The sequence below is a fragment of the Patagioenas fasciata genome, unplaced genomic scaffold, assembly GCF_037038585.1.
Source record: "Patagioenas fasciata isolate bPatFas1 unplaced genomic scaffold, bPatFas1.hap1 Unplaced_1, whole genome shotgun sequence".
In the NCBI taxonomy this organism is placed as follows: Eukaryota; Metazoa; Chordata; class Aves; order Columbiformes; family Columbidae; genus Patagioenas; species Patagioenas fasciata.
In genome coordinates, this window is record NW_027288510.1 from 4,467,620 (window position 1) to 4,534,781 (window position 67,162).

Below are 67,162 nucleotides of genomic sequence, written 5' to 3' on the forward strand. Positions count from 1 at the left end.
GGGGCTCCTGCGATGTCACAATGGGCCCTGGGGACAAAGGGAGGCCCCAGGATGTCACAATGGACCCTGGGGACAAAAGGGGTCCCCGGGATGTCACAATGGGCCCAGGGGACAACGAAGCATCCTGGGACGCCACAATGGGCCCGGGGAAAAAGGGGGGTCCCCAGGTTGTTCACAATGGGCCCTGGGGACAATGGGTGTCCTGGGATGTCACAATGAACCCTAGGGACAAAGGGGGTCCCCAGGATGTCACAATGGGCCCTGGGGATAAAGGGGATTCCCCAGGATGTCACAATAGGCCCTGGGGACAAAGGGGGTCCCCAGGATGTCACAACGGGCCCTGGGTACAAGGGGGGTCCCACCCTGTCACAATGAGCACTGGGGACAAAGGGGGTCCCCAGGATGTCACAATGGGCACTGGAGACAAAGGGGGGGTCTCCACGGCGCCACAATGGGCCCTGGGGACAAGAGGGTCCCCACGGTTTCACAATGGGCCCTGGGGACAAGGGGGATCCCCGCCCTGTCACAATGGGCCCTGGGGCCAAAGGGATCCCCAGGATGTCACAATGGGCCCTGGGGACTGCGGGGGGTACTAGGATGTCACAATGGGTCTTGGGGACAAAGGGGGTACCCAGGATGTCACAATGGGCCCTGGGGACAATGGGGGGTCCCTTGAAGGTCACAGTGGGCCCATGGGACAAAGAGGGTGCCCACGGTGTCACAGTGGGCCCTGGCGACAAAGGGGGATCCCCAGGATGTCACAATGGGCCCTGGGGACAAGGGGGGGTTCCCATGGAGTCACAATGGGTCCTGGGGACAACGAGGCGTCCTGGGACGTCACAATGGGACTTGGGGACAAAGGGGGTCTTCCACAGTGTCACAATGGGCCCTAGAGACAAGGGGAGATCACCAGGATGACACAATAGGCCCTGGGGACAAAGAGGAGTCCCCCTGAATGTCACAATGGGCCCTGGGGACAAGGGGGGTCCCCATGGTATCACAATAAGCCCTGGGGACAAAGTGGGGTCCTGGGATGTCACAACTGGCCCCAGTGACAAAGGGTGTCCCCATGGTGCCACAATGGGCCCTGGGGACAAAGAGGGTCCCCAGGATGTCACAATGGGCTTTGGGGACAAGGCGGGGTCCCCAGGATGTCACAATGGGGTCTTGGGACAAAGGGGGTCCCCAGGATGTCACAATGGTCCCTGGGGACAATGGGGGGTCCTGGGACATCACAATGGGCCCTGGGGACAAAGGCGGTCCCAGGGTGTCACAATAAGCCATGGGGACAAGGGGGGTCCCCAGGATGTCACAATGGGCACTGGGGACAAAGGGGGGTCCCCACGGTGCCATGATGGGCCCTGGCGACAAGGGGGTCCCCAGGATGTCACAATGGGCCCATGGGACAAAGGGGGTACCCATGGTGTCACAATGGGCCCTGGGGACAACTTGGGGTCCTGGGATGTCACAATGGGCCCCGGTGACAAAGGGGGTCCCCGTGGTGCCACAATGTGCCCCTGGGACAAAGGGGGTCCCCAGAATGTCATAATGGGCACTGGGGACAAGGGGGGTCCCCAGGATGTCACAAGTGGCCCTGGGGATAAAGGGGGTCCCCATGGTGCCACAATGTGCCCCTGGGACAAAGGGGTCCCCAGGATGTCACAATAAGCCCTGGGGACAAGGGGGGTCCCCAGGATGTCAGAATGGGCCCTGGGGACAACGCGGGGTCCTGGGATGTCACAATGGGCCACGGGGACAAAGGCGATCCCCATGGTGTCACAATGGGCCCTGGGGACAAGGGGGTCCCCAGGATGTCACAATGGGCTCATGGGATAAAGGGGGTACCCACGGTGTCACTATAGGCCCTGGGGACAACGGGGGGTCCCCACGGTGCCACGATGGGCCCTGGGGACAAGGGGGTCCCCAGGATGTCACAATGGGCCCTGAGGACAAATTGGGATTCTGGGATGTCACAATGGGCCCTGGGGACAAAGGGGGTCCCCATGGTGCCACAATGGGCCCTGGGGACAAAGAGGGGTCCCCAGAATGTCACAATGGGCCCTGGGGACATTTGGGGTCCCCAGAATGTCACAATGGGCCCTGGGAACAACAGGGGGTCCTGGGACGTCACAATGGGCCCTGGAGTAAAGGGGGGTCCCCACGGTTTCACAATGGGCCCTGGGGACAAGGGGGATCCCCGCCCTGTCACAATGGGCCCTGGGGCCAAAGGGATCCCCAGGATGTCACAATGGGCCCTGGGGACTGCGGGGGGTACTAGGATGTCACAATGGGTCTTGGGGACAAAGGGGGTACCCAGGATGTCACAATGGGCCCTGGGGACAATGGGGGGTCCCTTGAAGGTCACAATGGGCCCATGGGACAAAGAGGGTGCCCACGGTGTCACAGTGGGCCCTGGCGACAAAGGGGGATCCCCAGGATGTCACAATGGGCCCTGGGGACAAGGGGGGGTTCCCATGGAGTCACAATGGGTCCTGGGGACAACGAGGCGTCCTGGGACGTCACAATGGGACTTGGGGACAAAGGGGGTCTTCCACAGTCTCACAATGGGCCCTAGAGACAAGGGGAGATCACCAGGATGACACAATAGGCCCTGGGGACAAAGAGGAGTCCCCCTGAATGTCACAATGGGCCCTGGGGACAAGGGGGGTCCCCATGGTATCACAATAAGCCCTGGGGACAAAGTGGGGTCCTGGGATGTCACAACTGGCCCCAGTGACAAAGGGTGTCCCCATGGTGCCACAATGGGCCCTGGGGACAAAGAGGGTCCCCAGGATGTCACAATGGGCTTTGGGGACAAGGCGGGGTCCCCAGGATGTCACAATGGGGTCTTGGGACAAAGGGGGTCCCCAGGATGTCACAATGGTCCCTGGGGACAATGGGGGGTCCTGGGACATCACAATGGGCCCTGGGGACAAAGGCGGTCCCAGGGTGTCACAATAAGCCATGGGGACAAGGGGGGTCCCCAGGATGTCACAATGGGCACTGGGGACAAAGGGGGGTCCCCACGGTGCCATGATGGGCCCTGGCGACAAGGGGGTCCCCAGGATGTCACAATGGGCCCATGGGACAAAGGGGGTACCCATGGTGTCACAATGGGCCCTGGGGACAACTTGGGGTCCTGGGATGTCACAATGGGCCCCGGTGACAAAGGGGGTCCCCGTGGTGCCACAATGTGCCCCTGGGACAAAGGGGGTCCCCAGAATGTCATAATGGGCACTGGGGACAAGGGGGGTCCCCAGGATGTCACAAGTGGCCCTGGGGATAAAGGGGGTCCCCATGGTGCCACAATGTGCCCCTGGGACAAAGGGGTCCCCAGGATGTCACAATAAGCCCTGGGGACAAGGGGGGTCCCCAGGATGTCAGAATGGGCCCTGGGGACAACGCGGGGTCCTGGGATGTCACAATGGGCCACGGGGACAAAGGCGATCCCCATGGTGTCACAATGGGCCCTGGGGACAAGGGGGTCCCCAGGATGTCACAATGGGCTCATGGGATAAAGGGGGTACCCACGGTGTCACTATAGGCCCTGGGGACAACGGGGGGTCCCCACGGTGCCACGATGGGCCCTGGGGACAAGGGGGTCCCCAGGATGTCACAATGGGCCCTGAGGACAAATTGGGATTCTGGGATGTCACAATGGGCCCTGGGGACAAAGGGGGTCCCCATGGTGCCACAATGGGCCCTGGGGACAAAGAGGGGTCCCCAGAATGTCACAATGGGCCCTGGGGACATTTGGGGTCCCCAGAATGTCACAATGGGCCCTGGGAACAATAGGGGGTCCTGGGACGTCACAATGGGCCCTGGAGTAAAGGGGGGTCCCCAGGATGTCACAATAGGCCCTGGGGACAAAGAGGAGTCCCCTGAATGTCATAATGGGCCCTGAGGACAAGGAGGGTCTCCACGGTGTCACAATGGGCCCTGGGGACAATGGGGGGTCCTGGGATGTCACAATAGGCCCTGGGGACAAAGGGGGTCTTCAGGATGTCACAATGGGCCCGGGGGACAAAGGGGGTCCCCAGGATGTCACAATAGGCCCTGGGGAAAAAGAGGGCTCCCCAGGATATCACAATGGGCTCAGGTGACATAGGGGTCCCCAAGATGTCACAATGGGTCCTGGGGACAAGGGGGGTCCCAAGGATGTCACAATGGGCACTGGAGACAAAGGGGGGGTCCCCATGGTGCCACAATGGGCCCTGGGGACAAAGAGGGGTCCCCAGAATGTCACAATGGGCCCTGGGGACATTTGGGGTCCCCAGAATGTCACAATGGGCCCTGGGAACAACAGGGGGTCCTGGGACGTCACAATGGGCCCTGGAGTAAAGGGGGGTCCCCAGGATGTCACAATAGGCCCTGGGGACAAAGAGGAGTCCCCTGAATGTCATAATGGGCCCTGAGGACAAGGAGGGTCTCCACGGTGTCACAATGGGCCCTGGGGACAATGGGGGGTCCTGGGATGTCACAATAGGCCCTGGGGACAAAGGGGGTCTTCAGGATGTCACAATGGGCCCAGGGGACAAAGGGGGTCCCCAGGATGTCACAATAGGCCCTGGGGAAAAAGAGGGCTCCCCAGGATATCACAATGGGCCCTGGGGACAAAGGGGGCTCCCCAGGATATCACAATGGGCTCTGGTGACATAGGGGTCCCCAAGATGTCACAACGGGTCCTGGGGACAAGGGGGGTCCCAAGGATGTCACAATGGGCACTGGAGACAAAGGGGGGGTCCCCACGGTGCCACGATGGGCCCTGGGGACAAGGGGGTCCCCAGGATGTAACAATGTGCCCTTGGGACAATGGGGGCTCCTGCGATGTCACAATGGGCCCTGGGGACAAAGGGAGGCCCCAGGATGTCACAATGGACCCTGGGGACAAAAGGGGTCCCCGGGATGTCACAATGGGCCCAGGGGACAACGAAGCATCCTGGGACGCCACAATGGGCCCGGGGAAAAAGGGGGGTCCCCAGGTTGTTCACAATGGGCCCTGGGGACAATGGGGGTCCTGGGATGTCACAATGAACCCTAGGGACAAAGGGGGTCCCCAGGATGTCACAATGGGCCCTGGGGATAAAGGGGACTCCCCAGGATGTCACAATAGGCCCTGGGGACAAAGGGGGTCCCCAGGATGTCACAACGGGCCCTGGGTACAAAGGGGGTCCCACCCTGTCACAATGAGCACTGGGGACAAAGGGGGTCCCCAGGATGTCACAATGGGCACTGGAGACAAAGGGGGGGTCTCCACGGTGCCACAATGGGCCCTGGGGACAAGAGGGTCCCCACGGTTTCACAATGGGCCCTGGGGACAAGGGGGATCCCCGCCCTGTCACAATGGGCCCTGGGGCCAAAGGGATCCCCAGGATGTCACAATGGGCCCTGGGGACTGCGGGGGGTACTAGGATGTCACAATGGGTCTTGGGGACAAAGGGGGTACCCAGGATGTCACAATGGGCCCTGGGGACAATGGGGGGTCCCTTGAAGGTCACAATGGGCCCATGGGACAAAGAGGGTGCCCACGGTGTCACAGTGGGCCCTGGCGACAAAGGGGGATCCCCAGGATGTCACAATGGGCTCCGGGGACAAAGTAAAATCCTGGAATGTCACAATGGTCCCCAGTGACAAAGGCGCTCCCCATGGTGCCACAATGGGCCCTGGGGACAAAGTGGGTCCCCAGGATTTCACAATGAGCACTGGGGACAAAGGGGGGTCCCAGGATGTCACAATGGGCCCTGGGGACAAGGGGGGGTTCCCATGGAGTCACAATGGGTCCTGGGGACAACGAGGCGTCCTGGGACGTCACAATGGGACTTGGGGACAAAGGGGGTCTTCCACAGTCTCACAATGGGCCCTAGAGACAAGGGGAGATCCCCAGGATGACACAATAGGCCCTGGGGACAAAGAGGAGTCCCCATGAATGTCACAATGGGCCCTGGGGACAAGGGGGGTCCCCATGGTATCACAATAAGCCCTGGGGACAAAGTGGGGTCCTGGGATGTCACAACTGGCCCCAGTGACAAAGGGTGTCCCCATGGTGCCACAATGGGCCCTGGGGACAAAGAGGGTCCCCAGGATGTCACAATGGGCTTTGGGGACAAGGTGGGGTCCCCAGGATGTCACAATGGGGTCTTGGGACAATGGGGGTCCCCAGGATGTCACAATGGTCCCTGGGGACAATGGGGGGTCCTGGGACGTCACAATGGGCCCTGGGGACAAAGGCGGTCCCAGGGTGTCACAATAAGCCATGGGGACAAGGGGGGTCCCCAGGATGTCACAATGGGCACTGGGGACAAAGGGGGGTCCCCACGGTGCCATGATGGGCCCTGGCGACAAGGGGGTCCCCAGGATGTCACAATGGGCCCATGGGACAAAGGGGGTACCCATGGTGTCACAATGGGCCCTGGGGACAACTTGGGGTCCTGGGATGTCACAATGGGCCCCGGTGACAAAGGGGGTCCCCGTGGTGCCACAATGTGCCCCTGGGACAAAGGGGGTCCCCAGAATGTCATAATGGGCACTGGGGACAAGGGGGGTCCCCAGGATGTCACAAGTGGCCCTGGGGATAAAGGGGGTCCCCATGGTGCCACAATGTGCCCCTGGGACAAAGGGGTCCCCAGGATGTCACAATAAGCCCTGGGGACAAGGGGGGTCCCCAGGATGTCAGAATGGGCCCTGGGGACAACGCGGGGTCCTGGGATGTCACAATGGGCCACGGGGACAAAGGCGATCCCCATGGTGTCACAATGGGCCCTGGGGACAAGGGGGTCCCCAGGATGTCACAATGGGCTCATGGGATAAAGGGGGTACCCACGGTGTCACTATAGGCCCTGGGGACAACGGGGGGTCCCCACGGTGCCACGATGGGCCCTGGGGACAAGGGGGTCCCCAGGATGTCACAATGGGCCCTGAGGACAAATTGGGATTCTGGGATGTCACAATGGGCCCTGGGGACAAAGAGGGTCCCCATGGTGCCACAATGGGCCCTGGGGACAAAGAGGGGTCCCCAGAATGTCACAATGGGCCCTGGGGACATTTGGGGTCCCCAGAATGTCACAATGGGCCCTGGGAACAATAGGGGGTCCTGGGACGTCACAATGGGCCCTGGAGTAAAGGGGGGTCCCCAGGATGTCACAATAGGCCCTGGGGACAAAGAGGAGTCCCCTGAATGTCATAATGGGCCCTGAGGACAAGGAGGGTCTCCACGGTGTCACAATGGGCCCTGGGGACAATGGGGGGTCCTGGGATGTCACAATAGGCCCTGGGGACAAAGGGGGTCTTCAGGATGTCACAATGGGCCCGGGGGACAAAGGGGGTCCCCAGGATGTCACAATAGGCCCTGGGGAAAAAGAGGGCTCCCCAGGATATCACAATGGGCTCTGGTGACATAGGGGTCCCCAAGATGTCACAACGGGTCCTGGGGACAAGGGGGGTCCCAAGGATGTCACAATGGGCACTGGAGACAAAGGGGGGGTCCCCACGGTGCCACGATGGGCCCTGGGGACAAGGGGGTCCCCAGGATGTAACAATGTGCCCTTGGGACAATGGGGGCTCCTGCGATGTCACAATGGGCCCTGGGGACAAAGGGAGGCCCCAGGATGTCACAATGGACCCTGGGGACAAAAGGGGTCCCCGGGATGTCACAATGGGCCCAGGGGACAACGAAGCATCCTGGGACGCCACAATGGGCCCGGGGAAAAAGGGGGGTCCCCAGGTTGTTCACAATGGGCCCTGGGGACAATGGGGGTCCTGGGATGTCACAATGAACCCTAGGGACAAAGGGGGTCCCCAGGATGTCACAATGGGCCCTGGGGATAAAGGGGACTCCCCAGGATGTCACAATAGGCCCTGGGGACAAAGGGGGTCCCCAGGATGTCACAACGGGCCCTGGGTACAAAGGGGGTCCCACCCTGTCACAATGAGCACTGGGGACAAAGGGGGTCCCCAGGATGTCACAATGGGCACTGGAGACAAAGGGGGGGTCTCCACGGTGCCACAATGGGCCCTGGGGACAAGAGGGTCCCCACGGTTTCACAATGGGCCCTGGGGACAAGGGGGATCCCCGCCCTGTCACAATGGGCCCTGGGGCCAAAGGGATCCCCAGGATGTCACAATGGGCCCTGGGGACTGCGGGGGGTACTAGGATGTCACAATGGGTCTTGGGGACAAAGGGGGTACCCAGGATGTCACAATGGGCCCTGGGGACAATGGGGGGTCCCTTGAAGGTCACAATGGGCCCATGGGACAAAGAGGGTGCCCACGGTGTCACAGTGGGCCCTGGCGACAAAGGGGGATCCCCAGGATGTCACAATGGGCTCCGGGGACAAAGTAAAATCCTGGAATGTCACAATGGTCCCCAGTGACAAAGGCGCTCCCCATGGTGCCACAATGGGCCCTGGGGACAAAGTGGGTCCCCAGGATTTCACAATGAGCACTGGGGACAAAGGGGGGTCCCAGGATGTCACAATGGGCCCTGGGGACAAGGGGGGGTTCCCATGGAGTCACAATGGGTCCTGGGGACAACGAGGCGTCCTGGGACGTCACAATGGGACTTGGGGACAAAGGGGGTCTTCCACAGTCTCACAATGGGCCCTAGAGACAAGGGGAGATCCCCAGGATGACACAATAGGCCCTGGGGACAAAGAGGAGTCCCCATGAATGTCACAATGGGCCCTGGGGACAAGGGGGGTCCCCATGGTATCACAATAAGCCCTGGGGACAAAGTGGGGTCCTGGGATGTCACAACTGGCCCCAGTGACAAAGGGTGTCCCCATGGTGCCACAATGGGCCCTGGGGACAAAGAGGGTCCCCAGGATGTCACAATGGGCTTTGGGGACAAGGTGGGGTCCCCAGGATGTCACAATGGGGTCTTGGGACAATGGGGGTCCCCAGGATGTCACAATGGTCCCTGGGGACAATGGGGGGTCCTGGGACGTCACAATGGGCCCTGGGGACAAAGGCGGTCCCAGGGTGTCACAATAAGCCATGGGGACAAGGGGGGTCCCCAGGATGTCACAATGGGCACTGGGGACAAAGGGGGGTCCCCACGGTGCCATGATGGGCCCTGGCGACAAGGGGGTCCCCAGGATGTCACAATGGGCCCATGGGACAAAGGGGGTACCCATGGTGTCACAATGGGCCCTGGGGACAACTTGGGGTCCTGGGATGTCACAATGGGCCCCGGTGACAAAGGGGGTCTCCGTGGTGCCACAATGTACCCCTGGGACAAAGGGGGTCCCCAGAATGTCATAATGGGCACTGGGGACAAGGGGGGTCCCCAGGATGTCACAATAGTCCCTGGGGACAAAGAGGAGTCCCCTGAATGTCATAATGGGCCCTGAATACAAGGAGGGTCTCCACGGTGTCACAATGGGCCCTGGGGACAATGGGGTTCCTGGGATGTCACAATAGGCCCTGGGGACAAAGGGGGTCCCCATGATTTCACAATGGGCCCAGGGGACAATGGGGCATCCTGGGACGTCACAATGGGCCCTGGGGACAAAGGGGGTCCCCATGGTGTCACAATGGCCCTGGGGATAAAGGGGGACCCCAGGATGTGTATAATGGGGCCTGGGGGCAATGGGGGGTCCTGGGATGTCACAATGGGCTCTGGGGACAATAGGGGGTCCTGGGACGTCACAATGGGCCCTGGAGAAAAGGGGGGGTCCTGGCATGTCACAATAGGCCCTGGGGACAAAGGGGGTCTTCAGGATGTCACAATGGGCCCGGGGGACAATGGGGGTCCCCAGGATGTCACAATAGGCCCTGGGGAAAAAGAGGGCTCCCCAGGATATCACAATGGGCCCTGGGGACAAAGAGGGGTCCCCAGGATGTCACAATAGGCCCTGGGGACAAAGGGGGCTCCCCAGGATATCACAATGGGCTCTGGTGACATAGGGGTCCCCAAGATGTCACAACGGGTCCTGGGGACAAGGGGGGTCCCAAGGATGTCACAATGGGCACTGGAGACAAAGGGGAGGTCCCCACGGTGCCACGATGGGCCCTGGGGACAAGGGGGTCCCCAGGATGTAACAATGTGCCCTTGGGACAATGGGGGCTCCTGCGATGTCACAATGGGCCCTGGGGACAAAGGGAGGCCCCAGGATGTCACAATGGACCCTGGGGACAAAAGGGGTCCCCGGGATGTCACAATGGGCCCAGGGGACAACGAAGCATCCTGGGACGCCACAATGGGCCCGGGAAAAAAGGGGGGTCCCCAGGTTGTTCACAATGGGCCCTGGGGACAATGGGGGTCCTGGGATGTCACAATGAACCCTAGGGACAAAGGGGGTCCCCAGGATGTCACAATGGGCCCTGGGGATAAAGGGGACTCCCCAGGATGTCACAATAGGCCCTGGGGACAAAGGGGGGGTCTCCACGGTGCCACAATGGGCCCTGGGCACAAGAGGGTCCCCACGGTTTCACAATGGGCCCTGGGGACAAGGGGGATCCCCGCCCTGTCACAATGGGCCCTGGGGCCAAAGGGATCCCCAGGATGTCACAATGGGCACTGGGGACTGCGGGGGGTACTAGGATGTCACAATGGGTCTTGGGGACAAAGGGGGTACCCAGGATGTCACAATGGGCCCTGGGGACAACTTGGGGTCCTGGGATGTCACAATGGGCCCTGGTGACAAAGGGGGTCCCCGTGGTGCCACAATGTGCCCCTGGGACAAAGGGGGTCCCCAGAATGTCATAATGGGCACTGGGGACAAGGGGGGTCCCCAGGATGTCACAAGTGGCCCTGGGGATAAAGGGGGTCCCCATGGTGCCACAATGTGCCCCTGGGACAAAGGGGTCCCCAGGATGTCACAATAAGCCCTGGGGACAAGGGGGGTCCCCAGGATGTCAGAATGGGCCCTGGGGACAACGCGGGGTCCTGAGATGTCACAATGGGCCACGGGGACAAAGGCGATCCCCATGGTGTCACAATGGGCCCTGGGGACAAGGGGGTCCCCAGGATGTCACAATGGGCTCATGCGATAAAGGGGGTACCCACGGTGTCACTATAGGCCCTGCGGACAACGGGGGGTCCCCACGGTGCCACGATGGGTCGTGTGGACAAGGGGGTCCCCAGGATGTTCACAATGAGCCCTGAGGACAAGGGGGGTCCCCAGAATTTCACAATGAGCACTGGGGACAAAGTGGGGTCCTGGGATGTCAAAATGGGCCCTGGGGACAAAGGGGGTCCCTTAATTGTCACAATGGGCCCTGGGGACAAGGGGGGTCCCTTAATTGTCACAATGGGCCCTGGGGACAAAGTGGGGTCCTGGAATGTCACAATGGGCCCAGAGGACAAAGGGGGTCCCCATGGTGCCACAGTGGGCCCTGGGGACAAAGGGGGTCCTGAGACGTCACAATGGGCCCTGGGGAAAAGGCGGGGTCCCCACGGTGTCACAATGGGCCCTGGGGACAATGGGGGGTCCCCAGGATGTCACAATGGGCACTGGGGACAACGAGGGGTCCTGGGACGTCACAATGAGCCCTGGGGAGAAAGGGGGGTCCACACCCTGTCAGAAGGGACCCTGGGGACAAGGTGGGGTCCTGGGATGTCACAATGGGCCCTGGGGACAAAGGGGGTGTCCATGGTGCCACAATGGGCCCTTGGGACTAGGGGGGTGGGGTCCCCTCAGTGCCACGATGGGCCCTGGGGACAAGGGGGTCCCCAGGATGTCACAATGGGCCCTGAGGACAAATTTGGGTTCTGGGATGTCACAATGGGCCCTGGGGACAAAGGGGGTCCCCAGAATGTCACAATGGGCCCTGGGGACATTTGGGGTCCCCAGAATGTCACAATGGGCCCTGGGGACAATGGGGGATCCTGAGACGTCACAATGGGCCCTGGGGACAAAGTGGGTCCCCATGGTGTCACAACACCCTGGGGACAATGCAGGGTCCCCAGGATGTCACAATGGCCCCTGGGGACATTAGGGGTCCCCACAGTTTCACGATCTTAACCCTTGACACCCCCCAACTACTGGGTCCTTAGGGTTACTCCCGGGTCCCTCCTGAACTGAATCCCCGCCCGAACTCCTGGGTCTGATAGAGGGCACGAACATTTTAAGGGTTAACAAAACATAATTGGGTGCCCACTAACGAGCCAACACTTTAGGGCTGAGCCACACGAGCCCTTAGTTCAGAGCTTTAGGTGAACTCATGGTAAGGAAACCAGAACCCAGCAGTGCCAGGATCAGGAGTTTTACGGCACCAGCTGTGAACTCGAGGGGACGAGAGAACCGAGATTTACAGCAAAAAGGGGGCGCCAGGCTGGGTTCAACCGACCTGGAGCTTGGGTCCCAGTCCATTCAACACAAGGAGCCAAACCTGAGGAAGCTGAAGAAGCCTTCATCCAAAGACCCCTCCTCCAGAGCACCAGGTGGCGCCGCGCAGGCGAACAGGGGGCGTCCAGGCGGAGACTACGGCAGTGATGAGCGGGAAATGTTATGGATGTGTGTGGGCGCTCCGGGGTCGTTGGGACACGAGCACCTCGCTGTATTTAAACGCAGCTCCTGCCGCTCGGAGCGGCGCACGAGGGGTGGAACCATCGCTCCCCTTGCGCCCGACGGCGAAACGAACGCAGCTGCTCTGGAGCCCTGCGGGGTGTGAAGGTTCATGGCTCCGGAGGCTGTAAAGTTGTTTTTGCGCCTCCGTTCCCCTCATGCCCCCCCCATTCCCTTCACACCGACCCCCAATCCACCCCCCACCCGACCCCCAGCTCCCCCCAAACCCCGACCCCCAGCTCCCCCCCCCCACCCCGACCCCCAATCCACCCCCCACCCGACCCCCAGCTCCCCCCACCCCGACCCCCCAATGCCCCCCAGTTCCTCCCCAGACTGACCCCCAATGCCCCCTCACACCGACCCCCAAGGCCGCCCCCGCACACCAACCCCCCAATTCCCCCCTCAAACACCGACCCTCAATCCCCCCCGGGACCCTAATTCCCCCTCGCACTGACCCCCAACGCCCCCCACACCAACCCCTAATGCCCCTCACATCGACCCCCAAATCCTCCCCACACTGACCCCTCAAATCCTCCCCAGAACGAGCCCCAACTTCCCCCACACCGACCCCCAATTCCCTCTCACACTGACCCCCAATGTCCCCCCCCCCACACCAGACCCCAATTCCCCCCCACACCGACCCCCAATTCCCCCCACACTGATCCCCAATGCCCCCCCCCCACACCGACCCCCAATTCCTCCCCAGACTGACCCCCAATCCCCCCTCACACCGACCCCCAAGGCCCCCCCTGCACTGACCCCCCCACACCGACCCCCCAATTCCCCCCTCAAACACCGACCCCCAGTGCCCCCCCACTGGACCCTAATTCCCCCTCGCACCGACCCCCAACGCCCCCCACACACCGACCCCCAGTTCCTGCCCCCCACACCAACCCCTAATGCCCCTCACATCGACCCCCAAATCCTCCCCACACTGACCCCTCAAATCCTCCCCACACCAACCCCCAACTTCCCCCCCCACCGACCCCCAATTCCCCCTCACACCGACCCCCCAAGCCCCCCCCACCGATCCCCAATTCCTCCCCACACCGACCCCCAATGTCCCGCTCACACCGACCCCCAGTTCCTCCCCCACACCGCCCCCCAATTCCCCCCTCACACCGACCCCAAATCCCCACCCCCACACTGCCCCCCAAATCCCCCCCTCACACCGACCCCCAATGTCCCCCCCCGGCCCCCCAATGCCCCTCACACCGACCCCAATTCCTCCCCCCACACCGACCCCCAATGCCCCTCCCGCCGACCCCCAGCTCCCCTCACAACCTCCACCAAAACGGCGGCGCCTCCCTCTCCTCCCTCCCACCTTTTCCCGCCAGACACCCCCGGCACGTGACGCCGGCGAGGGGGCGTGGCCGGCGGCGAGGGGGCGTGGCCGCGGCGCCGGCGGGCGGGAAGCGCCGGGGCGGGAAACGCCGGGTTAGGAGATCGCGTCCCCTCGGGTCCCTCGTGTCTCTTCATGTCCCATCGCGTCCCCTCGGGTCCCTCGTGTCCCTTCATGTCCCATCGTGTCCCCTCGTGTCCCCTCATCGTCCCCTCGTGTCCCTCGGGTCCCCTCGTGTCCCCTCATCTCCTCAGCACCCCCGCTGGAGCCCGCCCGTCCCTCCCCTCCAGGAGAGACCCCGGGGCTGGGGCGGATCCGCCATCAATCCCCCCACAGACTTTTTCTCTCTTTCCTCCCCCTTTTCCCTCTTTTCCCTCTTTCCCCCTTTATGCCTCTTCCCCCCTTTTTCCCTTCCCCCCTTTTTCCCTCTTTTCCCTCTTTCCACCGTTTTTTCCTCTTTTCGCTCTTTCCCCCTTTATCCCTGTTTCCCCCCTTTTTCCCCCTTTCCCCCCTTTTTCCCTCTTCCCCCTCTTTTCTCCCTTTTCCCTCTTTCCCCCTTTATCCCTCTTTTCCCTCTTTCCGCCCTTTTCCCTCTTCCCCCCTTTTTCCCTCTTTTCCCTCTTTCCCCTTTATCCCTCTTTGCCCCCTTTTTCCCTCTTTTTCCTCTTCCCCCCCTCTTCCCCCTCTTTTCCCTCTTCCCCCTTTTTCCCTTTTCCCCCCTTTTCCCCCTTTTTCCTCTTTCCCCCCTTTTCTCCCCTTTTCCCTCTTCCCTCTTTTCCCTTCTTTCCCCCCTTTCCCTCTTCCCCCCTCTTTCCATCTTATCCCTCTTTTCCCCCTTTATCCCTGTTTCTTCCCTTTTCCCCCCCTTTCCCTCTTTCCTCGCTTTTTCCCTATTTTTCCCTCTTTCCCCCCTTTTTCCCTCTTTTCCCTCTTTCCTCGCTTTTTCCCCCTTTTTCCCTCTTTCCCCCCTTTTTCCCTCTTTCCCCCCTTTTTCCCTCTTTCCCCCCTTTTTCCCCCTTTTCCCTCTTTCCTTGCTTTTTCCCCCTTTTCCCTCTTTCCCCCTTTTCCCTTTCCCCCCTTTTCCCTCTTCCCCCGTTTCCCTCTCCCGTTTTCCCGTCCCTCCTCCCATTCCCATGCAGCCCAACCCCTTCCCCCCTTTTCCCCAGAGCAGTTTTCATACAGATCCCCCCTTTCCCCCCAGCCCCGAACCCCCGGGGGTTTCTCAGCATCAGCAGCCACTTCACTCCCCCCCAATTTAACTCTTTGTGTCCCTTTTCCAGGCTCTTTGGGAGCCCGGGTGTCCTGGGGCCGCTCTGGTTTTTGCTCCGGGGTGTTTGGAGCCCGGTGACCATGGACCTGTTTCCCTTGGGCGACGAGCTGCGTGGCTTTGCCCAGAGCCCCGGGCTGCTCTGCGGGGAAGCGCTGGACCTGAGCCTGGAGCCCAGTCTGAGCCTGGAGCCCAACCTGAGCCTGGAGCCCAACCTGGAGCCCAACCTGAGCCTGGAGCCCAACCTGAGCCTGGAGCCCAACCTGAGCCTGGAGCCCGACCTGAGCCTGGAGCCCAACCTGAGCCTTGAGCTCAGTATTTACTACTGATCAGTATTTACTAATGATGGTCAGTATTTATTAATGATGATCAGTATTTATTAATGGTGATCAGTAATTATTAATAACGGCTAGTATTTATTAATGACGCTCAGTATTTATTAATGATGGTCAGTATTTATTAATGACGATCAGTATTAGTGGTGATCAGTAATTATTAATAACGGTATTTATTAATGACGATCAGTATTTATTAATGATGGTCAGTATTTATTAGGGACAATCAGCATTTATTAATGATGGTCAGTATTTATTAATGACGATCAGCATTATTAATAAGGATCAATATTTATTAATGGTGATCAGTATTTATTAATAACGACCAGTGTTTATTAGTGATGGTCAGTATTTATTAATGGTGATCAGTATTTATTAATGATGGTCAGTATTTATTAAGGACGATCAGTATTTATTAGTGGTGATCAGTAATTATTAATAACAGTCAGTATTTATTAATGACGATCACTATTTATTAACGATGGTCAGTATTTATTAATGACGATCAGTATTATTAATGATGATCATTATTTATTAATGATGATCAGTATTTATTAATAACAATCAGTATTTATTAGTGACAGTCAGCATTTATTAAGGACAGTCAGTATTTATGAATGGTGGTTAGTATTTATTAAGGACAGTCAGTATTTATTAATGATAGTCAGTATTTATTAAGGACAATCAGTATTTATTAATGATGGTCAGTTTTTATTAATGGTGATCAGTATTTATTAATAAGGATCAGTATTAATGATGATCAGTATTTATTAATGATGGTCAGTATTTATTAATGACAATCGGCATTACTAATAAGGATCAATATTTATTAATGGTGATCATTTATTAATAACGATCAGTATTTATTAGTGATGGTCAGTATTTATTAATGGCGATCAGTATTTATTAATGATGGTCAGTATTTATTAATAGCGATCAGTATTTATTAATGACAATCAGTATTTATTAATGACGGTCAGTATTTATTAATAACGATTGGTATTTATTAATGATGATCAGTATTTATTAATGATGGTCAGTATTTATTAATGATGATCAGCAATATGAATAAGGATCAATATTTATTAATGGTGATCAGCATTTATTAATAATGATCAGTATGTATTAATAACGATCAGTATTAATGATAATCAGTATTTATTAATGATGGTCAGTATTTATTAATGGCGATCAGTATTTATTAATAACGATCAGTATTAATGATGATCAGTATTCATTAATGATGATCAGTATTTATTAATGACAATCAGCATTATTAATAAAGACCAATATTTATTAATGGTGATCAGCATTTATTAATAATGATCAGTATTTATTAATGATGGTCGGTATTTATTAACGGCGATCAGTATTTATTAAGGATGATCAGTATTTACTAATGACGGTCAGTATTTATTAACGGTGACTGGTATTTATCAACAATCGGTATTGATTAACGGTCGCTATCTATTAATGATGAGCATTTATTAACGGCAGAGCAACCCCTGCCCGCCACCGTTGCTTCTCTCGTGCAGGGTGGGAACATCTACCGCCTGCCGACCGCGGCTGGGAGGAAAACGCCTGCGCCGGGCGGTGAGTGAACCCGTGGGAGCTCGAGGGCACATTTGCCTTAAATCCTTGTTATTTAACCCTTTTGGGTTGAAACCTTTGAGACCGAACGCCGATTGATTCCACCGGGCAAGCTCCACCTGCCTGGAGCTTCAGTGCCGACTACGCCATCTGTTCTAAAAGCGCCGCGGCTTTATCATGTTGATTTTTTAACCTATTTATCCTGATTTTTGTCACTTTAGCCACTTGGCGGCTGCTCCGGTTGATGATGGCGGCGTCTCCATGTGCCGGAACCACGGGTGGTCGGTGGACGCCGAGAGGGGGCAGGTAACGGGCACCCGTGGGTGCTGCTCATTGAGCGGGGATCTGAGCGAAGGCGGCGAGGGGGACGGCGGTGCCGTCGAAGCCCTTTGCGGGGGTCGTTACCAAATTGTGTGTAACTGGATGATTTGTGAAAGTCGCTGCCGATTGAGTGGAGACGACGGGGTGAGAAAACGAGAAACAGGGAATCGCTGCGGCGTAAAGATTCGCGTTGCGCGCTCCCGCCCGGTTTGGGTCGTGTTTAGCGTAGCGGGTTTTATTATCCTCGTTATATAACGGAGAAATAATTGGGAAGAGCAGTTTGCAAAGCGCTTTGATATCCTCCAGCGCCACCGACGCTCCCGGTTCCGTTTGTGCTCAGGTGCGCGACGCGGGCGATGCAAACACCGCGAAACCATCGTTGGGATATGGAAACGGCGCCTCCGAACCCCCGACACTGTCCGAAAACCCCCCTCGTGATCCCGGTGTTGGTTCCAGTGACAAGAAACAAGGTGGGTGAGGAGTACTTGGATGGTTGTGCGATGATTCGGCAACCGGCGGCGCCGGAGTCGCTTCCCGGAGCACCCGTGTGTGTGTCCCTGGCTGAACCAAGGGTGCTACGTGCCCCAGAACCCCCCAAATTACACCCAAATAACGCTATGGGGACGCGCTCGGCGGCCGCTACCCCAGGGACGGGCTCTGGGAGGCTCCAGGCTCCCGCTGGGTTATTGATCCGAAATACGGAACCCGGCGATCGCCTCGAGTTGGGTGGAAGGGAGGAAGCATCAGCAGGACCGGAGGGTCCCCAGACCCCTCATTTTGGGGTTCGCCGCTTGCTTTTGAGCCAAAAAAGGAGGAAAAGCAGATAAACGCCCGTGTGATTTTGTGCGTTTTCCACCTTTAACCCTTTTCTCGTTCGATGTTGCCCAGGTCACCGAAAATGCGTCTCCGGATGGGAAGATCTCGCAGCAAAAAGGCGACGGAGGCCGAAACCCCTCGTGATCCCGACACCGGGATTGAAGCGCTTTCGGCCGCCCCGCGGGGTTAATTCGGTGCGATGCGGATGTCCCCACGTAGCGCTTTGGGGGGAACACCCCGCTTTATGGTTGTGGTTTACAGGGGGTTTATCTCAACCCGGGCCGAGCGATCCCGGTGTAAAACCGCCCGGTGAACCCGGTTTGGGTTCGGCGTCCCCTCGCTGGTTTGTGGTGACAAACGCAGAGCTTGTGCTCCCCAAAAACCCCCAAAATGGGTGATTTTGTGGAATATGGGATGGAAACAACCCCCCCAGGGTTTCGCTGTGATATCGGGTGTAAAAACCACCCGAGTGCTGCGATCGACTGCAAAACCCCATTGGGATGATCCATCAGCGACCGATTTCACCAAAACGATGGGAATTGGGACAATTTGTGGTTGTGACGCCGAGGAACGGTCTCGGCACGATGATTTTGATCCTGAGCGTTGCTTTTCCCCTCTATTTCTCAATATCCCGCAGGCAGAATGGACGGCGACTTGGGATTGTGCCTGGTGAAGGACGCCCCCAAAATCAGCGTCCGGCCGTGAGTCCCCAAACCACCAAAAACGGGCGCAAAACGGGTGCGTCGCGCTTTTCCTGCCCCTCGTTTGGCCCGCCAGGACCCATTGACGTCCATTCCGAACGGAACACGAGGCGCTGATGTCACCGGCGGCGCTGATGTCGCGGCGGAACCCCGGCAACGCTTTGTTGTTCCGAGCCCTCGCAGGGCGTCTCTCCCACTCTGCCGCGTCTCGGAGCGAATCCCTGTGGTTTTCGGCCGAACCGCGCGGTTTCGGTGCCGATCGGAGCACGATGATGCCGTGAGCGCTCAGAACGCCCCCGTCCCCCCCGCCGCGCCGCCGCGGTCCCCGTCACCGCCTCCCGTCCCCTCTCCAGGCAGATCAACGTGGGGAGCGGCTTCCAGGCGGAGCTGCCGGCCCTGCGCGACCCAGCGCAGGCGCAGCAGGACGAGGAGCGCGCGGAGCTGGTCTGGAAGCCCTGGGGGGACATGGACACCGACCCGCAGGCGCCCGACCCAGGTATCGCACGCATTGGGTGCCTGGCCCACCCCACCTGGGCCCCGGGGGGGTCGTCGCTGCTCTTGGGGCTCCCAACGCTGCCTTTTGGGTAGAAATAGTGACGTTTTTCCGTGTCTTTCTTGCTCTCCGCTCCACCTGGTTGGCTCGTTTTCCGCTGTCCCGTATCGCGCCTTTTGTCCCCAAAACCCAACATAAACCCAACTTTTCCTTCTCGTATCGTACCCATTGTTGTATCGCACCTTTTCTTGACCAACCCTGACGTTTCCATTGTCCTATCGCATCTTTTCTCAACAAAACCCAACTTTTCCTTGTCCTATCGCATCTTTTCTCAACAAAACCCAACTTTTCCTTGTCTTATCACGTCTTTTCTTGACAGAACCCAACGTTTCTGTTGTCCTATCGCGTCTTTTCTTGACATAAACCCAACTTTTCCTTGTCCTATTGTCTTTTCTTGACATAAACCCAACTTTTCCTTGTCCTATTGGTTCTTATCTTGACCAACTCCAACTCTTCCTTGACCTATCGTGTCTTTTCTTGACAAAAGCCAACTTTTCCTTGTCCTATCGTGTCTTTTCTTGACAAAACCCAACGTTTCCATTGTCCTATCACGTCTTTTCTCAACAAAACCCAACTTTTCCTTGTCCTATTGCACCTTTTCTTGACAAACCCCAACATTTCCTTTATCATATCGCATCTTTTCTTGACCAACTCCAACTTTTCCTTGAATCGTACCCATTGTCGTATCACGCTTTTCCTTGACAAACCCCAGCTTTTCCTTGTTGGATCCCATATTTCCACCCCCAAACCCCAACAGCCCCATGTCACATCCCCCTTTCCCCAAACCCCAACACCCCCATGTCACATCCCCCTTTCCCCAAACCCCAACAGCCCCATGTCACATCCCCCTTTCCCCAAACCCCAACATCCCCATGTCACATCCCCCTTTCCCCCAACACCCCCATGTCACATCCCCCTTTCCCCAAACCCCAACACCCCCATGTCACATCCCCCTTTCCCCCAACACCCCCATGTCACATCCCCCTTTCCCCAAACCCCAACATCCCCACCTCATATCACCCCATTTCCCCCCCGAACCCCAACATCCCCATGTCCCATCACCCCGTTTCCCCCACCCCGTGTCGGTTGCAGTGTTGACCCTGCTGTCCATGGCGAGCTCCAGCACCATCCCTGGGAGCTCCAGCACCATCCCCGGGAGCTCCAGCACCATCCCTGGGAGCTCCAGCGCCATCCCCGGGAGCTCCAGCGCCATCCCCGGGAGCTCCAGCACCATCCCTGGGAGCTCCAGCGCCATCCCCGTGAGCTCCAGCACTATCCCTGTGAGCTCCAGCGCCATCTCTGGAAACTCCAGTGCCATCCCTGGGAGCTCCAGCGCCATCCCCGGGAGCTCCAGTGCCATCCCCAGGAGCTCCAGTGCCATCCCCGGGAGCTCCAGTACCATCCTCAGGAGCTCCAGTGCCGTCCCCGGGAGCTCCAGTGCCATCCTCAGGAGCTCCAGTGCCATCCCCGGGAGCTCCAGTGCCGTCCCCGGGAGCTCCAGTGCCATCCTCGGGAGCTCCAGTGCCATCCCCGGGAGCTCCAGTGTCATCCCCGGGAGCTCCAGTGCCATCCCCAGGAGCTCCAGTGCCATCCCCAGGAGCTCCAGTGCCATCCCCGGGAGCTCCAGTACCATCCTCAGGAGCTCCAGTGCCGTCCCCGGGAGCTCCAGTGCCATCCTCAGGAGCTCCAGTGCCATCCCCGGGAGCTCCAGTGCCATCCTCGGGAGCTCCAGTGCCGTCCCCGGGAGCTCCAGTGTCATTCTCGGGAGCTCCAGTGCCATCCTCGGGAGCTCCAGTGCCGTCCCCGGGAGCTCCAGTGCCATCCTCGGGAGCTCCAGTGCCGTCCCCGGGAGCTCCAGTGCCATCCTCGGGAGCTCCAGTGCCATCCCCGGGAGCTCCAGTGCCATCCTCGGGAGCTCCAGTGCCATCCTCGGGAGCTCCAGTGCCATCCTCGGGAGCTCCAGTGCCGTCCCCGGGAGCTCCAGTGCCATCCTCGGGAGCTCCAGTGCCGTCCCCGGGAGCTCCAGTGCCATCCTCGGGAGCTCCAGTGCCGTCCCCGGAAGCTCCAGTGCCATCCTCGGGAGCTCCAGTGCTGTCCCTGGGAGCTCCGGCGCCGTCCCCAACCTGGAGCTGGCCCTGCACTGCCTGCACGCGGCACGCGGCGACGTGATGGTGAGTGACCCCAAAACCACCCGATATCACCCCAAACCCCCTGATATCACCCCCAAACCCCCTGATATCACCCCAAACCCCCGATATCACCCCAAACCCCCGATATCACCCCAAAACCCCCTAATATCTCCCCAAAACCCCTTGATATGACCCCAGAACCCCCTGATATCACCCCCAAACCCCCCGATATCAGCCCCAAAAGCCCCAGTATCACCCCCATGCCCCCGATATCACTCCAAAACCCCCGATATCACCCCAAAACCGCTGATATTTCCGCAAAACACCCTGGTATCTCCCCAAACCCCCAATATCTCCCCAAAACCCCCGATATCACCCCAAACCCCCGATATCACCCCAAAACCTCCCCGATATCACCCCAAAACCCCCCGATATCACCCCAAAACCCCCTGATATCTTCCCAAAACACCCCGATATCTCCCCAAAACACCTTGGTATCTGCCCAAATCCCCTTGATATCACCCCAGAACCCCTTGATATCTCCCCAAAACCCCCCGATATCACTCCAAACCCCCCCAGTATCTCCCCAAAACCCCCCGATATCACCTCAAAATCTCCCGATATCTCCCCAAACCCCCTGATATCACCCCAGAACCCCCCAATATCACCCCCAAGCCACCCGATATCACCCCCAAAAGCCCCAATATCACCCCCATGCCCCCGATATCACCCCAAAACCCCCCGATATCACCCCCAAACCCCGATATCACCCCAAAACCCCCTCATATCACCCCAAAATCCCCTGATATCTCCCCAAAACACCCCGATATCTCCCCAAAACACCTTGATATCACCCCAAAACCCCCTGATATCTCCCCAAAACACCCCGATATCTCCCCAAAACACCTTGATATCACCCCAAAACCCCCTGATATCTCCCCAAATCCCCTGATATCACCACAAAACCCCTCGATATCTCCCCCAAACCCCTCGATATCACCCCAAAACCCCCTGATATCTCCCCAAAACCCCTCGATATCTCTTCAAAACCCCCTGATATCTCCCCAAAGTCCCTCAATGTTACCCCAAAACCCCCCGATATCACCCCCAAACCCCGATATCACCCCAAAATCCCCCGATATCTCCCCAAAACACCCCGATATCTCCCCAAAACACCTCGATATCACCCCAAACCCCCCAATATCACCCCAAAACCCCCTGATATCTCCTCAAATCCCCTGATATCACCCCAGAACCCCTCGATATCACCCCAAACCCCCTGATATCTCCCCAAAACCCCTTGATATCACCCCAAAACCCCTTGATATCACCCCAAAACCCCTCGATATCTCCCCAAAACCCCCTGATATCTCCCCAAAACCCCTTGATATCACCCCAAAACCCCTTGATATCACCCCAAAACCCCCCGATATCACCGCCAAACCCCCCGATATCACTCCAAAACCTCCTGATATCACCCCAAACCCCCCGATATCACCCCAAACCCCACAATATCTCCCCAAGCCCCCCGATACCTCCCCAAACCCCCCGATATCTCCCCAAAACCCCCCGATATCACCCAAAACCCCCAAAATCACATCTTGGGGCGTCCTGCTCCGAATGGAAGGGGAACCCCGAGCCTCTTCCTCTTGCAGAAGGCGCTGGAGATGCTGCTTTCGGGGGGGCCCCCCAAGTCCGAATCGGACCCTCTGGCCAATTATCATTACGCAGGTAAACGAGGAACGGGGCCCATTCCCCCCCAGGACACAAACAGACACCACGATACCCTTTCCACGCTGATTTAAACATCTTGGGGTGCCGATAACGACCCCCCCGCCCCATTTGCTAATTGCGTTCCCCATAACGAACCCGCTCATTGCCCTGCAGGCTCGGACACGTGGACGCCATTGGAGCAGCAGCTTTTCCACCGTGCTTTTGCCACCCACAAGAAGGACTTTTATCACATCCACAAGAAGGTAAATCCCCCAAAATCATCGGGTTTTAACCCAAAAAGCCGCGTTTTTGAGTCACGCATCGAACTCCCGTTCTCCAAAAAGTCATTTTGCTGCTTAATGCTGCAAAAAAGGCACCGGAATGAGACAAAACGAGGCGTAAATGTGATTTACCACGGCGTTTCCATCCTAAACCGCCCCTATCCCCTCGCTTAGGTCCAGACTAAGACTGTGGCCCAGTGTGTTGAATATTACTACATCTGGAAGAAAACGACCAAACTCAAGTCCTACCGAGCAAAAGGGACGGGCAAAAAAGCCAAGAGAAACAAGGAAAAGGCCGAGGAGAAGGTAGAAAACGCGTTTACGCGGAATTTGCGCCACGGGAAAACCGCCTTGAGGCCAAAAAAGCGGCTTTTTGGGCCTGAAATGGGCTCGATTGGCTGCAGGTTGATTGCAGTGATTCCAGGTATTAACGATCCTGGTGGGGTTTGAATGGTTTGGGGGATATTCTGTGGTTTTGGCTTCGCCGCCGAAGGGAATTGCTGTGCGTTCCCTGCCAAAAAGCGGTGGTTTGTGTCACAAAAAGAGCCGGTTTTGGCTATTTTAGCCTCACCTGGCTGAGTTGTCTCTATGGGCTGTTCCATAGGGTCTTGTTTCCAAGCTGGTTTATTCTCAGCGCTCTCGACCTTTGGTGAAAGGGGGGAATGAGGGGAATCTCTGCTTTCCAGGCCACTTTCCAGCCCCCGAAGAAGAAGCCCCGTCCCTCGCCCGAGGAAAGGGCCAAAATGAAGCAGCAAATGGCCCAAAATGAGGGCGCCGGGGAGTCCTTTCCATGCACTGAGTGCGGCAGGTGAGTTGTTGCTTATTTGGGGATAAAGAGGTTAAAAGGTGTTAAAGCCACCCGGCGCGGAGCCGAGAAATGGCGCCGGACCCGCGCCAAAACGCACCCAGAGAGGGTGAAGCCAAAAAGCACTAAAACCTGGGTTTTCCGCCCCGTTTCCAGGGCGTTTGCCACGATGCGGGGCAAGAACGCACACATGAGGTGGCACCGGGCGCGGGAGCTGCAGGCGGGGACCGAGCTGACCCCAAAGGGCTTGGAAATTGAGGAGAAAGCAGCTGAAATGGTGACTGTGGTGACGGAGCCGCAGACGGGGACCAAGCCACCCCTGAAATGTGTGAAAATTGAGGAGAAACCAGCTGAAATGGCGACTGTGGCGCTGGAGCCGCAGGCTGAGACCAAGCTGCCCCTAAAGTGCTTCAAAATTGAGGAGGAAGCAGGCGAAATGGTGATTGCGGGACCAGAGCTGCAAGCCGGGACTGAGCCACCACCAAAATACCTGAAATTTGAGGACAAACCAACCGAAATGGAGATTGCGGTGCCGGAGCCGCAGGCCAAGACTGAGCCACCCCCGAAGTGCCTGAAAATTGAGGAAAAACCAGCTGAAATGGGGATTTTGGCAGCGGTGCCGGAGCTGCAGATGGGGACCGAGCCACCCCCACAATACTTGGAAATAGAGAACAAACCAGCGGAAATGGGGATTGTGGCACCAGAGCCGCAGGCTGGGACTGAGCCGCCCCCAAAGTGCCTGAATATTGTGGAAAAACCAACCGAAATGGAGATTGTGGTGACGGAGCTGCAGGTGGGGACTGAGCCGCCCCCAAAATGCATTAAAATTGAGGACAGACCAGCCGAAATGGGGATTTTGGCACCGGTGCCGGAGCTGCAGATGGGGACTGAGCCACCCCCAAAGTACTTGGAAAGTGAAGACAAACCAGCTGAAATGGCGATGCCGGTGCCGGAGCCGCAAGCCGGGACCGAGCCGCCTCCAAACTGCCTGGAAATGGAGGAGAAAGCAGCTGAAAAGGCGATTGCGGAGCCGGAGCTGCAGGCCGGGACGGAGCAGCCCCTGAAGTGTGCGAAAATTGAGGACAAACCACCTGAAATGGAGATTGCGGCACCGGAGCTGGAGGCTGAGACCAAGCCACCACCAGAATACCTGAAAATAGAGGAGAAAGAAGCTGAAATGGTGATTTTGGCACCGGAGCTGCAGATTGGGACTGAGCGACCACCAAAATACTTGGAAATTGAGAACAAACCAGCTGAAATGGTGATGCCGGTGCCGGAGCTGCAGGCTGAGACCGAGCCACCCTCAAAGTGCCTGAAAATAGAGGAGGAAGCAGCTGAAATGGTGATTGTGGTGACGGAGCCGCAGGCTGGGACTGAGCCACCCCCAAAATACTTGGAAATTGAGGAGAAAGCAGGCGAAATGGTGATTGTGCCACCAGCACCAGAGCCACAGGCTGGGACTGAGCTGACCCCAAAGGGCTTTCAAATTGAGGAGAAACCAACCGAAATGGAGATTGCGGGACCGGAGCCGGATCCGCAAGCCGGGACTGAGCTGCCCCCAAAGTGCCTGAATATAGAGGAGAAAGCAGCTGAAATGGTGATTGTGGCACCAGAGCTGCAGGTGGGGACCGAGCCACCCCCAAAATGCTTTGAAAGCCAGGAGAAACCAGGTGAAATGGCGATGCCGGAGCCGGAGCTGCAGGTCGGGACGGAGCCACCCCTGAAACACTTAAAAATTGAGGAGGAACCAGCTGAAATTGTGATTGTGGCGCCGGAGCCGCAGGCCGGGATTGAGCCACCCCTGAAGCCTTTGAAGATCGAGGACAAACCCGCCGAAGTGGTGAATGTGGAGCCAGAGCCGCAGGCCAGGATGAAGCCGCCCCCAAAGTGTGTGAAAATTGAAGAGAAACCAGCCGAAATGGAGATTGTGGAGCCGGAGCCGCAGGTGGGGACCGAGCTGCCCATAAAGCGCTTCAAAATTGAGGAGAAACCAGCGGAAATGGTGATGCCGGAGCCAGAGCTGCAGGCTGAGACCGAACCACCACCAAAATACCTGAAAATGGAGGAGGAACCAGCTGAAACGGTGATTGAGGCGCCGGAGCCGCAGGCTGGGACTGAGCTGCCCCTGAAGGGCTTTAAAATTGATAAGGAACCAACCGAAACAGTGATTGCAGCGCCGGAGCCGGAGGCCGGGACCGAGCCGCCCCCAAAGCGCTTTAAAATGGAGGAGAAACCAACTGAAATGGTGATTGTGGCACCGGTGCCGGAGCCGCAGGATGAGACTGAGATGCCCCCAAAATGCTTGAAGATTGAGGAGGAACCAGCTGAAATGGCGATTCCGGAGCCAGAGCTGCAGGCCAGGACTGAGCCACCACCAAAATACTTGGAAATTGAGGAGGAACCAGCTGAAATTGTGATGGCGGTGCCGGAGCTGCAGACCGGGACCGAGACACCACCAAAGTGCCTGGAAATAGAGGAGGAACCAGCTAAAATGGAGATTGTGGTGACGGAGCCACAGGATGGGACCGAGCCACCCCCAAAATACTTGGAAATTGAAGACCAACCAGCTGAAATGGCGATTGTGGCGCCGGCACCAGAGCCACAGGCTGGGACTGAGCCGACCCCAAAGGGCTTTCAAATTGAGGAAAAATCAGCTGAAATGGTGATTGCGGAGCCAGAGCCGCAGGCCGGGACCGAGCCGCCCCAAAAATGCTTTCAAACTGAGGAGAAAGCAGCCGAAATGGCGATGCCGGAGCCGCAGGCTGAGATGGAGCCACCCTCAAAGTGCCTGAATATTGAGGAGGAACCAGCTGAAATGGAGATTGTGGTGCCAGCACCAGAGCTGCAGGATGGGACCGAGCCACCCCCAAACCCTTTGAAGATTGAGGATAAACCAGCCGAGATGGTGATTATGGTGCAGGAGCCGCAGGCTGAGACCGAGCTGCCCCTAAAGTGCTGCAAAATTGAGAAGAAACCAGCTGAAATGGCGATGCCGGAGCCGGAGCCGCAGGCCGGGACCAAGCCACCCCTGAAGCGCTTGAGAATTGAAGAGGAACCAGCCAAAATGGTGATCCCGGAGCCGCAGGCCGGGACCGAGCCGTCCCTGAAACGTCCTAAAATTGAGGAGAAACCAGTTGAAATGGCGATTGTGGCGCCGGTGCCGGAGCCGCAGGCCGGGACCAAGCAGCCCCCAAAACGCTCGAGAATTGAGGACAAACCATCCGAAATGGCGATGCTGGAGCCGCAAGCCGGGACCGAGCCGCCCCCGAAGCGCCTTAAAATCGAGGAACCAGCTGAAATGGGGATCGCGGCGCCGGAGCAGCGCCCGGGGTAGGTTTGCGCCCTCAGGAAACCCCCGCGCCGAAACCACCGTCGGCTTTCCCACCGGACGGCGCATCCAGAGGGGGTTTTTGGGGAGAAAAGGGGTGAATCTGCGCGTGTGTTTGAAGAAGCGACCGCGGGGGGTTTGGTTTCTCGGCATCGGGTTTGATGGGAAGAGCTGGCGCCCGATCGTCATCTCCGGCACCAAGGGGCGCACGGAACGGGGCCGGAATTGGGCTGAAATCCTGCGAGATTGGGAAAAAACGCCGCTGTGAGATCAACGGGCAGCGGCTGCTCGCGGTGGGAAGAACCGGAAAGGGAAATGGTGGCAAAATGGTGCCGTAAAGCGCCCCGATCTGAGCCGAGAAACAGGGGTTTTGGTGTTTTTCTTTCTGTTTAACGCGCTTTCTGCTTTGCTTAATAAACTGGGTTCTGGAATGAGTTGAAGTTCGTTAATGCAGCGATTTGTGACAACGGGGGGGTTGAGTTGTTTCATTAATGAAATGTTAATTAAGGGTCTTGTCACACCAGGAGGGATGGAAGGGGGATTTATTTTGGGAGGTCTTGAGATTTACTGCTGTCACGATACCGGGGCCGCCGGTGCCACCCATCGCGATACCGGGGCCGTCGGTGCCACCCATCGCGATACCAGGGCCATCATTGCTGCCCATCACGATACTGGGGCCGTCGTCACTGCTGTTGTGACGATACCAGCGCTGTTGTTGCCACCTGTCGCAATACCAGGACCATCAGTGCTCGCTATTGCGATACCGGGGCCGTCGGTGCCACCCATTGCGATACCGGGGCCATCATTGCTGCCCATCACGATACTGGGGCCGTCGTCACTGCTGTTGTGACGATACCAGCGCTGTTGTTGCCACCTGTCGTGATACCAGGACCATCAGTGCTCCCTATTGCGATACCGGGGCCGTCGGTGCCGCCCTTCGCGATACCGGGGTCGTTGTTGCTGCCCATTGTGATACTGGGGCTGTTGGTGCCACCCATCGCGATACCGGGGCTGTCGGTGCTGCCGTCGCGATACTGGGACCGTCAGCGCTGCCCATCACGATACTGGAGCTGTTGGTTCTGCCCATCACGATACCAGGGCCCCTGTCACTGCCCATCACAATATCAGGGCCGTCGGTGCTGCCGTCGCAATACCAGCTCCATTACTGCTGCCCGTCGTGATACCGGGGCTGTCGGTGCTGCTGTCGCGATACCGGGGCCGTCGGTGCTGCTGTCGCGATACCGGGGCTGTTGTCGCTGCCCAACAGTGAGAGGAAAGCTGCGCTTGGAAGGGATTTCCTGTCCAGAGTCCTCATCGTCTTGGCCATGCACAGCACAGTGAGATGTTCCCCATCGAACAGAAACGGTAACTGGGGTCTGTGGAGAGCGCAGGGGGTAAAAGGGGTCTGGGAGGAAACTGCCTGAGGAAAAGTGAGACATCCCTTTTCCCTCTGTTTTAGAAACCCCAGCCAACTCGAGAGCATCTTGGGAGGGGTCGAGCTGCACTTACCCAGAGGACACAGCAGCTGGAGGAAGCCAGGAGAGATCGGCGTGGAGAGGACGAGCGCAAGGAGGCTGCAAAAGGGAGAGGAAAGAAATCAGTGCCGCGGCCACTGCTGTTGCTGGGATGGGAGACGTGAGGGCCTGGGGAGCTGCGGTGGGGCAGCCGGGGCTGGCAGAGCAGCCCCACGCACCCCTCAGTAGGATGGGAATGAAGAATATGAGGAGCAAAAGTAAGAAAACTCATGGGCTAAGATAAAAAAACACAAGTGAGATAAGTAATTGAAAGAGGAAGAGAGAATAAAACGCAAGGCGTGATGCAAAGACTCGTGGGCTCCCACAAGCACAGGGAGATCCCGCAGACCCCGAGCAATGGCTGCCCTGCAACCCCCTTCCCTCCCTTCTTACTGATGAGCACCACGTTAGGGCGCTGTTGGTGCCACCCATCGCGATACCGGGGCTGTCGGTGCCACCCATCGCGATACCGGGGCTGTCGGTGCCACCCATCGCGATACCGGGGCTGTCGGTGCCACCCATCGCGATACTGGGGCCGTCGGTGCCACCCATCGCGATACCGGGGCTGTCGGTGCCACCCATCGCGATACCGGGGCCGTCGGTGCCACCCATCGCGATACCGGGGCCGTCGGTGCCACCCATCGCGATACCGGGGCCGTCGGTGCCACCCATCGCGATACCGGGGCCATCATTGCTGCCCATCACGATACTGGGGCCGTCGTCACTGCTGTTGTGACGATACCAGCGCTGTTGTTGCCACCTGTCGCAATACCAGGACCATCAGTGCTCGCTATTGCGATACCGGGGCTGTCGGTGCCACCCATCGCGATACCGGGGCTGTTGGTGTCACCCATCGCAATACCGGGGCTGTTGGTGCCACCCATCGCAATACCGGGGCTGTTGGTGCCACCCATCGCGATACTGGGGCTGTTGGTGCCACCCATCGCAATACCAGGGCTATCGGTGCCACCCATCGCGATACCGGGGCTGTCGGTGCCACCCATCGCGATACCGGGGCGATACCGGCCCCTCCTGGGGCAGCAGGGGTCCAGTACCAGCACGGTTTGGGGGTGGACCCGCTGGAAAGCAGCTCTGTGAGAAGGACTTGGGAGTTCTGGGTGACATCAGGTTGGCCACAAGTCACCAATGTGTCCTTGTGGTCACGAGGCCGAGGGTACCTGGGGGATATTTATTAAGAAGAGTGTGAGCAGCAGGTGAGAGAGGTGAATCCTCCCCCTCTGCTCCACCCTGGGGAAGCTGCATCTGCAGTTCTGGGTCCAGTTCTGGGCTCCCCAGTTGAAGAAGGACAAGGAGTTACTGGAGGGAGTCCAGTGGAGGGACACAGAGATGCTGAGGGGTCTGGAGCATCATTCTGATCAGGAGAGACTGAGAGAGATGGGGCTGTTGAGCTGGAGAAGGGAAGCTGAGAGGGATGTGATCAATGGGATCAATATCTCAGGTGGGTGTCAGGATGGACCAGACTCTGTTCAGTGGTGCCCAGCGCCGGGGTGAGGGGCAACGGGCACAGACTGAAACACAGGAGGCTCCATCTGAACGTAAGGAGAAACTTGCTTGCTGGGAGGTGCCAGAGCGCGGCCCAGGCTGCCCAGAGCGGGTGTGGAGTCTCCTTCTGTGAGACATTCAGACCCCTGGGATCCTGTGTGATCTGCTCTGGGACCCCGCGGGAGCAGGGGGGTTGGACTGGATGATCTCCAGAGGTCCCTTCATCCCAAACCAGAATGGGGTTCTGAGGGAAGGGGAGAGGAGGAAGGGGAGAGGAGGAAGGGGAGAGGAGGAAGGGGAGAGGAGGAAGGGGAGAGGAGGAAGGGGAGAGGAGGAAGGGGAGAGGAGGAAGGGGAGAGGAGGAAGGGGAGAGGAGGAAGGGGAGAGGAGGAAGGGGAGAGGAGGAAGGGGAGAGGAGGAAGGGGAGAGGAGGAAGGGCAGAGAAGAGAAGCTGGGGCTGTGAAACAGGGAAAAGGGATGTTTCAATCTTCCCCTCACAAAGTTCCCTGCCAGCCTCCAAATTCTTTTTGATCTCAGGGACCCCCCAGGGATCCCAGAAACCACTGAGACCCCCCCAGACCCACTCGCAAGAACCCCTGGGACCCCCCCCCAAACCCAGGTTTTCCCCTTTCTCCCCTCCAGCCCCCCAGGGACCTCACAACCCACCCAGGAGCCCCGAGGGGCAGCTGCATGGGGGGGGGCTCTGACACCCCAAAAGTGATGGGGCGCATGGGGTGATGTGGATCCCCCTGTGGTGGTTTGGGGGTCCCTGAGTTGCCGTCCCCCCCACTTTAGAGCTTTTGTACAAATTGTCTCTATATTCGTAGCTGGGGGAAAAAGCGGCCCCTCCCCAGTGCTGCTCCCACAAACCTGGGGGGGCCTGGGCGGGTCCTCTGGGTCCCCCCCACTGGCACGGGGGGAAAGGAAAGGATTTAGCACAGAAATCACAGTATCACAGCATCACGGTGTGTTTGGGACTGGAAGGGACCTCGAAAGCTCATCCAGTGCAATCCCCTGCTGGAGCAGGAACGCCCAGGAGAGGTCGCACAGGAACATGTCCAGGGGGTTTGAACGTCTGCAGGGAAGGAGACCCCACAGCCCCCTGGGCAGCCTGGGCCGGGCTCTGCCACCCTCACTGGGAAGAAGTTCTTTCTCAAATTTAAGTGGAACCTCTTGTGTTCCAGCTTGATCCCATTGCCCCTCGTCCTATCATTGTTTGCCACCGAGAAGAGCCCGGCTCCATCCTCCTGGCACTCACCCTTTATATATTTATAAACATTAATAAGGTCACCCCTCAGTCTCCTCTTCTCCAAACTAAAGAGCCCCAGCTCCCTCAGCCTTTCCTCACACGGCAGATGCTCCACTCCCTTCAGCATCTTTGTTGCCCTGCGCTGGACCCTCTCCAGCAGTTCCCTGTCCTTCTGGAGCTGAGGGGCCACAACTGGACACAATATTCCAGGTGTGGTCTCCCCAGGGCAGAGCAGAGGGGCAGGAGAACCTCTCTGACCTACTGACCACCCCCTTCTGACCCACCCCAGGTACCATTGGCCTTCCTGGCCCCAAGGGCCCAGTGCTGGCTCATGGTCACCCTGCTGTCCCCAGGACCCCAGCTCCCTTTCCCTACCCTGCTCTCTAACAGCTCATTCCCAGCCTATACTGACCCTGGGGTTGTTCCTGCCCAGGTGCAGCACTCTGCACTTCCCCTTGTTAAATCTCACCAGGTTATCCCCCCCCAGCTCTCAGCCTGTCCAGGTCTCTGATGGCAGCACAGCTTCCAGGGTCACCCGCTCCTCCCAGCTTGGTGTCCCCAGCAAACTCGCTGACAGTCACTCAATTCCCTCATCCAAATCGTTAATGAATATATTGAATAATATTGGCCCCTGAGGCCCTGCACTGGATCCAGGCCTCAACCGGACTCTGCCCATTGACCACCACTCTCTGGCTTCTCTCTCTCAGCCAGTTTGCACCCCCCACTCCCCACTGCCCAGAGCACCCCTCCCCAGCTCAGCTGTGCGGATGCTGTGCAGACGGTGTCAGAGGCTTTGCTGAAGCCCAGGGAGCCCACACCCACCGCCCGCCCCCTCCATCCACCCGGGTACGTTCCCATGAACGGCGACGGGGTTGGTGGGGATGAACTGAGATGAATCAAGAGATTGAGCCACGCGCTCAGAGCGATATCGGCTGTTCAACCGCTCAGTCACCGCATCTTTAAACTACAGAATGTAGATCACAGGGGTTTAATTACGGGAAATATTTAACTGTTTAATGATGGATTTTTAATGTGGAGAGGGACCAATGAAGTGGGGTTTAAGCACCACTGCCTCTGACGGACGTTTAATCCCAAGAAATTTAATGGGAAATTAATTTAATTTGAAATGTTCTTTAGCAAACTGTTCAGGTCACTTCTGAGATACAAAATGTTTTTAAAGCAAAACATTAATCGCAGTAAATTTCCAACAACGCTCCCTTCCGTGAAACCAAAATTCAACAAAAACCTCAACGAAACTTCAACATTTGTTGTTTTTTAGTTAACGTTCAAATGTCGCGTTTAATGTTACACATTTAATTTATACACTGGAGGCCTCGGTGCGGGGGGGCTGGGGGGAGGGTGTGTTAAAGGGACATTGGGGGGCACATTTGGGGCTGTTTTGGGGTCAAAAAGGGGCATTGAGGTTCAGGGGGACTTGAGGGAGTCGCGGGGGGCGGGGACCGATCGGGGGGGCGGGGGGAGCCCCGCAGGGGGATTTGCTGGGGGGAGGCAGGGTCAGCAGGGCCTCCCCTCCCCCGCAAAGGGACCCAGGGCCACCCAAACCTGGTCCCTCCTGCCGGCTGCACCCCAACCCCCACAGCTCCCCTGCACCCCCAGACCCGCCCCGCGCCCCCCACAACCCCCGCACCAACCAAATCCGCCCCCCGCCGCTCACCCGGGACGGAACTGGCGGCGATCGCGGTCCCAGCGCCTTGTGAGGAGGATTTTCAACCGCGGAACTGCGGGGGCCACCAGCGGGACCCCCCACTGCCGCCCGAGGGCAACACGGCGACCGCCCGGGGGCAACACGGCGACCGCCCGGGGGCAACACGGCGACCGCCCGGCCCCGGCCAGCGGGGCCGCAGCCCCGGGCCCCCCGCCCGCCCCCGCAGCCGCTGCAGCCGCAGGACCCGCCCGTGGCAGCGGCGCTCCGGCGGCAGCAGGGGACGAACCGCCACGGCCGGGCCGCTGCTCCCGGGGCGGGCTCCCCCCGGCACCGCCATTGGCCACACAGCCGGCCCGTCACCGTCCCTCAGCACCCGTCCCGAGCCGCCATTGGCCTGGAGGCGGCCTCCTGATGCCCATTGGCTGTGCCGCTTCCAGCGGGAAGTCCCTCCCCTCCCCGAGACGGCTCCGCGCCTGCGCAGTGCAGCCCCCGCGCAGCCCCGCGGTGGTGGCGCCGCCGCCCGTTGCGGGCTCTCGCTGCTGTTTAATCCAATTCTTTAATTGTGTTCTTTAAACGCGTGTTCATGAGAGCACAAGCGAAACAGCGCGGGGTGCGCGGGGGATTCGCTCGGCCCAACACGCACACCTTTAACAACAGGAAGTGTGTTAATTACAGTGAGTGTTCATATTCATAATGACCCCAGAGCTGTGCATATTCATGAGGTGATCTCAGAACCGTTTCCACAGCCCTGAGCCCCCTGTTCTCCTGCGCAGTGGCACTGGGTGCATTTGAGGAGGGGTCCTTGGGGTCTTTGGGTGAAGGCTCCTCAGCCTCCTCACAGTGGGCTTTGCCCCTTTGGCTCATTGTGAGGAACGGGCTGGGACCCAAGCGGCCAAGGCGGTTGAACCCGGCCTGGCGCCCCCTTTGTGCTGGAAATCTTGGCGATCTCGTCTCCTCAAGGTTGCAGCTGGTGCCGTAAAACTTCTGATCTCGGCATTTGACGCAGTCCTGCTTGTTTAGCACGATTGGGTACATACAGCTCTAAACTAGATATTAATTATGTGGCTTAGAATGTTAGCTCGTTAGTAGGCCCTTACTATGTAGTTGCTTAACCCTTAAAATGTTCGTTGCCTCTGTCACTATAACTCCATAAACAAGTTTCATAACTTTTTACACAGAACTTAAGCACCTTTTTCCCTTTTCCAGGTTCAGAGTCCGTGCCTCATTTGGTTCTGTCTGTAAACCTTGAACATCTTAGTGTCAGCGATCAGGACCCGGAGCCACAGGCGCAGTGCCATGCGGTGCTTTATTCCAGCGCTGGGAAACCAGGGGTTCGCACCCAAAGCTTCCCCGGTCAGTTTGAGTCGCACAGTATGTATACAGTCCATTCACAGACATATTCATATATTCATTAGGATCGTTAGGATATGAAATAGTTACTCAACATTGATTGCAACATCAACTGCAACACCTTGGAACGACTTTGATCACGCGCAGTGTCCTCTGGTGGTCTTCAGGGGGCTTCGGCGCTCCGATTCAATGTGAATCACGCAAAGCCATTTATGGGTCGCTATAGGCCACTTATGGGGCTATATGTGTCACTTATGGGGCTCTATGGGGCACTGGGGAGATGCTATGGGGCACCTATGGGTCACTTATGGAGCTTTATGGGTCACTTTTGGGGCACGTATGGGGAACTTTGGGTCTCTGTGGGGCACTTGGAGGTCACTGACAGGCACTTATGGGTCACTAAGAGTCACTTATGAGGCTCCATGAGTAACTTGTGGGGTTCTATGGGGCAGTGGTGAGACGCTATGGGGCATTTACGGGTCTCTTTGAGTCACTTATGGGGCTGTGTGAGTGACTTATGGGTCTCTATGTGTCACTTATGGGTCTCTGTGGGTCACTTATGGGTCTCTGTGTGTGACTTATGGGTCTCTGTGGGTCACTTATAGGTGTCTATGTGTCACTTATGGATCTCTATGTGTCACTTATGGGTCTCTGTGGGTCACTTATGGGTGTCTATGTGTCACTTATGGGTCTCTATGCATCACTTATGGATCTCTGTTGGTCACTTATGGATCTCTTTGTGTGACTCATGGGTCTCTGAAGGTCACTTATGGGTCTCTTTGTGTGACTTATGGGTCTCTGTGAATCACTTATGGGTGTCTATGTGTTACTTATGGGTCTCTATGTGTCACTTATGGGTCTCTGTGGGTCACTTATGGGTCTCTATGCATCACTTATGGGTCTCTGTGTGTCACTTATGGGTCTCTGTGGGTCACTTATGGGTCTCTTGGTAACAAATCTCCATCTCCCAGCAACCCCTCCACACCGGAGCCCTCAGAGCGGCTCTGGGCTCCTTGGGAAGGGCAGACATCCAACCCAACTTCCCAAAGGGCTCTTTATTGCCCCCCAGCCGTGTTCCCCAGCAGAGCTGCTCCTGCCCCGGGTCAGCGCCAGCAGCACAGGGCTCGCAGGCTCCATCGAGACCTCGGCCGCTTCCATGAAGAGCACACGATGCCAACGGTCTGAGCTGCCAGGGAGCAGACGGAGGGGTCGCTGTCCCCCTCCAGGGGCTGAATGGCTGCAAGGGAAAGAAGCAGAGCCCAGATGAGCTCCCATGTCTACAGAGACCCCCAGGCGTCCCCTCCGACCGCGCTCCCCGCTCACCTCTGCAGATCTCAGCCAGCTCCTCCTCGCTTGGGTCCCTCAGGTGCCGCGCAGCCAGCCCTGGGCACAGAGCTCCATCAGCCCCTGCTCCCTCCCCTCCGCAGCGCCCACCCCAGGGGACAGCAGGAGCCGAGATGCTGGGACCGAGCGAGGCGGCCACCGCGGCCACCTGCGTGGGCAGGGCTGGGAGGGGAGGCCAAGGGCCTGCCCGGGGCAGCCGGGGCTCTGGAGCCACAGGGCTGCTCCTGGTGCCAGGGCAGCGGTGCCCAAGGAGGGACCCGGGGGCTGGGACTCACCGATGAACCTCAGGGCCGCCTCTCGCAGGCTGGGCTGAGCGTCCCTCAGGTACGGCAGGCTCTGGCTCAAGAGCTCTTGAGCCCTGCTCCTGTCCCGCTCCAGCTGGAGAGAGCACAGGGCTGTGAGCACCTCCTGTCCCTCCCCAGCTGGCCGGACCAGCCCCTCCTCCCAGGAACCCACGTTCCCCTTCCCCTCCGACCATTCCCGTGTCCCAGCCAGGAGCCCTGTGGGGCTGAGAGACACAGGCCGAGGGGTCCCAGGGGTGCTGAGCGCCCTCCCTCCTGCTGGGTGTGGGGCAGAGGGAAGAGCCCTTGGGGGCTCTGTTCTTGAGGTCAGGGAACAAGGACGCAGCTCGGGGCTGCAGGAGGGCAGGGGAGGCACCTCTGCAGAGCCCACAGCACAGACATGTGGGGCAGCCCCCATCCAGCTTGGGCCCTGGTCCTTGGGGGTTGTCCTCACCAAGCTCTCTCCAATCCTCCATGTCTGCTGAGTCTGTACCAGGTGTCTGAGCTGTTTCCATTTCAGGAGCTCTGCTGCACCCAGGAGGGCTTCCCTGGCCACCTACGGGACAGCAGAAGCTGGGAGATGGCACCACGGTTGGGGCAGGAGACCTGGTGTCCCCCTCCTCTGGGCTTTGCTCCCGGGGTGATTCTGCCCTTAGGGAGCAGGGGTCCCAAGCACCCAGGGGTCTCTTCCCTGTGTCACCGCTCAGCTTTGAAATCCGCACCTTGGCCACGCTCTGCACTTGGTCACTCATGCGGAAGAAGAGAGGGAGCAGGCCAAGTCGCACCGTGTTCTTCATCTTTGTCTTGTCGTTCCCCACCACCATCTTCATCAGGTGTCTGAAGAGGCCGATGGAGCTCTCTCTCAGCTGGCTCAGCTCCTGGGAGGGAGCAGCACAGCAGGACCTGAGCACCAGCAGCTCCCTGCCCACGGGGAGCAGGAGCTCCTGCACGGCTGATGGGAGGGGGGACGCTCCAGGGCGCACTGTGCACACTGCAGCTGTGGCCAGATCTGCGGCCCTGGGTGCATGAAGGGCCACTCAAGAGACTTGTTCAGCAATGCCTGTGCCTCAAAGTGCCGTCCCAGCATCCCCACCAGCTCCAGCAGCCATGGTGGGGAGGAGCTGTGGGAGCAGCTGGCAGGGAGCAGCTGGGCTGGGCTGCAGAACCAGAACCCATCCCACAAGAGCCCCGGGGGGAAAGCAGAGGAGAAGCCCCTGCTCCAGTGGCCGGGCTGCAGGGCAGCTGTCATTGCCCAGTTCTCACCCACCAGGCTCAGGGTTATACATCAGCCTTACGTCATCTAAGAAGGGCAGGAGAAGGTTTGCCAGCAGCACGGCGATGGCGCTGGCCTCCTCCCTCTCCAGCTGAGCCATCACGTTTATGAAGACCACCAGAGCCTTGGTCTTGATGACGTTATTGCCGTACTGCAGGACCCACGCCAGGTCTGGCAGCATGACCTTCATTTTTCTGGCCTGGATGAAGAAGAGAGTTTCCCTCTTGGCACCGGGTCCATGTCTGGAGAGCCCCCCAGGCCCCACCATGGCAGGGAGGGCCCTTGGAGCAGGCACCCCAGCCACTGCCAGCCCAGGCCAAGCCCCAACCCACTGCCCCTTGGCTGCCACCATGGCTCCCTTGGCATGACCCTACTCACCATCTCTTCTCTCTCTGACAGCGTCATCAAGGCCCTGAGCACCAGGGAGAGCACCTTTGGACTTTGTTCCCTCAGAAACCTCATGACGAGGTACATTGCAGCAAACTCCTCGTCTTGCAGGTCACTGCTGGCCAGCATCTGAAAGCAAAGCCGGCAGTGAGCGACCGGCAGAGCTGGTGGGGCTCCCTGCACCGTGCAGCTCCTGGGGCACCGGGAGCTTTATCCAGTGACTCACAGCCAAGCGGAGGATGGACGTGTCCTCCCAGCATGTATGTAAGACCCTACGGTGCCGGTCCTGGAGTTGGATGAGCAGCTCCTTCAACACGTTCTGCAGGGTCTGGGGCACGGAGAACATCACCTCCCACAGAGCCAGGGCAGTGCTGCAGGAGAGCGCTGTCAGCAGGGCAGCCGGGCCAGCGCAGCGTGGCCGGGCCAGCGCTGCAGGACGCTGGGGATGCCCCGGGCAGCAGCAGAGGCTGAGCTGCTGCTCTATGGGGCTGGCAGGAGCGCAGTGGGGGGCTCTGGGCTGGCTCGCTCAGCTGTGGCTGCTGCGGGCCTGGTGACCCCAGGCGCTGGGAAGCGCAGTGGGATGGAGGGTCCTGCTCCTCGGGGGTGTCCCGCAGGATCCCTTGGCTCTGCGTCCCTCTCCCCACAGGGAACAAGCCCTCACGGCTTTTGGGGCCAGTACCTGTCTCCGGGTGGTGCGATTGTCAGCAGCGTGGACACCACCTCCGCAGGGCACTTGTCAGCCATGGGGACAATTAGGGACGCCACTCTCTGCCGGGCCGGCGCGGTGCTGATGAACCCCAGGGTTTTGTGGATGCAGCTCGTGATCTTCGGCACCTGGAGGGGACACAGGTCGGGATGGTGCTGCCACTGGAGCGCAGCCGTTTCCTCACTGCCCTTCCCATCCCGCTCTGTCGCCTTCACGTGGCTTCGCTTCACCGGGATTTGGGAGGAAGAGATGGATGGAGGGAGAGCAAGGCCTGGCAGGGCCAAAGGGCAGAGCAGTGCAGCCAAAGGCCACTTACATCCACCAGCCAGAACCCGCAGTCTCTCTCCACCATGTCCAGCAGGTTTGTGGCCGCCTGCTTGTCAAAGGTGCTGGAGCCGGTCAGCGCCTTGATCAACACCAGGACCAGGTCTGTTCTCTCGGGAGGCTGGAGATGCTCTGCAAAGGGCTAAGGGAGGAAGGGAGGCAGCGCAGCCAAGTCACACCGAGCGCCCTGGTGCTGCTGCGTGCCGGGCGGTGCCCGCAGCCCCGCGTGGACGCCCGGCGGTGCTGTGGGTGCTGCGGCAAAGCAGGAGATGCCCCGGCAGCTGCCCCAGCTCTGGGATCTGGGTGTCCCTATGGCTCTCAGGGCCGTGTGTGTCTGTCCCAGAGCGGCACCAGCCCTGGGCGAGGGAGACAGAACGGCAGGAGGGCTGAGGGCAGGCAGCCGGTGCCAAAGCCCTGAACCCAAGCGCGTGTGCAGGGCTCCGTGGGCAGGCAGGGCTTTCCAGGCCGTGCCGGTCACGGCTCCCAGAGCAGCTGGGTGGGCAGCAGCCCCGCGTGGGGAGAGCTGCAGGCTGCTCTGGGCTGCAGGGATGGGCAGACGGGCTGGCCGGAGGGCGCCTGGCTCCTTACCCCCAGCGTGGGGCTCTCAGCCAACACGAAGCTCAGCTCCTCAATCCTCCCCAGGGCCCTCTGCCGCACGTGTTCTCTCCCGGAGCTGCCGAAGGTCAAGAGCATCTGGGGAGAGAGAAGCTGCTGGTGAGCCCTGGGAGCAGCCACCGCTCCAGCAGAAGCAGCACCGCTCAACTCCTCTGCTGGACTGGCCGCTCCGTTAAGGATTCCCCAGGGCTCCAGCAAAGCCTGCAGTGAGGTTCTCGCCCTGGGGTCCCTGGCAGGCTTGGGACAAACGCCCCGGGCCAGCCCTGTGCCCAGGCAGGAAGGCGGATGCCACCTCTGCGGCCACTGCGCTGCGGAAGAGCCTGGAGGGCAGCCCTGGTTCCCCGGGGAGGTGGGCGCCCTCCCGGCAGCGCTCTCTGCACGGCACGGGTGGCACTGTCACCTCCAGAGTGGCCACCCTGTCCCCCAGGGTGAGGAACAGCCCTGGTGAAGCCCAAACTCGGCACCCCCAGACCTGGAAGATGTTGTGCAGCAGCTCGCTGGCTCTGGAGGCGCCGGAGTTGAGAAGCAACGCCTCCAGCATGTTGTCCATGGACCGCACGGTCTGCAAGAACACAACGGGTTGTGGTCGTGTTTCCTGCCACCCCTCTCCCTCCCAGGGGACTGATGTGCGCTCCCAGCACCGAGGGACGACTCCGGCGCTGCTGCGCTGTGCCCGGGAGAGACCCAGGGGACAATAACCCGCTATGGGCAGAGCAGCCTGCGGAACTGGACGTGGCCAGGCCCACAGGCAGGGGACGAAGGGGTGAGGGTGGGACAGCAGAGCTGAGACCCTGCCCTGCCTTGGATCTCTGGTCACATCGCGGCACGGGGCGGTAGGGGAGCAGACAGAGGGACCGGGAGCTCCTGGAGCTCACGCAGCTCTTACTTCTAAGTAGAGGTGACGGTCCACGTCCTCCACTTCTGGTGGGAGCAAGAAGACACTGGAGAAGCAGGCTTGGAGCAGCCTGGTCTCCTTGCCCTCCAGCACCCTCTCCACGGCGCTGCAAAGAGAGAGAGCAGCCCGTCGCACGCTGGAACCTGGAGCGGTGCCTCGAGGCCTCGCGCAGGCGTCCCCGGGAGGGATGGGCAGGTACCTCAGCTCGGCAATGGCACGCATGGCGATCTGCCGCAGCGCCGAGCGCAGCTGGGCCCTGGGCTCCTCTGCCAGCAGCACCTGAGAGCACAGCCGGGATGGGACCCAGCGCCACCAGCCCCCGGCCCTGCCCAACGCTGTTGTCACAGGTGCCGGAGTCCTCGATCCCTTCCCCAGCGCCGCCGGGTGTCCCCTCACCTCGATCTTCTCTGCCAGCTCGTATCTCTGGCAGAAGACATCCAGGCCCCTTGGCGAGCGGTGGCGCCTGCTGGTGTCGCACAGGTCGCGGATGTCCATGAGAAACCCGATCTTGTGGCTCTCCTCCTAGAGCCAGGGAGCAGAGAGGCAAACAGGGAGCGTGAGATGGGGACACGCGGCCAGCGGCACCGCAGCAAGGGGTGCAGCGCCATTAGAGACCTGGGAGCAGCAGCTCTGCCCAGCCAGCTCCCTCCAGCACCCGCAGCAGAGCCCCTGCCAGCAGACGCCGGCTCAGCCGCCTTGAAAGCGGCTGCGGTTACCTTGTCTGGGCTGCTGAGGAAGGACACGATGGAGTCCACGTATCCCCGTAGAAATCCATTCGCGCGTAGCGAATCGGCATCTGAGAAAGGGGCAGAGCAGGGAGGGCTGCTCAGGGGGTCTGCAGGCAGGACAGGGCAGAAGGAGCTCTGCCCCCGTCCAGCCCCACACCCGCTGCCCCGGCACAGCCTCCCCGAGCGTGTGGGGCTGGAGGGTGCCCGGCAGAGGGGCTGCGATGCTGGAGCCAGGCAGGACGGGGAAAGCCCCCGGTGCAGCGGGTGAGGAACTCGGTTCAGACGGGCAGGAAAGGTCCCCGTCCCGCAGCACGGTGCCTCCGGCCCGCCCAGCTGCCTCTCGCTGCCCGTGCCCTGCAGCAGGAGCTGGGTCCCCTCTGCCCGCAGGGGCTGTGCTGGGGCCGGCGCCCAGCTCGGAGCAGCCCTGGGCTTCAGGCAGCGTCATCACCACCCATGGGAACCCCCTGCCAGCGTGTGGGGAGTCGTGATCCTGGTGTGGAGCGGGGAGCGATCGCTGGGCCCCCCCCTGCCCAGGCAATCAGGGCCCCTCACTCACCCATCTGCGGTGGCTGGGCCGCATCCACCTGGTTGGGCTGCGCTGGAGATCTGGCCTCCTGGGGACCCCCAGCCTTCTCCTGCCAGGCCACCCGGGGGCGGCTGGGGGGTCTCTCCTGCCAGGCCAGCCTGGGTCGGAGGGGGGGTCTCTCCGCCATGTTTCAGTCAAAGGGAAGGACTAAGGATGGGGAAGGCGGACGCTTCGGCAAACACCTCGGTGCTGCAGCTCTGCCAGAGGCAGCGGGGAAAGGTGTGGGATGCGCCCGTGTGCTCCTCGTCGGGGAAAGACGGGAGCTGAGCTCAGGAGCTCCCTGCTCCAAGTCTGCCGGGGCAGCAGAGTCTGCCGGGGCAGCAGAGCCGGGTTGTGGTTGGGCTCGATGATCTCAAGGGTCGCTTCCAACCAAGAAGATTCTCCGATCGACAGACGTGGGCTACGCTCGGGGCTCTCGCCAGCTCCGTGCTCGCACCCTGTCCCGTACCGTCCTGCCGGACAGTGTGGGCTGGGGTCACAGTGGCGCTGAGCACATGCGGGGCATGGGTGTCACCAGGTGACGTCACAAAGGGCCCCACTGTGACCCAGGGCAGGGAGGGTCAGGATGTCCCCTGGGAGGCACAGGCCAGCTCAGCCCTGGGCACCTGGCTGCTGAGTTTCCATCCCAGTTTCTAAAAGCTCCAGCACCCATTGCTCTGAGCAGAGTCTTGAACAGTCTGCTGCCCCGCTCCGTGTTCCCAGCGGCTGGTGCATGATGGGGGTGTCACAGACACACTCAGTGCCACGCTCCTTGCTCCAGGCGTCTATGGGGATGTTGCGGAAAGGATCCCGTTGGCTGGCTCCGTTCTCTCTGGGCTGCCAGGGGTGGCAGATGCACTCGATCCCCAATCGCCCCCAGCCAAACCAGAGCAGTTTGGTCCAGGCTGCAGAGGAGGGAAGGGGCTGAGCCGTAACCAGGCCAAGAACTCCTGCCAGGAGACCCACGGGGAAGCAGGAGAGCAGATGAGCGCTGGTGATTTGTGAGCGCACGAGTCTCAGACGCACTTTTCCTACCGCGCGCAATGAGACTGCGAGCCCATTGCTTCGCTCCATGAACACGACAGCCTGGGCGAGCCCGCTGTGAGCTCTCCCTGCTAAATAAGTGAGCTGTGTGGCAATGGTTTTACTGCTCACAGGTCAGTGGATGAGCCCAATTTAAGTTCAATATTAATCATTTACCTTGAGTAGGTGCCCACTAAGTATAATCAATTCTTTAGGACATAAGTTGGTATGATTTTTAATATGCTCTTTGCTTCGTGTTACTTGGCAAGCTGGATTTGCTAAAGCTTTAAGCTGCAAAGTTCTGCTCATATCTACCAAAACAACTACAAACCGCACTGAACACTTACCAGACAAGGCCCGTATTGCACGTCGCTGAGAAGAAAGGAATTTGCGTCCAGGCAAAACAGCACCTGCAAGGCTCTGGACAATGAACAACGTCTGCAGCTCAGCACCAAAGCCCACGTGGAACCAGAGAAGTTTGCCCCTGGAGCTTTAAGCACGGACTCCAGGGGAACGGTGATCAGGGAGGGACGAATCCTGACCGCCTGCTCCGTGAGCGGGGACAGGAGAGAAGCTCAGCACCATGGCCTGGCGCATTTCCCCCACGCAGTGAACAGCAGAGCGAACCTGCCACGGGATTCTTGAAGCTGCACTTGTCTTTGAGAAATCCAAACGGTGTTGTGCAGGGAGCAGAACCCCAAATCACTCCCCAGCGACACCGCATCGCCACAGGACGTGCCGCTCGAGGCCAGGACCGCGCTGCGGGCGGTGCCGTGGGCACGGTTCATGTTTCCAGCCGTCTGGTGGTGGCTTCCCCCATTGTAAGCACGGAGCTCTTGCCGTGGCGGGTTTGTGGCGCTGTGGTATGGACACTGCAGTCATCGCCCCGCACCACACGGGCTCTGACCGCTTGTCTTGATCGATCGTCGCGCGTGTTTCACAATGGTGGGCAACCTGTGACGCCCACGGTCGAGTCCACCCCTCAACCACGAGCCCATCCATGTGCTGCATCCCTTCCTCCATGACCTGGGCCATCGTGGGCCCAATGGGCCACCAATAATTCACCTTCATCTTGCCAGTGCAAATCTATCTCAGCCACTTCAACCTGGGCAGCTCGATCCCCCCGCTGGTTGCTCGATTGGGTTCTGCGCTGGACCGGCTCTCGGGCACACGGCTTCTCCGTGGCAAACTCTCACAGGCAGGTTCTCCAGCGGGCAGCAATATCTCCATGATTCAACAGCCCAGATGTGTTGGGCTCTGCGCTGCCAGTGGCTCCGCTTCCACTGCTGGAACCAGCGCCACGGGGCATTTCCCACCATGCGTGAGAGAGCAGAGATGGAGCTTCTTAGATGCTGGGCCCTCTTCAGGCCCTGTCAGGATGGCGGGTGCTGGGTCTGGTGGGGCTTCTGCCCCACGGCGGGGGCTGTGGCCCACAGTACAGCAGGGCCACGATGGTTGGACGCGGTCGGCGGTGGTGGCGATTAGCCGGATGGCCCCTGGCTGCGTTCAGGCTCCTGGCCCCTGGCTCAGTCGATCCTCAATTGCTTCCTGCACAGGAAACCTGTCCATTAATTTAATCTCTGGTGCACAGGCAGGGCCTTGCTGATGTTCCTGTGTCGCAGCAAGTGTGTGGATGTCAGGCTTTCTGCAGATTTGTGGCTGAGTTTTCCTGTTTTCCCTAACAAGGACAATCTTGCCATGGACTCCTGAAGTCTCCCATAGGCTGGTGGGTTTAGAGAAGGATAGGGAGCTCCAGTACGCTCAGGGAGGACCAGGCAGCATCACAGGCAAAGCGGACGGGAACTCAACCGGGTGAACTTTAACGGAATTTATTGAGAGGTGAAACTGCTGTGTCTCCCCCGTCTTTGGGCGGATCCCCGTTCACCCTGAACCGATACAGGCAGGTGTAGTCCGGGTGGCCCCAGTTGCTCAGCACTTGCAGCCTGATGTAATTCACGACCCCAGGGAGCTCGTTCTGCAATGACAAGAAGAAATGAGTCGCCTTTTCCTCTCTGGCCCGTGAGCGCTGACAGAAGTGTCGCAGCCTTTGGCTCCATCAACAGCTTCCTTCCTGCTGCCCCGCGGGGGCTTTTGACCTGTCCTGGTGCAGATGGTCTTATCCTGCTCCACCCCACTGGGCCACGAGAACAGCGAAGGAAGAAGCAGCGACCAGGTGCCTCAGCAAATACACTGGAAAGTTCTCGCCTGCTTTGGGGCACAGGCTTGCGCAGTCAGAAGACCCAGTGCTGGTGTACAATTTCACCTCGAATTTGACAAATTTTGCTCTGGGGAGACTTGAAACCAACAAAATTCTCAATGGGGGTCAACAGGGTTCTATGGTAGTCAATGGGGGTCAATGGGAGTCAATGGGGATCAATGTGAGTCAATGGGAGTCAATGAGTATCAATGGGAGTCAATGGGGGTCAATGAGTATCAATGGGAGTCAATGGGGATCAATGTGAGTCAATGGGAGTCAATGAGTATCAATGGGAGTCAATGGGGGTCAATGAGTATCAACGGGGATCTATGGGAGTCAATGGGGGTCAATTGGGGGTCAATGGGAGTCAATGGGGATAAATGAGAGTCAATGTGAGTCAATGGGAGTCAATGAGTATCAATGGGAGTCAATGGGGATCTATGGGGATCTATGGGGATCTATGGGGATCTATGGGGATAAATGAGAGTCAATGGGAGTCAATGGGAGTCAATGTGTAACCTTAGAAGTGCCTTTAATCCCAATGGGGAGCCCCAAAATGCCTTTTAATCCCAATGGGGAGCTCCAAAAATGGCTTTTATCCCAATGGGCAGCTCCAACACGTCTTGTTGCCTTCTCTAGAAAGCCACGGAAACAGAATGGCCTCCCAGTCACTACTCACTGCCCGCACCACCAGAACCCTCAGGAAGCCCAGTACTTCTGGTCTCTAACTGGCAGACCAGCAGTCCTGCATCCTACGGGATGTGGCTGCTTGTGTGCACTTGGGGTCCAGACAGTCAAGCTGATTCCAGCTTCAACTGCGGTGCTCCTAGGCACTGAAGTTGAACCCCAAAATGAAAGAGAAGACCGGCAGTCCATGTATCCACCACCAGGGAGTTAAAGGGGATCAATGTGACTCAATGGGAGTCAATGGGGTTCCATGGTAGTCAATAGGTGTCAATGGTAGTCAATGGGGGGTCAATGGGAGTCAATGGCAGTCCATGAAAGTCAATGGGAGTCAATGGAGATAAATGGGAGACAATGGGGATCAATGAGAGTCAATGGGGGTCAATGGTAGTCAATGGGGATCAATGGGGATCAATGGGAGTCAATGGGAGGCCATGGGAGGCCATGGGAGGCCATGGGCACACGCTCAAGGACAGGGCTCCCTGTACCCTTTGGCAGGGAAGCCTCTCCCCATCCAGCCGCATTTCTCCTCCTCTCCTCCAGTTCTCCTCCCTCTGTGTCCCCGTACCTTCAGCTGGAAGGTCTGACTGGGATTCAGCGCCGCCAGGAAAGTGAACTGTCCCAGGAACGCTCCCTGCTCCTCGTCTTCTTCCTTGAAGCCCTGCAGAGAGATGGGTGGAGAAAACAAGAGCGCCTGGTGCACCATGGAAGACTGAACTTCAGCCGGTGAAGTACGGGGTTGTTTCAGCTACGTAGTCCAAGGAGCATGAGCACAAGGACAAGAGGAGAAGCTGCAGGTGGGCAGCACGTCACACTTGCCCACTCAACGAGTCCAGGTTGGCAGTCAGAAGAGGAGCAGACGCTCCCAGTGAGAGGGAGGTAACCTGAAGATCACAAATGCACTGGGAGTGGAAGCCAAGAAGGTCTAGGACCATGCACTGTCCAGCTCCTTCTCCCTGTGGCTCTTGGAGTAGCATCTTGCCCCAGAAGCTTTGAGTGGTACATTGAATAAAAGGGGAATACAATGGGAAGGAAGCAACTCCAAAGAGCCTGTTTGTTCTGAGAGCCAGGAGGAAGCTTCAGGCCACCAGAATGCTTCACCCATCTTCACCCTCTGCTTAGCAATGCTGTGCAAGCCCCAGAGAAATCACTTACATAGACAGCAAAGTCCTTGGGAGCTCCGGAGATGCTTTCTCCATGGAACGCTGTCCCTGAGACATGGGCCATGGTGACGGCTCTGGGAACGACCGGCATGGACAGCTGGATGAAGACGTGTCCCTGACTCCCTGGGAAGGGCCAGCAGTTGCCAGGATGATTTTCTGCCTGAAAGGACAAGAAATACTCAGCAGGGAGACACAGGAGGAGAGCAGGTCCATGCCAGAAGGGGGCAGGAGTCCCATTGACTCCCATTCACCCCCATTGTCTCCCATTTATCTCCATTGACTCTCATTGACCCCCATTGTCTCCCATTAATCTCCATTGACTCCCATGGACTCCCATTGATGCCCATTGACTCCTATGGACTCCCATTGACCCCCACTGTCTCCCACTTACCTCCATTGACTCCCATTGACTCCCATGGACTCCCATTGACGCCCATTGACGCCCATTGACTCCCATTGATGCCCATGGACTCCCATTGACTCCCATGGACTCCCATTGACCCCCATTGTCTCCCATTTATCTCCGTTGACCCCCATTGACTCCCATTGACCCCCATTGACCCCCATTGACTTCCATGGAGCAAAGACATAGGGGAAGGACACTCGGAGCAGCATGTGTGGTTCATTCTCCCAACCTTTGTTCTACTGCTTCTTGGTGCTCCTACCTCCAGAATCAGCTCAGGAGACCTCATGTAATCCATTAATGGCAGTGAATACAAGAACACCTTTGCTTTGCCAGTCCGGAGGGATGGAGAGGTCTTCGAATGAATGACAGCAGCCCCTGGAAATTCAAACATGAGCACGATCACCAGGCAGTGTCAAGAGGAATATTGCACTGTTGGCTTGAAAAAGGCTTCTCAGTTGTCATCCGTGTCCTACAGTGGTTTCCCCTTTATCTTGATGGCACGACCCCCCTGGAACACACGGCAGGGAGTCATCAAACTGTCGTATTTGGCCGTAGTTTGGCTCTGTCAGTGGGGGCACTTTCAGGGCACAAATTGACCCTTGACTTCTTGCCCCTTCTCTCCCACCCCTGGGCACGTTCCAATGCCCATCTTGTCAATCTGGACAGGAAGCGCTCTGGAACTGGTTTGCCTGTACAATGTCACAGTACCTGCTGATTTCAGGGCATAATCAGCCATCGGGACCTGGATTTCCTCCAGCTTCTCCAGGGCTTGATTGATGATCTCCTGAACAGCCTGGGAAGGAACACAAAGGAGAGCGCCTGTTGGAAGGAGAAGGACCGGGGCAAGCAGCTCCCCTGCAAGGCCGGCCAAGGTGAAGGGGACAAGGCCCATCTCAGATGGAATGAACGCCCGCATTGCCTGGAAGCCTCCCAGGTTTGCTCTGCTGTGATTGATGGGATCAGAAAGGGGGGGCTGCTCGCTCCAGTGCTCTGAGTGCTGGAGCTGCGGGAAGGGGCTTTTCCTGTGGAGAGGCCCCAGGCCAGGCAGCACGGGCAGACAAGGCTTCTGGGCATGAGATAGGCCTGGCTTAACTCTGCACTGCTGAGACCATTCTTTCCTTCCAGCCCTCCCTTGAGGAGGACCCGAGATCTGGGCGCAGAGGAAGGTTCGACTCAGGCAGCTGTCATTCCCGTCACGCTCTCTCTCAATAAGCCCTGATAACTTAATATGGGGGTCAATGGGGTCAATTGGGGGCAATGGGAGTCAATGGGGGTAAGTGGGGGGCAATGGGAGTCAATGGGGGTCAATAGGGATCAATGGGGGTCAATGGGGATCAATGGTAGTCAATGGGGGTCAATGACAGTCAATGGGGGTCAATGACAGTCAATGGGGGTCAATAGGGAAGTGTGGAGCAACAGGAAAAGGAAGCGTGGCCATGGCAGCACTTGTTCCAGCAGCACCAGCCTGTTGGCTGTGACAGGGAATGGAGCAGGATACGTGCCGAGGGAGGATAAAACCCCTGAGCAGATCCTTCTGCCTTGTGCCCTTACCCGTCCGGTGAAGCCTGGGAGCTTTGCCCGCTTCAGTCCTTCCTGCAGAGCCCGCTCAGCCACATCCTTTGTGCTCCAGCGCAGATGGTAAAGCTGTTCCTGGAGCTCGCGGAGCTGGACGGGCAGGGACAGGGTTTTGCTCAAGTCTCCCAACTCCGTTGCGGTGCTCCAAAGGGTTGAGGTGCCGAGTTGTCCCACGTGGTAAACACCTGTCAGACACACAGCAGAGCTTAGAACCTGGTCTAAGGCTGGGCTGTGCCTCGGGCTGCCCGCTCCCCCTTCTGTGTCTCTCCCAAGTGCCACAGTTGTCTCTCCTCTTGTGTCCTTTGACAGGGGCCATCATGGTGTACGGGCACAGCAATAGATGGACGTGCCCTGCCCTGGACTGTGCTCCTTGTCCTGCAGAAGATTCTCAGCCCCTGGGGCAGGAGAGCTCAGCCACGGCCTCTCCCTGGGCTGAAGAGACCTGGCCCAGCCCTCCTGGGGAAGGCAACTGAGCCCTTCCTCACCCACACCCGTCCCGCTGGACTCCCATTGCCCCCCATTGAGCCTCATTGATCCCCATTGACCTCCATTGACCCCCATTGTCTCCCATTGACCCCCCTTGACTCCCATTGACTCCTATTGCCCCCCATTGAGCCTCATTGATCCCCATTGACTCTCATTGACCCCCATTGATCCCCCTTGACTCCCATTGACCCTGATTGATGTCCTTGGGGCAAACCTGGGTCCCTCCCAAACTCCTGGGTCCCTAGGGGCTCTCCTGGGTCCCTCCCAATCTCCTGGGTCCCTCCCAATCTCCTGGGTTTCTGGGGAACTCTTGGGTCTCTCCCAGACACCAGGGTCCTCAATTTGGGTTCCTAACCAGACGCCTGGGTCACCTATTGGGGTCTTTCCCGGACACCTGGGTCCACTATTTGAGTTGCCCCTGAAAGCCTGGGTCCACTATTTTCGTCCCTCCTGAACTCCTGGGTCCCCGCAAAATCCCATACCCGAACTCCTCCCCTGAAATCGTGGGTACCTAGGGGCACTCCTGGGTCCCTGGGGCACTCCTGGGTCCCTCCCGGACGTCTGGGTCCCGTATTTGGTTCCCCCACAACCCTAAACCTGGGCCTGTTAGAGGGGTTCCTCCCAAACTCCTGGGTCCCTCCCGAAATCCTAGGTCCCTTGGAACTCCTGGGTCCCTTTGGGCACTCCAGGGTCCCTTCCCGAACTCCTGGGTCCCTCCCGAACTCCTGGGTCCACTCTCCTGAACTCCTGGGTCCCCTGTATGGGTCCCTGATTTGATTTCCCCCCGGACACCTGGGTCCCCACTTTGGGTCCCATAGTTGGGTCCCAGCCAGACACCTGGGTCCACTTTTTGGGTCCCTCCCAGATACCTGGGTCCCTTATTTAAGTCCCTCCCGGACTCCTGGGTCCCCCCAGAGTGCCTTCTGCCATCCCTTGGGTCTCTGGGGCACTCCTGGGTCCGTCCCGAACTTCTGGGTCCCCCCTGAACACCTGGGTCCTCTTCCGGAACTCCTGGGTTCCCTCTCCCGAACTCCTGGGTCCCTCCCTATAATCTCTTCCCCGAAGCCTTGGGTCCCAGGGGCAATCTTGGGTCTATTCCCGAACTCCTGGTTCCCCCCATATAATCCCTTCCACGAACTCCTGGGTCCCTTGGGACACTCCTGCGTCCTTCCTGAACTCCTCGGTCCCCTCCCAGATGCCTGGGTCCCCTGTATGGGTCCCTGATTTGATTCACTCCCAGACGCCTGGGTCCTCTATTTTGGTCCCTCCAGAACGCCTGGGTCCCCCCCAGTAGTCCTTCCTCCCATCTCCTGGGTCTCTCGGCTACGCCTGGGTCTCTTCTGAACTCCTGGGTCCCTCCTGATCCCCTGGGTCCCTCCTGATGTCCTGGGTCCCTTGGGGCACTCCTGGGTCCCTCCCCGAACTCCTGGGTCCCTCCCCAATTTCCTTGGTCCCTCCCCGAACTCGTGGGTCCCTCCTGAACTCCTGGGTCCATCCCGAACTCCTGGGTCCATTGGGGCACTCCTGAGTCCTTCCTGAACTCCTGGGTCCCTTGGGGCACTCCTGAGTCCCTCCCCAATCTCCTGGGTCCCTCCCCGATCTCCTGGGTCTCTCCCCGATCTCCTGGGTCCCTCCCCGAACTTGTGGGTCCCTCCTGAACTCCTGGGTCCATCCCGAACTCCTGGGTCCATTGGGGCACTCCTGAGTCCATCCCGAACTCCTGGGTCCATTGGGGCACTCCTGGGTCCCTCGTGAACTCCTGGGTCCATTGGGGCACTCCTGGGTCCCTCATGATCTCCTGGGTCCATAGGTCTCTCCTGGGTCTCTTCTAAACTCCTGGGTCCCTCTCAAACTCCTCGGTCCATTGCGGCACTGCTGGCTCCCTCCTGAACTCCTGGGTCCATTGGGGCACTCCTGGATCCCTCCCGAACTCCTGGGTCCATTGGGCTCTCCTGGTTCCCTCCTGAGCTCCTGGGTCCCTCGGGGCACTCCTGGGTCCCTCCTGAGCTCCTGGATCCCTTGGGCTCTCCTGGGTCCCCCTCGAAGTCCTGGGTCCATTGCGGCGCTGCGGGTCCGCGATTGTGCGAGGAAATCATTTTATACGTGCTCGTATTGAGCACGGGGAGTTCCACGTGCACGTGTGCACGGAAAGGATCAACACACTCGCAATCCTGCGAGCAGTTTCACTCACACCCGTGGCCCAAGGCAGCGGGGTCTCCATCCTGGGGGGCTCTTGGCGGCCCCATCTCACTCGTGCTCCCAGAGACCCGCGGCAATGGGCGGAGTCTCGACGAGAGTCCCGTTTTTATAGCCTGATCAGATTGACTGTGGCCATTCCAGAAGCTTCTCTGCACCCCCACCCCGGCTGCGGGTGCCCCTGAAGCCTCCAGACACCCCACACTGGTCACAGGCGCCCAGTGGCTCCTGGCACTCGGCGCTGCCTCCTCCTAACGGCCCCGCCAGGGGCTCTGGGGCCAAACCAAAGCAGCTGCAGCAGAGAGGGGGAGATGTGCCTGCTCCCCCCACACTGAAGGAGGGGGGGAGAGAGGGGGTTTGCATCTTGCCACATATAATGGGTGTGAAATGTGAATGGCACGCAGCACAGGCCCTCCTGGTAGGAACTAAAGCTGCGCTATTTTAAGGAACATTTAATGAAGAATTGTTGGTTTTACATCACTGAGGACCTGGCGCCTGAGCCCAGCAGGGGGGCAAGGACCCAGAGACATCGGACTGTGAATCCTTCATGTAAAACACAGTCCTTTCCTGGAATATATAGACACCTGCATATACAGTGATACCTGTATTGACAAGTTAACTCAGGGGGAAGGACCGAGAGACATCGGACTGTGAAGTCTTAATGTAAAACACAATCTCTTCCCGCAATATATACTGATACCTGTATATATACTGATACCTGTCTCTATGGTCTCTATGTCTCTATGGTCTCTATGGGTCCCTATGGGTGTTCATGGCTCTCTGGGATCTCTATGGGTCTCTATGGTCTCTATGAGTCTCTGTAGGTCTCTATGGGTCTCTATGGGTCTCTATGGATCTCTATGGTCTCTACAGGGCTCTATGGTCTCTGTGGGTCTCTGTGGTCTCTATGGGTCCCTATGGGTGTTTATGGCTCTCTGTGGCCTCTATGGGTCTCTATGGTCTTTATGAGTCTCTGTAGGTCTCTATGGGTCTCTGTGGTTCTCTATGGATCTCTATGGTCTCTATGGGTGTCTATAGGGACAGACAGAGGCTGCGGTGGGTCCTGGAGGAGGTGGGAAAGGTGCCTGGGATGGAGGAGAGCGGGGAGACGGGGACAGAGGGGCAGAGCAAAGAGCCGGTGCTGGCAGTGAGGGCACTGCTGCTGTGCAGGGGCTGCTGGGGTCACAGCCCAGAGCAGGACAGACATGAACGGGCCACTGCCTGGTGCTGGGCCCTGCTGGGGCAGAAATCCCCCTGCAGCCTCTGGAGCTCCACGCAGGAGCAGCATGGCCACCACCACGGTCCCTTCTGCACCCCCTGTTCCACCCCATGGACGTCAGGCTCAGGTCCCACAGGATCCAACGCGTCCTCGCCAACCACCGCTGTCCTTCCCGCCCTTCCATGTCACACACAGACAGTTGTCCCCAGTCCATGTGAGACGTCCATGAGATGTCACCACAGCCGCTGGGCTCCTGGAGGCCGTGGCTTTGGGCTCCGTCTGTTCCGTGGCCGCTCCGGACAGCACAAGTGTCGCTTCGTGGGGTCACGGGCACCAAACCCAGCTCAGGTGGGAACCAAGAGGGCCCCTCGTGTTCAGGCCCAAAGCGCCATCTGTAGCATCTGCCCGTCCTTCTGAGCGCCCAGAGCCCTCTTCTTGGGGCCAAATCCTCATGTTTAGGGTCCCAACGTGTCTTTTACCACCCACGGCCTTTGGTCAGGGCCCACAGGTTCATTTTCAGGTGGAGCCGCTGCCTGGCAACAACCAACCAGAAATCTATAGACAGTCAGTGGACTCAGGACAGCCAATCACATTTGAGGAGGCGGGGTGAGTCACGTGATTGACATGTAACCAGCCAATCAAGCTTTGAGACCTGCAGGGAAGGTGGCGAGAGTTGAACAGCTTGGCAGCGCTGAGGGGCGGGCTGTGCCGGCTGCACCAATCACACCTGGCGGGAGTGCAGCACACGGATGATTGACAAGCGGTCTGACCAATCATTTGGTACAAGGAGCCAGGGAGAAATCCCAGACCCAGCACCGCCATCCTGACCGGGGCTGAAGAGGCCCCAGCGCCTGAGAAGCTCCATATCTGCTGTCTCACGGATGGTGGGAAATGCCCCGTGGCCGCGCAGAGCGCAACCCACCTGGGCTGCTGAATCATGGAGATGGAGAACCTGCCTGTGAGAGTTTGCCATGGAGAAGCCGTGTGCCCGAGAGCCGGTCCAGCGCAGAACCCGATCGAGCAACCAGCGGGGCGATCGAGCTGCCCAGGTTGAAGTGGCTGAGATAGATTTGCACTGGCAAGATGAAGGTGAATTATTGGTGACCCATTGGGCCCACGATGGCCCAGGTCATGGAGGAAGGGATGCAGCACATGGATGGGCTCGTGGTTGAGGGGTGGACTCGACCGTGGGCGTCACAGGTTGCCCACCATTGTGAAACACGCGACGATCAATCAAGACAAGCGGTCAGAGCCCGTGTGGTGCGGGGCGATGACTGCAGTGTCCATACCACAGCGCCACAAACCCGCCACGGCAAGAGCTCCGTGCTTACAATGGGGGAAGCCACCACCAGACGGCTGGAAACATGAACCGGGCCCACGGCACCGCCCGCAGCGCGGTCCTGGCCTCGAGCGGCACGTCCTGTGGCGATGCGGTGCCGCTGGGGAGTGATTTGGGGTTCTGCTCCCTGCACAACAGCGTTTGGATTTCTCAAAGACAAGTGCAGCTTCAAGAATCCCGTGGCAGGTTCGCTCTGCTGTTCACTGCGTGGGGGAAATGCGCCAGGCCATGGTGCTGAGCTTCTCTCCTGTCCCCGCTCACGGAGCAGGCGGTCAGGATTCGTCCCTCCCTGATCACCGTTCCCCTGGAGTCCGTGCTTAAAGCTCCAGGGGCAAACTTCTCTGGTTCCACGTGGGCTTTGGTGCTGAGCTGCAGACGTTGTTCATTGTCCAGAGCCTTGCAGGTGCTGTTTTGCCTGGACGCAAATTCCTTTCTTCTCAGCGACGTGCAATACGGGCCTTGTCTGGTAAGTGTTCAGTGCGGTTTGTAGTTGTTTTGGTAGATATGAGCAGAACTTTGCAGCTTAAAGCTTTAGCAAATCCAGCTTGCCAAGTAACACGAAGCAAAGAGCATATTAAAAATCATACCAACTTATGTCCTAAAGAATTGATTATGTTTAGTGTGCATCTACTCAAGGTAAATGATTAATATTGAACTTAAATTGGGCTCATCCACTGACCTGTGAGCAGTAAAACCATTGCCACACAGCTCACTTATTTAGCAGGGAGAGCTCACAGCGGGCTCGCCCAGGCTGTCGTGTTCATGGAGCGAAGCGATGGGCTCGCAGTCTCATTGCGTGCGGTAGGAAAAGTGCGTCTGAGACTCGTGCGCTCACAAATCACCAGCGCTCATCTGCTCTCCTGCTTCCCCGTGGGTCTCCTGGCAGGAGTTCTTGGGCTGGTTACGGCTCAGCCCCTTCCCTCCTCTGCAGCCTGGACCAAACTGCTCTGGTTTGGCTGGGGGCGATTGGGGATCGAGTGCATCTGCCACCCCACACAGCCCAGAGAGAACGGAGCCAGCCAACGGGATCCTTTCCACAACATCCCCATAGACGCCTGGAGCAAGGAGCGTGGCACTGAGTGTGTCTGTGACACCCCCATCATGCACCGGCCGCTGGGAACACGGAGCGGGGCAGCAGACTGTTCAAGACTCTGCTCAGAGCAATGGGTGCTGGAGCTTTTAGAAACTGGGATGGAAACTCAGCAGCCAGGTGCCCAGGGCTGAGCTGGGCTGTGCCTCCCAGGGGACATCCTGACCCTCCCTGCCCTGGGTCACAGTGGGGCCCTTTGTGACGTCACCTGGTGACACCCATGCCCCGCATGTGCTCAGCGCCACTGTGACCCCAGCCCACACTGTCCGGCAGGACGGTACGGGACAGGGTGCGAGCACGGAGCTGGCGAGAGCCCCGAGCGTAGCCCACGTCTGTCGATCGGAGAATCTTCTTGGTTGGAAGCGACCCTTGAGATCATCGAGCCCAACCACAACCCGGCTCTGCTGCCCCGGCAGACTCTGCTGCCCCGGCAGACTTGGAGCAGGGAGATCCTGAGCTCAGCTCCCGTCTTTCCCCGACGAGGAGCACACGGGCGCATCCCACACCTTTCCCCGCTGCCTCTGGCAGAGCTGCAGCACCGAGGCGTTTGCCGAAGCGTCCGCCTTCCCCATCCTTAGTCCTTCCCTTTGACCGAAAAATGGCGGAGAGACCCCCCCTCCGACCCAGGCTGGCCTGGCAGGAGAGACCCCCCAGCCGCCCCCGGGTGGCCTGGCAGGAGAAGGCTGGGGGTCCCCAGGAGGCCAGATCTCCACCGCAGCCCAACCAGGTGGATGCGGCCCAGCCACCGCAGATGGGTGAGTGAGGGGCCCTGATTGCCTGGGCAGGGGGGGGCCCAGCGATCGCTCCCCGCTCCACACCAGGATCACGACTCCCCACACGCTGGCAGGGGGTTCCCATGGGTGGTGATGATGCTGCCTGAAGCCCAGGGCTGCTCCGAGCTGGGCGCCGGCCCCAGCGCAGCCCCTGCGGGCAGAGGGGACCCAGCTCCTGCTGCAGGGCACGGGCAGCGAGAGGCAGCTGGGCGGGCAGGAGGCACCGTGCTGCGGGACGGGGACCTTTCCTGCCCGTCTGAACCGAGTTCCTCACCCGCTGCACCGGGGGCTTTCCCCGTCCTGCCTGGCTCCAGCATCGCAGCCCCTCTGCCGGGCACCCTCCAGCCCCACACGCTCGGGGAGGCTGTGCCGGGGCAGCGGGTGTGGGGCTGGACGGGGGCAGAGCTCCTTCTGCCCTGTCCTGCCTGCAGACCCCCTGAGCAGCCCTCCCTGCTCTGCCCCTTTCTCAGATGCCGATTCGCTACGCGCGAATGGATTTCTACGGGGATACGTGGACTCCATCGTGTCCTTCCTCAGCAGCCCAGACAAGGTAACCGCAGCCGCTTTCAAGGCGGCTGAGCCGGCGTCTGCTGGCAGGGGCTGTGCTGCGGGTGCTGGAGGGAGCTGGCTGGGCAGAGCTGCTGCTCCCAGGTCTCTAATGGCGCTGCACCCCATGCTGCGGTGCCGCTGGCCGCGTGTCCCCATCTCACGCTCCCTGTTTGCCTCTCTGCTCCCTGGCTCTAGGAGGAGAGCCACAAGATCGGGTTTCTCATGGACATCCGCGACCTGTGCGACACCAGCAGGCGCCACCGCTCGCCAAGGGGCCTGGATGTCTTCTGCCAGAGATACGAGCTGGCAGAGAAGATCGAGGTGAGGGGACACCCGGCGGTGCTGGGGAAGGGATCGAGGACTCCGGCACCTGTGACAACAGCGCTGGGCAGGGCCGGGGGCTGGTGGCGCTGGGTCCCATCCCGGCTGTGCTCTCAGGTGCTGCTGGCAGAGGAGCCCAGGGCCCAGCTGCGCACGGCGCTGCGGCAGATCGCCATGCGTGCCATTGCCGAGCTGAGGTACCTGCCCATCCCTCCCGGGGACGCCTGCGCGAGGCCTCGAGGCACCGCTCCAGGTTCCAGCGTGCGACGGGCTGCTCGCTCTCTTTGCAGCGCCGTGGAGAGGGTGCTGGAGAGCAAGGAGACCAGGCTGCTCCAAGCCTGCTTCTCCAGTGTCTTCTTGCTCCCACCAGAAGTGGAGGACGTGGACCGTTACCTCTACTTAGAAGTAAGAGCTGCGTGAGCTCCAGGAGCCCCCGGTCCCTCTGTCTGCTCCCCTACCGCCCCGTGCCGCGATGTGACCAGAGATCCAAGGCAGGGCAGGGTCTCAGCTCTGCTGTCCCACCCTCACCCCTTCGTCCCCTGCCTGTGGGCCTGGCCACGTCCAGTTCTGCAGGCTGCTCTGCCCATAGCGGGTTATTGTCCCCTGGGTCTCTCCCGGGCACAGCGCAGCAGCGCTGGAGTCGTCCCTCGGTGCTGGGAGCACACATCAGTCCCCTGGGAGGGAGAGGGGTGGCAGGAAACACGACCACAACCCGTTGTGTTCTTGCAGACCGTGCGGTCCATGGACAACATGCTGGAGGCGTTGCTGCTCAACTCCGGCGCCTCCAGAGCCAGCGAGCTGCTGCACAACATCTTCCAGGTCTGGGGGTGCCGAGTTTGGGCTTCACCAGGGCTGTTCCTCACCCTGGGGGACAGGGTGGCCACTCTGGAGGTGACAGTGCCACCCGTGCCGTGCAGAGAGCGCTGCCGGGAGGGCGCCCACCTCCCCGGGGAACCAGGGCTGCCCTCCAGGCTCTTCCGCAGCGCAGTGGCCGCAGAGGTGGCATCCGCCTTCCTGCCTGGGCACAGGGCTGGCCCGGGGCGTTTGTCCCAAGCCTGCCAGGGACCCCAGGGCGAGAACCTCACTGCAGGCTTTGCTGGAGCCCTGGGGAATCCTTAATGGAGCGGCCAGTCCAGCAGAGGAGTTGAGCGGTGCTGCTTCTGCTGGAGCGGTGGCTGCTCCCAGGGCTCACCAGCAGCTTCTCTCTCCCCAGATGCTCTTGACCTTCGGCAGCTCCGGGAGAGAACACGTGCGGCAGAGGGCCCTGGGGAGGATTGAGGAGCTGAGCTTCGTGTTGGCTGAGAGCCCCACGCTGGGGGTAAGGAGCCAGGCGCCCTCCGGCCAGCCCGTCTGCCCATCCCTGCAGCCCAGAGCAGCCTGCAGCTCTCCCCACGCGGGGCTGCTGCCCACCCAGCTGCTCTGGGAGCCGTGACCGGCACGGCCTGGAAAGCCCTGCCTGCCCACGGAGCCCTGCACACGCGCTTGGGTTCAGGGCTTTGGCACCGGCTGCCTGCCCTCAGCCCTCCTGCCGTTCTGTCTCCCTCGCCCAGGGCTGGTGCCGCTCTGGGACAGACACACACGGCCCTGAGAGCCATAGGGACACCCAGATCCCAGAGCTGGGACAGCTGCCGGGGCATCTCCTGCTTTGCCGCAGCACCCACAGCACCGCCGGGCGTCCACGCGGGGCTGCGGGCACCGCCCGGCACGCAGCAGCACCAGGGCGCTCGGTGTGACTTGGCTGCGCTGCCTCCCTTCCTCCCTTAGCCCTTTGCAGAGCACCTCCAGCCTCCCGAGAGAACAGACCTGGTCCTGGTGTTGATCAAGGCGCTGACCGGCTCCAGCACCTTTGACAAGCAGGCGGCCACAAACCTGCTGGACATGGTGGAGAGAGACTGCGGGTTCTGGCTGGTGGATGTAAGTGGCCTTTGGCTGCACTGCTCTGCCCTTCGGCCCTGCCAGGCCTTGCTCTCCCTCCATCCATCTCTTCCTCCCAAATCCCGGTGAAGCGAAGCCACGTGAAGGCGACAGAGCGGGATGGGAAGGGCAGTGAGGAAACGGCTGCGCTCCAGTGGCAGCACCATCCCGACCTGTGTCCCCTCCAGGTGCCGAAGATCACGAGCTGCATCCACAAAACCCTGGGGTTCATCAGCACCGCGCCGGCCCGGCAGAGAGTGGCGTCCCTAATTGTCCCCATGGCTGACAAGTGCCCTGCGGAGGTGGTGTCCACGCTGCTGACAATCGCACCACCCGGAGACAGGTACTGGCCCCAAAAGCCGTGAGGGCTTGCTCCCTGTGGGGAGAGGGACGCAGAGCCAAGGGATCCTGCGGGACACCCCCGAGGAGCAGGACCCTCCATCCCACTGCGCTTCCCAGCCCCTGGGGTCACCAGGCCCGCAGCAGCCACAGCTGAGCGAGCCAGCCCAGAGCCCCCCACTGCGCTCCTGCCAGCCCCATAGAGCAGCAGCTCAGCCTCTGCTGCTGCCCGGGGCATCCCCAGCGTCCTGCAGCGCTGGCCCGGCCACGCTGCGCTGGCCCGGCTGCCCTGCTGACAGCGCTCTCCTGCAGCACTGCCCTGGCTCTGTGGGAGGTGATGTTCTCCGTGCCCCAGACCCTGCAGAACGTGTTGAAGGAGCTGCTCATCCAACTCCAGGACCGGCACTGTAGGGTCTTACATACATGCTGGGAGGACACGTCCATCCTCCGCTTGGCTGTGAGTCACTGGATAAAGCTCCCGGTGCCCCAGGAGCTGCACGGTGCAGGGAGCCCCACCAGCTCTGCCGGTCGCTCACTGCTGGCTTTGCTTTCAGATGCTGGCCAGCAGTGACCTGCAAGACGAGGAGTTTGCTGCAATGTACCTCGTCATGAGGTTTCTGAGGGAACAAAGTCCAAAGGTGCTCTCCCTGGTGCTCAGGGCCTTGATGACGCTGTCAGAGAGAGAAGAGATGGTGAGTAGGGTCATGCCAAGGGAGCCGTGGTGGCAGCCAAGGGTGCAGTGGGTTGGGGCTTGGCCTGGGCTGGCAGTGGCTGGGGTGCCTGCTCCAAGGGCCCTCCCTGCCATGGTGGGGCCTGGGGGGCTCTCCAGACATGGACCCGGTCCCAAGAGGGAAACTCTCTTCTTCATCCAGGCCAGAAAAATGAAGGTCATGCTGCCAGACCTGGCGTGGGTCCTGCAGTACGGCAATAACGTCATCAAGACCAAGGCTCTGGTGGTCTTCATAAACGTGATGGCTCAGCTGGAGAGGGAGGAGGCCAGCGCCATCGCCGTGCTGCTGGCAAACCTTCTCCTGCCCTTCTTTGATGACGTAAGGCTGATGTATAACCCTGAGCCTGGTGGGTGAGAACTGGGCAATGACAGCTGCCCTGCAGCCCAGGCACTGGAGCAGGGGCTTCTCCTCTGCTTTCCCCCCGGGGCTCTTGTGGGATGGGTTCTGGTTCTGCAGCCCAGCCCAGCTGCTCCCTGCCAGCTGCTCCCACAGCTCCTCCCCACCATGGCTGCTGGAGCTGGTGGGGATGCTGGGACGGCACTTTGAGGCACAGGCACTGCTGAACGAGTCTCTTGAGTGGCCCTTCATGCACCCAGGGCCGCAGATCTGGCCACAGCTGCAGTGTGCACAGTGCGCCCTGGAGCGTCCCCCCTCCCATCAGCCGTGCAGGAGCTCCTGCTCCCCGTGGGCAGGGAGCTGCTGGTGCTCAGGTCCTGCTGTGCTGCTCCCTCCCAGGAGCTGAGCCAGCTGAGAGAGAGCTCCATCGGCCTCTTCAGACACCTGATGAAGATGGTGGTGGGGAACGACAAGACAAAGATGAAGAACACGGTGCGACTTGGCCTGCTCCCTCTCTTCTTCCGCATGAGTGACCAAGTGCAGAGCGTGGCCAAGGTGCGGATTTCAAAGCTGAGCGGTGACGCAGGGAAGAGACCCCTGGGTGTTTGGGACCCCTGCTCCCTAAGGGCAGAATCACCCCGGGAGCAAAGCCCAGAGGAGGGGGACACCAGGTCTCCTGCCCCAACCGTGGTGCCATCTCCCAGCTTCTGCTGTCCCGTAGGTGGCCAGGGAAGCCCTCCTGGGTGCAGCAGAGCTCCTGAAATGGAAACAGCTCAGACACCTGGTACAGACTCAGCAGACATGGAGGATTGGAGAGAGCTTGGTGAGGACAACCCCCAAGGACCAGGGCCCAAGCTGGATGGGGGCTGCCCCACATGTCTGTGCTGTGGGCTCTGCAGAGGTGCCTCCCCTGCCCTCCTGCAGCCCCGAGCTGCGTCCTTGTTCCCTGAACTCAAGAACAGAGCCCCCAAGGGCTCTTCCCTCTGCCCCACACCCAGCAGGAGGGAGGGCGCTCAGCACCCCTGGGACCCCTCGGCCTGTGTCTCTCAGCCCCACAGGGCTCCTGGATGGGACACGGGAATGGTCGGAGGGGAAGGGGAACGTGGGTTCCTGGGAGGAGGGGCTGGTCCGGCCAGCTGGGGAGGGACAGGAGGTGCTCACAGCCCTGTGCTCTCTCCAGCTGGAGCGGGACAGGAGCAGGGCTCAAGAGCTCTTGAGCCAGAGCCTGCCGTACCTGAGGGACGCTCAGCCCAGCCTGCGAGAGGCGGCCCTGAGGTTCATCGGTGAGTCCCAGCCCCCGGGTCCCTCCTTGGGCACCGCTGCCCTGGCACCAGGAGCAGCCCTGTGGCTCCAGAGCCCCGGCTGCCCCGGGCAGGCCCTTGGCCTCCCCTCCCAGCCCTGCCCACGCAGGTGGCCGCGGTGGCCGCCTCGCTCGGTCCCAGCATCTCGGCTCCTGCTGTCCCCTGGGGTGGGCGCTGCGGAGGGGAGGGAGCAGGGGCTGATGGAGCTCTGTGCCCAGGGCTGGCTGCGCGGCACCTGAGGGACCCAAGCGAGGAGGAGCTGGCTGAGATCTGCAGAGGTGAGCAGGGAGCGCGGTCGGAGGGGACGCCTGGGGGTCTCTGTAGACATGGGAGCTCATCTGGGCTCTGCTTCTTTCCCTTGCAGCCATTCAGCCCCTGGAGGGGGACAGCGACCCCTCCGTCTGCTCCCTGGCAGCTCAGACCGTTGGCATCGTGTGCTCTTCATGGAAGCGGCCGAGGTCTCGATGGAGCCTGCGAGCCCTGTGCTGCTGGCGCTGACCCAGGACAGGAGCAGCTCTGCTGGGGAACACGGCTGGGGGGCAATAAAGAGCCCTTTGTGAAGTTGGGTTGGATGTCTGCCCTTCCCAAGGAGCCCAGAGCCGCTCTGAGGGCTCCGGTGTGGAGGGGTTGCTGGGAGATGGAGATTTGTTACCAAGAGACCCATAAGTGACCAACAGAGACCCAGAAGTCACACAAAGAGACCCATGAGTGACCAACAGAGACCCATAAGTGATGCATAGAGACCCATAAGTGACACATAGAGACCCATAAGTGATCAACAGAGACCCATAAGTGATGCATAGAGACCCATAAGTGACCAACAGAGACCCATAAGTGACACATAGTGATCCATAAGTGACCCACAGAGACCCATAAGTGACACATAGTCACCCATAAGTGACCCACAGAGACCCATAAGTCACACAAAGAGACCCATAAGTGACCAACAGAGACCCATAAGTGACCCACAGAGACCCATAAGTGACACATAGAGACCCATAAGTCACTCACACAGCCCCATAAGTGACTCAAAGAGACCCGTAAGTGCCCCATAGCGTCTCACCAGTGCCCCATAGAACCCCACAAGTTACTCATGGAGCCTCATAAGTGACTCTTAGTGATCCATAAGTGCCTGTCAGTGACCTCCAAGTGCCCCATAGTGACCCACAAGTTCCCCATACGTGCCCCAAAAGTGACCCATAAAGCCCCATAAGTGACCCATAGGTGCCCCATAGCATCTCCCCAGTGCCCCACAGAGCCCCATAAGTGACACATATAGCCCCATAAGTGGCCTATAGCGACCCATAAATGGCTTTGCGTGATTCACATTGAATCGGAGCGCCGAAGCCCCCTAAAGACCACCAGAGGACACTGCGCGTGATCAAAGTCGTTCCGAGGTGTTGCAATTGATGTTGCAATCAATGTTGAGTAACTATTTCATATCCTAACGATCCTAATGAATATATGAATATGTCTGTGAATGGACTGTATACATACTGTGCGACTGAGACTGACCGGGGAAGCTTTGGGTGCGAACCCCTGGTTTCCCAGCGCTGGAATAAAGCACCGCATGGAACTGCGCCCGTGGCTCCGGGTCCTGATCGCTGACACTAAGATGTTCAAGGTTTACAGACAGAACCAAATGAGGCACGGACTCTGAACCTGGAAAAGGGAAAAAGGTGGTTAAGTTCTGTGTAAAAAGTTATGAAACTTGTTTATGGAGTTATATTGACAGAGGCAACGAACATTTTAAGGGTTAAGCAACTACATAGTAAGGGCCTGCTAACGAGCTAACATTCTAAGCCACATAATTAATATCTAGTTTAGAGCTGTATGTACCCAATCGTGCTAAACAAGCAGGACTGCGTCAAATGCCGAGATCAGAAGTTTTACGGCACCAGCTGCAACCTTGAGGAGACGAGATCGCCAAGATTTCCAGCACAAAGGGGGCGCCAGGCCGGGTTCAACCGCCTTGGCCGCTTGGGTCCCAGCCCGTTCCTCACAATGAGCCAAAGGGGCAAAGCCCACTGTGAGGAGGCTGAGGAGCCTTCACCCAAAGACCCCAAGGACCCCTCCTCAAATGCACCCAGTGCCACTGCGCAGGAGAACAGGGGGCTCAGGGCTGTGGAAAGGGATCTGAGATCACCTCATGAATATGCACAGTTCTGGGGTCATTATGAATATGAACACTCACTGTAATTAACACACTTCCTGTTGTTAAAGGTGTGCGTGTTGGGCCGAGCGAATCCCCCGCGCACCCCGCGCTGTTTCGCTTGTGCTCTCATGAACCCGCGTTTAAAGAACACAATTAAAGAATTGGATTAAACAGCAGCGAGAGCCCGCAACGGGCGGCGGCGCCACCGCGGGGCTGCGCGGGGGCTGCACTGCGCAGGCGCGGAGCCGTCTCGGGGAGGGGAGGGACTTCCCTCTGGAAGGGGCACAGCCAATGGGCATCAGGAGGCCGCCTCCAGGCCAATGGCGGCTCGGGACGGGTGCTGAGGGACGGTGACGGGCCGGCTGTGTGGCCAATGGCGGTGCCGGGGGCGTGGCCATGCAGCCCGCCCCGGGAGCAGCGGCCCGGCCGTGGCGGTTCGTGCCCTGCTGCCGCCGGAGCGCCGCTGCCACGGGCGGGTCCTGCGGCTGCAGCGGCTGCGGGGGCGGGCGGGGGCCCGGGGCTGCGGCCCCGCTGGCCGGGGCCGGGCGGTCGCCGTGTTGCCCCCGGGCGGTCGCCGTGTTGCCCTCGGGCGGCAGTGGGGGGGTCCCGCTGGTCGCCCCCGCAGTTCCGCGGTTGAAAATCCTCCTCACAAGGCGCTGGGACCGCGATCGCCGCCAGTTCCGTCCCGGGTGAGCGGCGGGGGCGGATTTGGTTGTTGCGGGGGTTGTGGGGGCGCGGGGCGGGTCTGGGGGTGCAGGGGAGCTGTGGGGGTTGGGGTGCAGCCGGCAGGAGGGACCAGGTTTGGGGGGCCCTGGGTCCCTTTGCAGGGAGGGGAGGCCCTGCTGACCCTGCCTCCCCCAGCAAATCCCCCTGCGGGGCTCCCCCCGCCCCCCCGATCGGTCCCCGCCCCCCGCGACTCCCTCAAGTCCCCCTGAACCTCAATGCCCCTTTTTGACCCCAAAACAGCCCCAAATGTGCCCCCCAATGTCCCTTTAACACACCCTCCCCCCAGCCCCCCCGCACCAAGGCCTCCAGTGTATAAATTAAATGTGTAACATTAAACGCGACATTTGAACGTTAACTAAAAACCAACAAATGTTGACGTTTCGTTGAGGTTTTTGTCGAATTTTGGTTTCACGGAAGGGAGCGTTGTTGGAAATTTACTGCGATTAATGTTTTGCTTTAAAAACTTTTTGTATCTCAGAAGTGACCTGAACAGTTTGATAAAGAACATTTCAAATTAAATTAATTTCCCATTAAATTTCTTGGGATTAAACGTCCGTCAGAGGCAGTGGTGCTTAAACCCCACTTCATTGGTCCCTCTCCGCATTAAAAATCCATCATTAAACAGTTAAATATTTCCCGTAATTAAACCCCTGTGATCTCCATTCTGTAGTTTAAAGATGCGGTGACTGAGCGGTTGAACAGCCGATATCGCTCTGAGCGCGTGGCTCAATCTCTTGATTCATCTCAGTTCATCCCCACCAACCCCGTCGCCGTTCATGGGAAGGTACCCGGGTGGATGGAGGGGGCGGGCGGTGGGTGTGGGCTCCCTGGGCTTCAGCAAAGCCTCTGACACCGTCTGCACAGCATCCGCACAGCTGAGCTGGGGAGGGGTGCTCTGGGCAGTGGGGAGTGGGGGGTGCAAACTGGCTGAGAGGGAGAAGCCAGAGAGTGGTGGTCAATGGGCAGAGTCCGGTTGAGGCCTGGATCCAGTGCAGGGCCTCAGGGGCCAATATTATTCAATATATTCATTAACGATTCGGATGAGGGAATTGAGTGACTGTCAGCGAGTTTGCTGGGGACACCAAGCTGGGAGGAGTGGGTGACCCTGGAAGCTGTGCTGCCATCAGAGACCTGGACAGGCTGAGAGCTGGGGGGGATAACCTGGTGAGATTTAACAAGGGGAAGTGCAGAGTGCTGCACCTGGGCAGGAACAACCCCAGGGTCAGTATAGGCTGGGGAATGAGCTGTTAGAGAGCAGGGTAGGGAAAGGGAGCTGGGGTCCTGGGGACAGCAGGGTGACCATGAGCCAGCACTGGGCCCTTGGGGCCAGGAAGCCAATGGGACCTGGGGTGGGTTAGAAGGGGGTGGTCAGTAGGTCAGAGAGGTTCTCCTGCCCCTCTGCTCTGCCCTGGGGAGACCACCCCTGGAATATTGTGTCCAGTTGTGGCCCCTCAGCTCCAGAAGGACAGGGAACTGCTGGAGAGGGTCCAGCGCAGCCACCAAGATGCTGGAGGGAGTGGAGCATCTCCCGTGTGAGGAAAGGCTGAGGGAGCTGGGCTCTTTAGTTTGGAGGAGACTGAGAGGTGACCTTAGTAATATTTATAAATATGTAAAGGGTGAGTGCCAGGAGGATGGAGCCGGGCTCTTCTCGGTGGCAAACAACGATAGGACGAGGGGCAATGGGATCAAGCTGGAACACAAGAGGTTCCACTTAAATTTGAGAAAGAACTTCTTCCCAGTGAGGGTGGCAGAGCCCGGCCCAGGCTGCCCAGGGGGCTGTGGGGTCTCCTTCCCTGCAGACGTTCAGACCCCCTGGACATGTTCCTGTGCGACCTCTCCTGGGCGTTCCTGCTCCAGCAGGGGATTGCACTGGACGAGCTTTCGCGGTCCCTTCCAGTCCCAAACACACCGTGATACTGTGATGCTGTGATTTCTGTGCTAAATCCTTTCCTTTCCCCCCGTGCCAGTGGGGGGGACCCAGAGGACCCGCCCAGGCCCCCCCAGGTTTGTGGGAGCAGCACTGGGGAGGGGGCGCTTTTTCCCCCAGCTACGAATATAGAGACAATTTGTACAAAAGCTCTAAAGTGGGGGGGACGGCAACTCGGGGACCCCCAAACCACCACAGGGGGGGTCCACATCACCCCATGCGCCCCATCACTTTTGGGGTGTCAGAGCCCCCCCCCATGCAGCTGCCCCTCGGGGGTCCTGGGTGGGTTGTGAGGTCCCTGGGGGGCTGCAGGGGAGAAAGGGGGAAACCTGGGTTTGGGGGGGTCCCAGGGGTTCCTGCGAGTGGGTCTGCGGGGGTCTCAGTGGTTTCTGGGATCCCTGGGGGGTCCCTGAGATCAAAAAGAATTTGGAGGCTGGCGGGGAACTTTGTGAGGGGAAGAGTGAAACATCCCTTTTCCCTCTGTTTCACAGCCCCAGCTCAGCCCCAGCTCCTTCTCAGAGGCTCCGTTCAGCAGGGCCTAAAGCAGTGAACCAACGATTGGTTTCAGTTCCTTCCTCATGTCCCCCCTGAACCTCCCTCCTGCAGCTGGAAACCAGCACCCTGT

At 59.3% G+C, this 67,162-nt stretch overlaps 6 protein-coding genes and 1 long non-coding RNA gene across 8 annotated transcripts in view; 4 read left to right on the plus strand and 3 right to left on the minus strand.

Moving 5' to 3' along the window:
• Nucleotides 1-21,542: 21,542 nt before the first annotated feature.
• Nucleotides 21,543-28,118, plus strand: LOC139826702 (uncharacterized). Its single transcript, XM_071803108.1, has 6 exons — nt 21,543-21,602; nt 23,216-23,291; nt 23,448-23,536; nt 23,729-23,860; nt 24,241-24,362; nt 24,516-28,118. The coding sequence occupies exons 1-6, from the start codon at nt 21,600-21,602 to the stop codon at nt 27,691-27,693; spliced, it is 3,600 nt and encodes a 1,199-aa protein (XP_071659209.1). The 5' UTR covers nt 21,543-21,599; the 3' UTR covers nt 27,694-28,118.
• Nucleotides 28,119-36,023: 7,905 nt separating this feature from the next.
• LOC139826707 (maestro heat-like repeat-containing protein family member 7) lies at nt 36,024-37,870 on the minus strand. The gene is made up of 5 exons (XM_071803111.1): nt 37,317-37,870; nt 37,049-37,150; nt 36,589-36,691; nt 36,293-36,352; nt 36,024-36,206 (listed from the first exon to the last, which is right to left on the minus strand). The coding sequence occupies exons 1-5, from the start codon at nt 37,422-37,424 to the stop codon at nt 36,073-36,075; spliced, it is 507 nt and encodes a 168-aa protein (XP_071659212.1). The 5' UTR covers nt 37,425-37,870; the 3' UTR covers nt 36,024-36,072.
• On the minus strand, nt 37,854-42,275 carry LOC139826695 (uncharacterized). Its single transcript, XM_071803103.1, has 11 exons — nt 42,079-42,275; nt 41,511-41,590; nt 41,191-41,316; nt 40,994-41,073; nt 40,786-40,900; nt 40,372-40,461; nt 39,873-39,977; nt 38,934-39,088; nt 38,481-38,625; nt 38,246-38,383; nt 37,854-38,066 (listed from the first exon to the last, which is right to left on the minus strand). The coding sequence occupies exons 1-11, from the start codon at nt 42,233-42,235 to the stop codon at nt 37,854-37,856; spliced, it is 1,404 nt and encodes a 467-aa protein (XP_071659204.1). The 5' UTR covers nt 42,236-42,275.
• Nucleotides 42,276-47,241: 4,966 nt separating this feature from the next.
• Nucleotides 47,242-48,354, minus strand: LOC139826714 (uncharacterized). The gene is made up of 3 exons (XR_011736866.1): nt 48,269-48,354; nt 47,820-47,935; nt 47,242-47,314 (listed from the first exon to the last, which is right to left on the minus strand). It is a non-coding gene; the product is annotated as an uncharacterized lncRNA (long non-coding RNA).
• A 7,583-nt stretch (nt 48,355-55,937) lies between these two features.
• On the plus strand, nt 55,938-57,528 carry LOC139826696 (uncharacterized). Its single transcript, XM_071803104.1, has 4 exons — nt 55,938-56,220; nt 56,709-56,788; nt 56,983-57,108; nt 57,226-57,528. Exons 1-4 carry the CDS (start codon nt 56,064-56,066, stop codon nt 57,526-57,528), a joined length of 666 nt encoding a protein of 221 aa, XP_071659205.1. The 5' UTR covers nt 55,938-56,063.
• A 277-nt stretch (nt 57,529-57,805) lies between these two features.
• LOC136115811 (maestro heat-like repeat-containing protein family member 7) lies at nt 57,806-62,242 on the plus strand. Of its 2 annotated transcripts, XM_071803114.1 has the most exons (12): nt 57,807-57,927; nt 58,322-58,426; nt 58,873-59,022; nt 59,211-59,365; nt 59,674-59,818; nt 59,916-60,053; nt 60,234-60,410; nt 60,828-60,983; nt 61,150-61,251; nt 61,609-61,711; nt 61,948-62,007; nt 62,094-62,242. In XM_071803114.1, the coding sequence occupies exons 1-12, from the start codon at nt 57,850-57,852 to the stop codon at nt 62,225-62,227; spliced, it is 1,503 nt and encodes a 500-aa protein (XP_071659215.1). In that variant the 5' UTR covers nt 57,807-57,849; the 3' UTR covers nt 62,228-62,242. The 2 variants fall into 2 exon arrangements, with proteins under 2 accessions (XP_071659217.1, XP_071659215.1); XM_071803116.1 differs by lacking the exon at nt 58,873-59,022 and having other exon boundaries at nt 57,806-57,927.
• Nucleotides 62,243-64,175: 1,933 nt separating this feature from the next.
• The window catches only part of LOC139826697 (uncharacterized), a 7,494-nt gene continuing 4,507 nt past the window's right edge, over nt 64,176-67,162 (plus strand). The window contains exons 1-2 of the mRNA XM_071803105.1: nt 64,176-64,179; nt 64,287-64,573. Of these exons, the coding sequence (XP_071659206.1) occupies nt 64,176-64,179; nt 64,287-64,573 (291 nt within the window). The remainder of the gene's footprint in view (nt 64,180-64,286; nt 64,574-67,162) is intronic.

Coding starts and splice junctions, on each gene's coding strand:
- LOC139826696 (XM_071803104.1), top strand. CDS start 56,064: ATGGCGGAGAGACCCCCCCTCCGACCCAGGCTGGCCTGGCAGGAGAGA. Junction 56,789..56,982: donor TCCTCAGCAGCCCAGACAAG/GTAACCGCAGCC, acceptor CCCTGGCTCTAG/GAGGAGAGCCACAAGATCGG. Junction 57,109..57,225: donor AGCTGGCAGAGAAGATCGAG/GTGAGGGGACAC, acceptor CTGTGCTCTCAG/GTGCTGCTGGCAGAGGAGCC.
- LOC139826702 (XM_071803108.1), top strand. Junction 23,292..23,447: donor GGCCAATTATCATTACGCAG/GTAAACGAGGAA, acceptor ATTGCCCTGCAG/GCTCGGACACGTGGACGCCA. Junction 23,861..24,240: donor AGGAAAAGGCCGAGGAGAAG/GTAGAAAACGCG, acceptor TCTGCTTTCCAG/GCCACTTTCCAGCCCCCGAA.
- LOC139826707 (XM_071803111.1), bottom strand. CDS start 37,424: ATGAAGATGGTGGTGGGGAACGACAAGACAAAGATGAAGAACACGGTG. Junction 37,151..37,316: donor AAGTGCAGAGCGTGGCCAAG/GTGCGGATTTCA, acceptor GCTGTCCCGTAG/GTGGCCAGGGAAGCCCTCCT. Junction 36,207..36,292: donor GCTGGCTGAGATCTGCAGAG/GTGAGCGGGGAG, acceptor TTTCCCTTGCAG/CCATTCAGCCCCTGGAGGGG.
- LOC136115811 (XM_071803114.1), top strand. CDS start 57,850: ATGGACAACATGCTGGAGGCGTTGCTGCTCAACTCCGGCGCCTCCAGA. Junction 60,411..60,827: donor TCCTGCCCTTCTTTGATGAC/GTAAGGCTGATG, acceptor GCTCCCTCCCAG/GAGCTGAGCCAGCTGAGAGA. Junction 61,712..61,947: donor GGCGGCCCTGAGGTTCATCG/GTGAGTCCCAGC, acceptor CTCTGTGCCCAG/GGCTGGCTGCGCGGCACCTG.
- LOC139826695 (XM_071803103.1), bottom strand. CDS start 42,235: ATGGCGGAGAGACCCCCCCTCCGACCCAGGCTGGCCTGGCAGGAGAGA. Junction 40,901..40,993: donor CGTGCCATTGCCGAGCTGAG/GTACCTGCCCAT, acceptor CTCTCTTTGCAG/CGCCGTGGAGAGGGTGCTGG. Junction 38,067..38,245: donor TGTCAGAGAGAGAAGAGATG/GTGAGTAGGGTC, acceptor TTCTTCATCCAG/GCCAGAAAAATGAAGGTCAT.